This window comes from Tachyglossus aculeatus, chromosome 2 (assembly GCF_015852505.1).
Source record: "Tachyglossus aculeatus isolate mTacAcu1 chromosome 2, mTacAcu1.pri, whole genome shotgun sequence".
Taxonomy (NCBI): domain Eukaryota; kingdom Metazoa; phylum Chordata; class Mammalia; order Monotremata; family Tachyglossidae; genus Tachyglossus; species Tachyglossus aculeatus.
In genome coordinates this window covers 146,954,538-147,026,626 of record NC_052067.1, presented here as the reverse complement: position 1 = coordinate 147,026,626, position 72,089 = coordinate 146,954,538, and the positions used below count along the sequence as shown (strand labels likewise).

General features: G+C 44.0%; 2 protein-coding genes across 4 annotated transcripts; one reads left to right on the top strand and one right to left on the bottom strand.

The window, feature by feature from the left end:
• Positions 1–19,385: 19,385 nt before the first annotated feature.
• Positions 19,386–44,111, bottom strand: ALG10 (ALG10 alpha-1,2-glucosyltransferase). Its single transcript, XM_038765217.1, has 4 exons — positions 44,068–44,111; positions 43,586–43,976; positions 23,023–23,220; positions 19,386–22,261 (listed from the first exon to the last, which is right to left on the bottom strand). Exons 1-4 carry the CDS (start codon positions 44,109–44,111, stop codon positions 21,206–21,208), a joined length of 1,689 nt encoding a protein of 562 aa, XP_038621145.1. The 3' UTR covers positions 19,386–21,205.
• TPRKB (TP53RK binding protein) lies at positions 43,954–62,719 on the top strand. 3 transcript variants are annotated; one of them, XM_038772213.1, is made up of 5 exons: positions 43,954–44,070; positions 52,879–53,051; positions 55,376–55,498; positions 60,588–60,764; positions 62,611–62,719. In XM_038772213.1, the coding sequence occupies exons 2-5, from the start codon at positions 52,911–52,913 to the stop codon at positions 62,695–62,697; spliced, it is 528 nt and encodes a 175-aa protein (XP_038628141.1). In that variant the 5' UTR covers positions 43,954–44,070; positions 52,879–52,910; the 3' UTR covers positions 62,698–62,719. The 3 variants fall into 3 exon arrangements, with proteins under 3 accessions (XP_038628141.1, XP_038628131.1, XP_038628150.1); XM_038772203.1 differs by having other exon boundaries at positions 52,870–53,051; XM_038772222.1 differs by lacking the exon at positions 43,954–44,070 and adding an exon at positions 52,008–52,030.
• The last annotated feature ends 9,370 nt before the right edge of the window (positions 62,720–72,089 follow it).

The window sequence follows — 72,089 nt, the reverse complement described above, 5'->3', positions numbered from 1 at the left end:
GCGGGACAGGCGAGAACGAGGCCTAACGGTGAGATTAGCGGTGGAGGAGCGGAGGGTGCGGACTGGGCTGAAAGTGATTGCACTAAGCTATTTTTTCCTTCCAGACAGCTATCATTTGGGTCCCGTTAGATCTTCCAAAAACCATTTGCTCTAAGTGGACTGGGCCTTTTTTTTCACACTGATGGTGTTTTCCATTCCCGTTTTGTTACAAACCGTCCCGCGGCCCTTGCCTCAGTGCGTTGGTTCTGGTTGCAGAGTGGGCATCAGGCCTTCTGTATCCCGGTTCCTCACTGAGTTGGATCGTCTGAAGGACGGAGGATTCTTTGCTCGTTCCAGTGAGGCCGGGCGGCAACAGGACGGTGGGTCTGGTGCTGGCATCCGAAAAACTCGCGCTGCTCTCATTATCAAACCAGTCCAGAGAAATCTGTCCTCCGTCACTGGTTTTAATAAGCTCATTCCTGGACAGGACCTGAGGCTTGGCGGTGATGAAAGGTCTTAATAAGAAGCGGCTTAGCCTAGTGGCAATGGCACAGGGCTGGAAGTCAGAGGACTTGGGTTTTATTCCTGGCTCTGCCACTCTATTTTTGATAACACCAGGCAAGCCACTTAACTTCTCTGAGCCTTGGTTTCCTCGTCTTTCAAATTCATTCATTCTTTCATTCAATTGTATTTATTGAGCGCTTACTCTGTGCAGAGCGCTGTACTAAGCGCTTGGGTAGTACAAGTTGGCAACATATAGAGACGGTCCCTACCCAACAGTGGGCTCACAGTCTAGAAGGAGGAGACCGACAAGACAAAACATATTAACAAAATAGAGTAAATATGTACAAATAGAGTAATAAATACATACAAACATATATACATAAATACAAGTGGTGTGGGGAGGGGAAGGAGGTAAGGCAGGGGGATGGGGAGGGGGAGAGGGGGTTAAACTACCTCTAATCCCTCCCTGTTAGACACTGAACCACAAATGGGACGGGGACTGTGTCTGATCTGATGTCCGATCAATCGATGGTATTTACTGAGCGCTTGAGTGCCGAGCACTGTACTAAGCGCTTGGGAGAGTACAATGCAACAGGTTTGGTAGACACAATCTCTGCCCACTTGGAGCTTACCGTCTAGATGGGGAGAATAGGCATTAAATTCAGAGAGGGTTGAGAACAGATAGGAGGAATAAGAGATTATAAGGCTGTATACTAAAGTCCTGTGGGAAGAGGAAAGGGTGCTTTAAGGGAAAGAGATTCAAGATGGGAAGCTCTTTGTAGGCAGGGGATGTGTTTACTGTTATATTGTACTCTCCCAAGAGCTTAGTACAGTGCTTTACACACAGTAAGCGCTCAATAAATATGAGCAAATTCATTCATTCATTCATTCGAGAAGCAGCGTGGCTCAGTGGGAAGAGCATGGGCTTTGGAGTCAGAAGTCATGGGTTCGAATCCCCACTCCACCACATGTCTGCTGTGTGATCTTGGGCAAGTCACTTAACTTCTCTGGGCCTCAGTTACCTCATCTGTAAAATGGGGATTAAGACTGTGAGCCCCACATGGGACAACCTGATCACCATGCATCCTCCCCAGCACTTAGAACAGTGCTTTGCACATAGTGCTTAACAAATGCCAATTATTATTATTATTATTAGTCATTCAATCGTATTTATTGAGCGCTTACGGTGTGCAGAGCACTGTACTAAGCGCTTGGAAAGTACAAGTTGGCAACGTATAGAGACGGTCCCTACCCAACAGTGGGCTCACAGTCTAGAAGAATGAAAGAGCATAGGCAATGCAGCAGGGAGGGCGAGTCGGAGAATCGAAGACCTACTCAGGGAAGACTTCTTGGAGGAGATGGGATTTGACCATAACTTTCAAGGTTGGTGAGAGTAATGGTCTGTCAGATAGGAAAGACGAGGGAATTCCAGGCCAGAGGGAGGACCTCAGCGTTAAGTACAATGTTGGGGGTAGAGTTAGCACTTCTTATTATTGAAAGGAGTATATTTCCAGTAATAATAATAATAATAATGGCATTTATTAAGCGCTTACTACGTGCAAAGCACTGTTCTAAGCACTGGGGAAGTTACAAGGTGATCAAGTTGTCCCACGGGGGGCTCACAGTCTTAATCCCCCATTTTACAGATGAGGTAACTGAGGCCCAGAGAAGTTAAGTGACTTGCCCAAAGTCACACAGCTGACACGTGGCGGAGCGGGGATTTGAACCCATGACCTCTGACTCCAAAGCCCGCACTCTTTCCACTGAGCCACGCTGCTTCTAGTTTGAGGGAGTCTTTTTCTTTTTTTAAGTATAGAGAAGCAGCATTGCTCAGTGGAAAGAGCACGGGCTTGGGAGTCAGAGGTCATGGGTTCTAATCCTGGCTCCGCCATGTGTCTGTTGTGTAACCTTGGGCAAGTCACTTCACTTCTCTGAGCCTCAGTTACCTCATCTGGAAAATGGGGATGAAGACTGTGAGCCCCATGTGGGACAACCCGATCACCTTTTATCCCCCCAGTGCTTAGAACAGTGCTTGGCACAAGTAATAATAATGAATTCATTCATTCATTCAATCGTATTTATTGAGTGCTTACTGTGTGCAGAGCACTGTACTAAGCGTTTGGGAAGTACAACTTTGCAACATACAGAGACGGTCCCTACCCAACAGTGGGCTCAATGATGGCATTTATTGAGCACTTACTATGTGCAAAGAACTGTTCTAAGCACTGGGGAGGTTACAAGGTGATCAGGTTGTCCCACTGGGGGCTCAGTCTTAATCCCCATTTGACAGATGAGGTAACTGAGGCACAGAGAAGTGAAGTGACTTGCCCAAAGTCACACAGCTGACAATTGGCGGAGCCGGGATTTGAACACATGACCTCTGACTCCAAAGCCCGGGCTCTTTCCACTGCGCCATGCTGCTTCTCTAAGTGCTTAAATGCCATTATTATTATTATTATTCCCAAATCCTAAATAAAAAACAGGAAAAAAAAATCCCTACCACTTGGCTTTCTTGGAATTATGGAGCTGTTAAATAGAAGTACAGAAGTGGGGTGAATAACAACGTATGGATTTAAAAAATCAATTAAAAAACACCTCTTTTTGGTTGGGAAGGGAGGTTAGTAGGGTTTCCAGGTTAGGAAGGTTTCCCCTCAATTTGCTAACATCCGATTTAGGAAATCACAATCTCTGCCATTTCAGGTGTCATTTCAAGAGCAATTATTCTTTTTTTTTTTTGTCAATCATCTACTCTGAGGCATCACCGTCGCTTATTGGCCACATTCCCACAGACGGGAGCCCAAGAGATAACTGGCAGAACTGAAAGGCAGTCCATTTGCCATCTGTTCTGACCTTATACATAATGCAAATTCCTCATCCAATTAATAAAATTACAACACAGTGGAAGGACTGCACACAAATATCGGCGGGGCAGGAGGAAGGGGAGGGTTGTAATTGGATTTCTCGTGCAACGCATATTTTTGAGACAACGCTTATGACAAACTGACCTGAATGCTTTTCTAAAATCGACCATTTGAAATCCTTGAAATGTTACATGAAAAAACATTCAAAGGTCGGTCCACAGATCAAAATGGTTGAAAGGTTACGGGAATAGATTTAGTCATCGGAAAATCCTTTGGAAACGATGGCCCAAGATTGCCATCTTGTGAAGATTCTAGACTTTACATTTTGGACTGCATAAAGTGTTGCAATTTTCACTTAAAATCAATCAATCAATCAATCGTATTTATTGAGTGCTTACTGCGTGCAGAGCACTGTACTAAGCGCTTGGGAAGTGCAAGTTGGCAACATGTAGCGATGGTCCCTACCCAACAACGGGCTCACAGTCTAGAAGGGGGAGACAGACAACAAAACCAAACATATTGACAAAATAAAATAAATAGAATAGATATGTACAAGTAAAATAAATAGAGTAATAAATATGTACAAACATATATACGTATATACAGGTGCTGTGGGGAAGGGAAGGAGGTAAGGCGGGGGGATGGAGGGAGGAGGAGGGGGAGAGGAAGGAGGGAAATGGTATTCTGCGCTTAGAACAGTGCTTTGCACATAGTAAGCACTTAATAAATGCTATTATTATTATTATTATTACTATTATTATTATTATTACTATTATTATTATTATTTTCTACCACACACACCTTTTTCCAAGTATACTATGGTGGAGAAGTTAGATCAGTTAACCAAAATCGTTGACTAAACGGATAGAGTCTTTGGTGTACAGAGAAGCAGTGTGGCCCAGTGGAAAGAGCCCGGGCTTTGGAGTCAGAGGTCATGGGTTCAAATCCCGCTCCGCCAATCAGCTATGTGACTTTGGGCAAGTTACTTCACTTCTCTGGGCCTCAGTTCCTCATCTCTAAAATGGGGATTTAGGCTGTGAGCCCCACGTGGGACAACCTGATCACCTTGTATGCCCCCAGTGCTTTGCATATAATAATAATAATAATAATGGCATTTATTAAGCGCTTACTACGTGCAAAGCACTGTTCTAAGCGCTGGGGAGGTTACAAGGTGATCAGGTTGTCCCATGGAGGGCTCACAGTCTTAATCCCCATTTTCCAGATGAGGTAATTGAGGCCCAGAGAAGTTAAGTGACTTGCCCAAAGTCACACAGCTGACAGTTGGCAGAGCCGGGATTTGAACTCACGACCTCTGACTCCAAAGCCCGTGCTCTTTCCAGAGAGCCACGCTGCTTCCCCAGTAAGCACATATAGTAAGCACTTAACAAATACCATTATTATTATTATTATTACCGGATAGAACACGGGCCTGGGAATCAGCAGGTCATGGGTACTAATCCCGGCTCTGCCACTTGTCTGCTGTATGACCTTGGACGAGTCACTTCACTTCTCTGGGCCTCAGTTACCCCATCTGAAAAATGGGGATTGAGACTGAGAGTCCCATGTGGACTGCATCCAAACGGATTAGTTTAAACCTATCCTAGTGCTTAGTATGGTGCCTGAGACATATTAACAAATACCACAAAATAATGGTAAATACCTTTATAAAATTCAATTCTCATTTGGGACTATAAGGTCCAAATGTAAGTTTGCGAAGCATTCTGTATTTTTCCCTGACTTGCTCCCTTTGTTCTTCCCTGGCTCCCAGCCCCGCAGAATTTATGTACACATCTGTCACATGTATTTATATTAATGTCTGTCTCCCCCTCTAGACTGTAAGCTCACTGTGGGCAAGGAATATGTCTTTTCCTGCTTGCCAAATCCAACGGCTCCTACTCTATCCTAATCCTCCTCGAACTCTCAGCTGCCTTCGACACTGTGGCCCACCCCCTTCTCCTCAACACGCTATCCGACCTTGGCTTCACAGACTCCGTCCTCTCCTGGTTCTCCTCTTATCTCTCCGGCCGTTCTTTCTCAGTCTCTTTTGCAGGCTCCTCCTCCCCCTCCCATCCCCTTACTGTGGGGGTTCCCCAAGGTTCAGTGCTTGGTCCCCTTCTGTTCTCGATCTACACGCACTCCCTCGGTGACCTCATTCGCTCCCACGGCTTCAACTGTCATCTCTACGCTGATGACACCCAGATCTCCATCTCTGCCCCTGCTCTCTCCCCCTCCCTCCAGGCTGGCATCTCCTCCTGCCTTCAGGACATCTCCATCTGGATGTCTGCCCGCCACCTAAAGCTCAACATGTCCAAGACTGAACTCCTTGTCTTCCCTCCCAAACCTGGCCCTCTCCCTGACTTTCCCATCTCTGTTGACGGCACTACCATCCTTCCCGTCTCACAAGCCCGCAACCTTGGTGTCATCCTCGACTGCACTCTCTCATTCACCCCTCACATCCAAGCCGTCACCAAAACCTGCCGGTCTCAGCTCCGCAACATTGCCAAGATCCGCCCTTTCCTCTCCATCCAAACCGCTACCCTCCTCGTTCAAGCTCTCATCCTATCCCGTCTGGACTACTGCATCAGCCTCCTCTCTGATCTCCCATCCTCGTGTCTCTCTCCACTTCAATCCATACTGCATGCTGCCACCCGGATTGTCTTTGTCCAGAAACGCTCTGGGCATGTTCCTCCCCTCCTCAAAAATCTCCAGTGGCTACCGATCAATCTGCGCATCAGGCAGAAACTCCTCACCCTGGGCTTCCAGGCTGTCCATCCCCTCACCCCCTCGTCCCTCACCTCCCTTCTCCCCTTCTCCAGCCCAGCCCGCACCCTCTGCTCCTCCACCGCTAATCTCCTCACTGTACCTCGTTCTCGCCTGTCCCGCCATTGATCACCGGCCCACGTCAGTCCCCCGGGCCTGGAATGCCCCCAATCCCTCTGCCCATCCGCCAAGCTCGCTCTCTTCCTCCCTTCAAGGCCCTACTGAGAGCTCACCTCCTCCAGGAGGCCTTCCCACACTGAGCCCCCTCCTTCCTCTCCCCCTCGTCCCCCCATCCCCCATCTTACCTCCTTCCCTTCCCCACAGCACCTGTATATATGTATATATGTTTGTACATATTTATTACTCTATTTTACTTGTACATATCTATTCTATTGATTTTATTTTGTTTGGTTTTGTTCTGTCTACCCCTTCTAGACTGTGAGCCCACTGTTGGGTAGGGACTGTCTCTATATGTTGCCAACTTGTACTTCCCAAGAGCTTAGTACAGTGCTCTGCACACAGTAAGCACTCAATAAATACGATTGATTGATTGATTATTGTATTGTACTCTCCCAAGCATTTAGAACAGTGCAATGCACACAGTAAGCGCTCAATAAATACGACTGAATGAATGAACGTGTCCAAAGGTTCTGGAATTCAGTCATTCATTCAGTTTTATTTATTGAGCGCTTACTGTGTGCAGAGCACTGTACTAAATGCTTGGAAAGTACAATTCAGCAATAAAGAGAGATCATCCCTGCCCACACCGGAACTATCATCACCATCAACATCAATGGTATTTATTGAGCGTTCACTGCACTAAGTGTTTAGGAAAGTATAATACAACCGAGTTGGTAGACACATTCTGGAATGTATCCAGTCTCCTAGTTCCCTCTAGACTGTAAACTGGGCAGGGAATGTGTCTGTTGATGATGATGATGATGATGGCATTTATTAAGCACTTACTATGTGCCAAGCACTGTTCTAAGCGCTGAGGAGGTTACAAGGTGATCAGGTTGTCCCACGGGGGGCTCACAGTCTTAATCCCCATTTTACAGATGAGGGAACTGAGGCCCAGAGAAGTTAAGTAGTTTGGTTTTGTTCTCCATCTCCCCCTTCTAGACTGTGAGCCCACTGTTGGGTAGGGACTGTCTCTATATGTTGCCAACTTGTACTACCCAAGCGCTTAGTATAGTGCTCTGCACACAGTAAGCGCTCAATAAATACGACTGATTGATTAAGTGAATTGCCCAAAGTCACACAGCTAATTGGCAGAGCAGGATTTGAACCCATGACCTCTGACTCCAAAGCCCAGGCTCTTTCCACTGAGCCACGCTATTGGCTGTAGCGTACTCTCCCAAGCGCTTAGTACAGTGCTCTGCAAACAGTAAGCGCTCAACAGATCCGAATGAATGGACTGAAAGTCAATAGTGAGCAGGGAATGTGTCTACCAACTTGGTTATACAGCACCTGTATATATGTTTGTACATATTTATTACTCTATTTATTTATTTTACTTGTTCATATCTATTCTATTTATCTTATTTTGTTAGTATGTTTGGTTTTGTTCTCTGTCTCCCCCTTTTAGACTGTGAGCCCACTGTTGGGTAGGGACTCTATATGTTGCCAACTTGTACTTCCCAAGTGCTTAGTACAGTGCTCTGCACACAGTAAGCGCTCAATAAATATGATTGATTGATTGATTATACTGTTCTCTCCCAAGTGCTCTCTCTGCACACAGCAAGCACTCAAGCCAGCGCTTAGAACAGTGCTTTGCACATAGTAAGCGCTTAATAAATGCCATCATTATTATTATTATTATTAAATACGGTTTGATCGATTGATTGCTGATGCGACGCCAGGAAGGACATAAGAGGAGAATGAAAAACCGCAGTACGGACAAGCCACCGCTTTCAGAAACCCGAAACAAGGAGGCTAGAAGCTATTTTAAGGCTACCGTGAAACAAAGCCTCAGTCAAGGCTTCATCACAAGGGATGACAGGATCGGCTGCCGAGACCCGCATGGCGCGGTGAAGCGGTGTGGCCTAGTGGGAAGAGCGCAGGCCTGGGATCAGAGGACCTGGGTTCGAATCCCTGCTCTGCCGCTTGGCTGGGGCAAGGGACAGCTTCTCTGCGCCTCGCTAGAAAACAAAACACAATTTCCCATGGCGTCGGTTCCCTCATCTGTATGTGAGGGATTCGATATTCATTCACCTTCCCAAAACAGGTTCAATCTCATATCTCCCCTAGTGCTTAGTTTGGTGCTTGGCATAGAAAGCACTGAAATCCCTATCAATCAATCAATCAATCGCATTTATTGAGCGCTTACTGTGTGCAGAGCACTGTACTAAGTGCTTGGGAAGTACAAGTTGGCAACATATCACCTCCTCCAGGAGGCCGTCCCAGACTGAGCCCCCTATTTCCTCTCCTCCTCCCCTCCCCATCGCCCCCCCCGCCCTACCTCCTTCCCCTCCTCACAACACTTGTATATATTTGTATAGATTTATTACTCTATTTATTTTACTTGTACATATTTACTATTCCACTTGTTTTGTTAATGATGTACATATAGCTTTAATTCTATTTGTTCCGACGATTTTGACACCTGTCTACATGTTTTGTTTTGCTGTCTGTCTCCCCCTTCTAGACTGTGAGCCCGTTGTTGGGTGGGGACCGTCTCTATATGTTGCCGACTTGTACTTCCCAAGCGCTTAGTACAGTGCTCTGCACATAGTAAGCGCTCAATAAATACGATTGAATGAATGAATGAATATAGAGACGGTCCCTACCCAACAGTGGGCTCACAGTCTAGAAGGGGGAAGACAGAGAACAAAACAAAACATATTAACAAAATAGAATAAACAGAATAGGCACGTACAAGCAAGCAAATAAATAAATAAATAAATAAATAAATAAATAAATAAATAAATAAATCGCACAATTATTACTATCATTATTATATATTACATTATTATTATTATGTGCAAGGCCTGGCCTGCCTTTCGGCATAGTCCTATTACGGTTACTTGTACATATTTATTGTTTATTTTGTTAATATGTTTTGTTTTGTTGTCTGTCTCCCCCTTCTAGACTGTGAGCCCGCTGTTGGGTAGGGACCGTCTCTGTACGTTGCCGACTTGTACTTCCCAAGCGCTTAGTACAGTGCTCTGCACACAATAAGCGCTCAAGAAATACGATTGAATGAAAGAATGAATGAGCTATATGGTATCCAACACCCACTGGTTTATTGTGTGCCTTGAATTTGCAGAACTTACTGCTTTTCCTAGTGCACGATTGTTCATCTTACCCGTCGTTACTAGCTCATACTCTCAATCAATCAATCGTATTTATTGAGCGCTTACTGTGTGCAGAGCACTGTACTAAGCGCTTGGGAAGTACAAGTTGGCAACATAGAGAGACAGTCCCTACCCAACAGTGGGCTCACAGTTATCTGCAGTCATTAATGCAGTTTCTTGAAATTATTTAGGGCACTATCATGCCTCTCCTGCTTATGCAACATTCTTACCTTTCCAGGATGCTTAGAGAATAACTTAATTTGAGCTCTATTAAATGCAATTCGTATATGAAGTTCACAACTCTTCCGCCTTACCTCTTAAGATATTCATCAGTGAAGATAATTAATTCACTAGAAGGTACCCGAAACTGACTTTCTTCATTGGGCGACTTAAGTAGAAAACTCAAGAACTAGAAGGACGATCCAATGACATTTCTGCCCCCCCCAGATAAAAATGTCTGGGTTACCTTTTTCAGTAGACAATTATTTTGCCAGGAGGTCAACGTTATTGTTAAGCAATCGTGTCAAACCAACTGGCTGCTTACAATTCTTTTTCAATCAATAATTCAGCCCTACATCCCAGACCACAATCGCACCAGAGTCTGAGTTATAAAGTGGGGCACGATAGGTGGGATTTATCTATCTGTTTATCTATCCATTCTGATATTTATCCATTATAACTATAGGGTGCATGCTTTAGATCCACGCTAAAAAGGAAGCAATTTTTTAAAATGTACATTTCAATTAACAACAAAAATCATATAATTACTGTGGTGCAGAAGTAGTGTCATGGTTGGGGCAGGGAATGTGTCTGTTTATTGTTGTACTGTACTCTCCCAAGCGCTTAGTACAGTGCTCCGCACACAGTAAGCGCTCAATGAATTGAGAATGAATTTCCATTCAGTGTCTAAATCAGTTACCTAGGTTTAAATATAACAACTGACACATACAATAAAGCTGTTTTTATCCAAGTCAGATAGATTATCTATGTAAACAGTAAGCGCTCAATGAATTGACAATGAATTTCCATTCAGTGTCTAAATCAGTTACGTAGGTTTAAATATAACTGACACATACAATAAAGCTGTTTTTATGCAAGTCAGATAGACTATCTATCTAAACAGTAAGCGCTCAATGAATTGACTGAATGAATTTCCATTCAGTGTCTAAATCAGTTACATAGGTTTAAATATAACAACTGACACATACAATAAAGCTGTTTTTATCCAAGTCAGATAGACTATCTACCTAAACAGTAAACGCTCAATGAATTGACTGAATGAATTTCCATTCAGTGTCTAAATCAGTTACATAGGTTTAAATATAACTGACACACACAATAAAGCTGTTTTTATCCAAGTCAGATAGACTATCTATCTAAACATTAAATGCTCAATGAATTGACAATGAATTTCCATTCAGTGTCTAAATCAGTTACATAGGTTTAAATATAACAACTGACACATACAATAAATCTGTTTTTATCCAAGTCAGATAGACTATCTATCTAAACAGTAGCGCTCAATGAATTGACTGAATGAATTTCCATTCAGTGTCTAAATCAGTTACGTAGGTTTAAATATAACAACTGACACATACAATAAAGCTGTTTTTATCCAAGGCAGATAGACTATCTACCTAAACAGTAAAGGCTGAATGAATTTCCATTCAGTGTCTAAATCAGTTATGTAGGTTTAAATATAACAACTGACACATACAATAAAGCTGTTTTTATCCAAGTCAGATAGACTATCTACCTAAACAGTAAACGCTCAATTGAATGAATTTCCATTCAGTGTCTAAATCAGTTGCGTAGGTTTAAATATAACAACTGACACATAAAATAAAGCTGTTTTTATCCAAGTCAGATACACTACCTATCTAAACAGTAAACGCTCAATGAATTGACAATGAATTTCCATTCAATGTCTAAATCAGTTACATAGGTTTAAATATAACTGGCACACACAATAAAGCTGTTTTTATCCAAGTCAGATAGACTATCTAAACAGTAAACGCTCAATGAATTGACTGAATGAATTTCCATTCAGTGTCTAAATCAGTTACGTAGGTTTAAATATAACAACTGACACATACAATAAAGCTGTTTTTATCCAAGTCAGATAGACTAACCACCTAAACAGTAAACGCTCAATGAATTGACTGAATGAATTTCCATTCAGTGTCCAACTCAGTTACATCGGTTTAAATATAACAACTGACACATACAATAAAGCTGTTTTTATCCAAGTCGGATAGACTATCTACCTAAACAGTAAACGCTCAATGAATTGACTGAATGAATTTCCATTCATTCCATTCCATTCATTCCATTCCATTCCATTCCATTCATTCCATTCCATTATGGTTGTACATATTTATTACTCTATTTATTTATTTATTTATTTATTTTACTTGTACATTTCTATCCTATTTATTTTATTTTGTTGGTATGTTTGGTTCTGTTCTCTGTCTCCCCCTTTTAGACTGTGAGCCCACTGTTGGGTAGGGACTGTCTCTATGTGTTGCCAATTTGTACTTCCCAAGCGCTTAGTACAGTGCTCTGCACATAGTAAGCGCTCAATAAATATGACTGATTGATTGATTGATTGATTGATTCCATTCAGTGTCTAAATCAGTTACATAGGTTTAAATATAACTGACACACACAATAAAGCTGTTTTTATCCAAGTCAGATAGACTATCTATCTAAACATTAAATGCTCAATGAATTGACTGAATGAATTTCCATTCAGTGTCTAAATCAGTTACCTAGGTTTAAATATAACAACTGACACATACAATAAAGCTGTTTTTATCCAAGTCAGATAGACTATCTATCCAAACAGTAAACACTCAATGAGTTGACTGAATGAATTTCCATTCAGTGTCTAAATCAGTTACATAGGTTTAAATATAACTGACACACACAATAAAGCTGTTTTTATCCAAGTCAGATAGACTACCTACCTAAACAGTAAACGCTCAACGAATTGACTGAATGAATTTCCATTCAGTGTCTAAATCAGTTACGTAGATTTAAATATAACAACTGACACATACAATAAAGCTGTTTTTATCCAAGTCAGATAGACTATCTACCTAAACAGTAAGCGCTCAATGAATTGACCGAATGAATTTCCATTCAGTGTCTAAATCAGTTACGTAGGTTTAAATATAACTGACACACACAATAAAGCTGTTTTTATCCATCAGATAGACTATCTATCTAAACATTAAACGCTCAATGAATTGACTGAATGAATTTTCATTCAGTGTCTAAATCAGTTACGTAGGTTTAAATATAACAACTGACACATACAATAAAGCTGTTTTTATCCAAGTCAGATAGACTATCTACCTAAACAGTAAGCTCTCAATGAATTGACCGAATGAATTTCCATTCAGTGTCTAAATCAGTTACGTAGGTTTAAATATAACAACTGACACATACAATAAAGCTGTTTTTATCCAAGTCAGATAGACTAGCTATCTAGACTATCTAAAAAAAAAAAGTATTAAGAAACCTTCCCAATATTTCTCTGGAGTAATAGCTTGCTTGACTTTTCCTCCATGAATTTAAGACTGTCACTGACCTACAATTGGGAGAGCTCACAACTAGGCTTCATTAAGTTTGTTTTAAATTAAAAGGCGCTAATAATGTGCAGCATGTTCCTTTTAAGTGTTCAATGTGAACCAACCCTTGGTCCATCTGACCGCAGACACATCGATAGGATGCTGATGGACTCTCAGACTCACTGACTCTGAGCCCACGGGGCCGTCGAGTCCTTGTTTTTTCCTTTGCTTGGCCTTTTTTACTAGTTAGGGTCAATGTCCTCTGATTTCATTCGTGTAAGACGGGACAGCATCTCTAAGCCACAGATTATATTACACGATTTTTACAGTGCTAGTTTTTCTTGTTAAACTCGGCGTGAAACTAAGCTGCCACGAGTTTCTCTGAAACAGCACGAAACTGGGGAAGGAAGAGGTTAGGATTTTAAAATAATCTTTCCAGAAATGACTAAAAGGACCTCGTTTATTCGGGTGCAAACAATGAAATGCTGATTACATATATTTACAACCATGATTTAAATATGCCTGGTGATTTAACAGCGTCACAGAAGGGACACAGTTTTTCTCCCCTCCAAAATCCCCGGTAAATAAAAAATTGCCACTGGGTTTTTTTTCTAATATACCACTGGAGGAAGGCGTCACGTAAAATTAAAATGCATTCCTTCGGCTTCAAAACGTAAAACATCCGCGAGATAACATAGGAATGTACGAGAATTGCCCAGGACACATCACTTTATTAATCCATCGTATTTATTGAGCGCCTACTGTGCGCAGAGCACTGCATTTACGTGCTTGGGAGAGTATAACACAACAGAGTTGGTAGACAGGATCCTTGCTCAGAATGAGCTGACAGTCTAGAGATACATGAACAACTTAATCTGAACTTCTTGGGTTATTTCCTCACTTGTGCGTAGCCCCTAAGTGTCTTGCAACACTGATTTAAGCCTCAAAACATTTCCTAAACCTATGGGCATCTGCACTGCCATGGTTTAAAAAAAGGTAGGAAGAAACCCGAGAATCTGAAGCACTATCACCTTTTCATTCCTCGATTACTCACATGGGTAGCATAGACAGACACATAAGCACCCTCCAAAGAAAAGAAGTCACTGAAGTGAAGGATTTTTAGCTTCCCTCCCATTATCCTTACTCTAGCCATCTGGTTTTGCGGTTGATTTTGTCTGAAACAAAGTTTCCTCTTGAAAAATCCAGCTGTAGGCAAGAGATGAATTCAAGTGCCTTCTTCGATTCATAGTTTGAGTCCTCAGCTGCCGAGCACTTAGGGATTCATCTTCTCCCTAAGAGAAGCAGCACGGCGTAACAGACTCTATCTGGGCCCGGGAGTCAAAACGACATGGGTTCTAACCCCGCATCCGCTGCGTGACCTTGGACAAGTCACTTCACTTCACTGGGCCTCACTTACCTCATCTGAAAAATGGGAATTGAGACTGTGAGCCCCAAGAGGTACAGGGACTGCGTCCAACCTGATTATCTTGAATCCACTCCAGCATTTGGTAGAGTGCCTGACACATAGTAAGCACTTAACAAATACTATCATTATTATTAATTATTAGCCCTTCCCCTGAAACGGCCCCTATGTCGCCACCTTTTAGACTGTGAGCCCACTGTTGGGTAGGGACCGTCTCTATATGTTGCCAACTTGTACTTCCCAAGCACTTAGTACAGTGCTCTGCACACAGTAAGCGCTCAATAAATACGATTGATTATTGATTGATCTTTACAATCAATTGCTTTTCCCCGACTTGGAATATATTGTGGTGCCTGTCTCCCCTACCAGGTTGTAAACTCCTAGAGGACAGGAACCAGACCTGCAGACTTTACTGTGCTCTTCCAACGTCTTCCTACAGTGCTCCGCAGCTAAAGGGGCTTAGTGGATAGTCCGCAGGCCTGGGAGTCGGAAGGACCTGGGTTCTAATCCCGCCTCCACGTGACTGCTGTGTGACCTCGGGCCAGTCGCTTCACTTCTCTGGTCATTTCCCTCATCCGGAAAATGGGGCTGAAGAGTGTGAAGAGTGACAGGGGCGGGGGTCCAACCTGCTAAACTTGTCTCTACGCCAGTGCTCAGAAAAGTGCTTGGCACATACTAAGCGCTTAACGAGTACCATAATTATTTCTTAAATACTATAATAACAGTGATAATTTTGGTACTTGTTAAGCGCTTACTATGTGCAAAGCACTGTTCTCTGACTGCCTTGGGGGCAGGGAACATGTCTACAAACTCTGTTGTACTCTCCCAAGCTCTGAGTTCCGTGCTCAGCACCAAGGGAGTGCTTCCGCTGACAGATTTCTCTCCAGACGAACAATAATAATAATGATAATAATAATAATAATGGCATTTATTAAGTGCTTACTATGTGCAAAGCACTGTTCTAAGCCCTGGGGAGGTTACAAGGTGATCAGGTTGTCCCACGCGGGGCTCACAGTCTTAATCCCCATTTTCCAGATGAGGTAACTGAGGCCCAGAGAAGTGAAGTGACTTGCCCAAAGTCACCCAGCTGACAATTGGCGGAGCCGGGATTTGAACCCCTGACTCCAAAGCCCGGGCTCTTTCCCCCGAGCCACGCTGGAGGCCATAATCCACACGACCATGCATTTCGAAGGGGTTTTCTCACTTCAACCCCATGAGAGCGGTTGAATCTGCTTCTGAAATCTGAGAGGGCTCAAAAGCTAGTGGCCCTCGATGTTTTCACAGCTGCACGATTTTCTGCATCGAACTAGAGAAATAAAACTACAAAAGCGATAATGAAAAATCGGCACCACCTTTGCAGAAGCTTAGTTTGCGGATCAATGCCCAGTCTAACTACAACACAACGGAGCCTAGCGTTGAAAACTAAGGATGACCCTCGGCCTTGTATTAGACTTGAGGACATTTACCCAATCGTATTTATTGAGTACTTACTGAGCCCAAGGGAAGGAATGGATTATAGGGGTGGCCACTTGTGCAGTGCCTTTCTCTGGTCCCCTCTCATCATCATCAATCGTATTTATTGAGCGCTTACTATGTGCAGAGCACTGTACTGAGCGCTTGGGAAAGTACAAATTGGCAACAAGCTCACTGTGGGCAGGGAATGTGTCATTATTAAGGGCCGTCGAGTCGTTTCCAGTTCACGGCGACTCCGTGGATATATTTTCTCCGGAACGTCCTGGCCTCTGCCATAATCCACAACCTTTCTAACAGCTCTTCCATTATTCGTTGTTATGGTCTCTATCCATCTAGCTGCCGATCTGCCTCTTCCACGTTTTCCCTGGAATTTTCCCAGCATCAATGTCTTCTCCAGAGAGTTAGTCCTCCTGATTATGTGTCCCGAAAATGCTATGTCGAGTCATTTGGTCCTCCAAAGACCACTTGGGTTTAATTTGCTCCAAAATCCACTTGTTTTTCGGGCCGTCCATGGCATTCACAAAAGCCTTCTCCAACATCACATTTCAAAAGAATCTATGTCCTTCCTACAAAAGCCTTCTCCAACACCACATTTCAAAAGAATCTATGTCCTTTCTATCTTGTTTTCTCACTGTCCAGCTTTTGGATCCACACATTGTCACTGGAAACACCACACAGTTGAGTCTGTTACATGAACACATTTCATGCACAAAGCAAGTCTTCCTAACATTAATTTTCAGCGCATTTCTTGGCTACTAGTTCCTTTATTATTACCAATTCATTCATTCAATCGTATTTATTGAGCGCTTACTGTGTGCAGAGCACTGTATCAATCCCAGGAGAGAAAGATTGTCAACTATTTCAAACTCTCCGTCTACTACAAATGTGTTAGAACTTCTAGTTATAATTTTTGTTTTCTTGACAAATATAGGCCCATCTTTTTTGCTCTGTTCCTTAGCTTTTAATAATAAGCCCTTCATATCTTCACCACTTTCTCCTAGTAGGGTTGTTATCATCCATCATCAGCATAAGGAAGGTTGTTTATATTCCTTGCTCCAATCTTTACTCCCCATTCATCTTCATCCAAACCGGCTTCTCTCATCAGGTATTCGGTGTAAAGGATGAACAGATATGGCGATAAGATACATCCTCGTCTTACACCCTTACCGATGGGAAACCGATCTGTTTCTCCATAATCCGTTCTTATTGTAGCCCCGTTTGTCTATATGTTGCCAACTTGTACTTCCCAAGAGCTTAGTACAGTGCTCTGCACAGAGTAAGCGCTCAATAAATGATTGAATGAACGAAAGTACAGTTTCTGTATTAATGCAATTAAATGGTCCGGCATGCCCATTTCCCTTAATGTGCTCCAGTTTCTCGTGAGCCACGCAAAGGCCTTACTATGATCGATAAAGCACACGCTGACTTCCTTTTGATATTCTCTCGTCCTTTCAATCATCCAACGGACACCAGCGATAATATCTCGCGTCCCTGGTCCTTTCCGGCATCCTGCTTACGCATCGGGCACCTCGCGCTCCACGCGGGTCTCCATCCGACGCTGCCTGACTTTCAGCCGTACCTTGCTGGCGTGTGAGATCGAGGAAATTGTACGATAATCGTCGCGTTTAGTTGTATCTCTTCTCTTCAGTATTGGACCGTAAACTGATCTCTTCCAATCAGATGGCCACTGCGCGGTCAGGCAGACTGATGCCACAACTTGGTGAGGACTTTAGCCCATTTCTCCCCGGCTGCCTGAAACACCTCCATAGGAAGGCAATCGAAGCCAAGCGCCTTATTTTTAGCGAGGCAGGGTAAAGCTGTTTGGACTTCACTTTCCATGATAAGTGGCTCTAATTCGAAATCTGCACATCCACCAAGCTCGCTCTCTTCCTCCCTTCAAAGCCCTACTGAGAGCTCACCTCCTCCAGGAAGCCTTCCCACACTGAGCCCTTTTTCCTCTCCTCCTCCCCATCCCCCCGCTCTATCTCCTTCCCCTCCCCACAGCACCTGTATATATGTCAGTACCGATTTATTACTCTATTTTACTTGTACATATTTACTATTCTATTTATTTTGTTAACGATGTGCATCTAGCTTTATTTTTATTTATTCTGGTGACTTGACACCTGTCCACATGCTTTGTTTTGTTGTCCGTCTCCCCCTTCTAGACTGTGAGCCCGCTGTTGGGTAGGGACCGAAGCAGCGTGGCTCGGTGGGAAGAGCCCGGGCTTTGGAGTCAAAGGTCGTGGGTTCAAATCCCGGCTCTGCCACGAGTCTGCTGTGTGACCTCGGGCAAGTCACTTGACTTCTCTGAGCCTCAGTTACCTCATCTGTAAAAATGGGGATTAAGACTGTGAGTCCCACGTGGGACAACTTGATCGCATTGTATCCCCCCCAGGGCTTAGAACAGTGCTTTGCACATAGTAAGCTCTTAACAAATGCCATCATTATTATTATTATTATTATTATATGTTGCTAACTTGTATTCATTCATTCAATCACATTTATTGAGTGCTTACTGTGTATTCATTCATTCATATTAACTGAGCGCTTACTGTGTGCACAGCACTGTGCTAAACGCTTGGGAAGTACAAGTTGGCAACATATAGAGACGGTCCTTACCCAAGAGTGGGCTCACAGTCTAGAAGCGCTTAGTACAGTGCTCTGCACACAGTAAGCGCTCAGTAAATACGACTGAATGAATGAATGGAATGTGAATGTGTTTACGAGGTCCCCCCCGCCCTCCCCCAAGCACTTTGTACAGTGCTCTGCACACACAGAAAGCGCTCAATAAATACGACTGGTTGACCGATCCCTTCTCGCCGCGTCCCGGCCGGGGTGCGAATACAGCGGGCAAAGCCGGGGCGGGGATGGAGTGCTTTGAGCGGGACCCAAGGGCAGCCAAAGAAGCAGCAGCGCGGCTCAGTGGAAAGAGCGCGGGCTTGGGAGTCACAGGCCATGGGTTCGAGTCCCGCCTCCCCCGCCTGTCTGCTGCGTGACCTTGGGCAAGTCACTTCACTTCTCTGTGCCTCGGTTCCCTCCTCTGTAAAATGGGGATTAAGACTGTGAGCCCCACATGGGACAACCTCATCTCCTCGTATCCCCCCCCAGCGCTTAGAACAGTGCTTTGCACACAGTAAGCGCTCAACAAATGCCAACATTATTATTTTATTATTATTCAAGTGTCCGCAGAATACAGTGCCAACATAGGGCCGAGGCAGTGCAAGCCATCAGCCGCCGCTGCCCTCTTTGCCACGCACGAGGCCCGTCGGCAAGTCCTCAAGATGTCTGTCCACCTTGCAAGACGCCTTTGGAGGATCTCTGGTCCAAAACCATCTCGGGGAAGCAGGGTGGCCAAGTGGAAGGAGCCCGGGCCTTTGAGTCGAGGGGACGTGGGTTCTAATCCCGGCTCCGCGACCTCGGGCAGGTCGCTTCACTTCTCTGCGCCTCAGTGACCTCACCTGTAAAATGGGGATTAAGACCGTGAGCCCCATGCGGGACGGATTATGTCTGACCTGATTACTTTCCATCTACTCCAGCACTTAGAACGGTACTTGGCACATGGTACGTGCTGAACGTAACATGTGGATGAATTAATCCCATTGGTTCCCATAATACCTGTCACAGGAGTCATATATCTGAAAAAGCATAAGTGTTCCTTTGCAATAGTTAAAGACATACCACAAATTCAAACAAACCCCTTGCTGTTATTATCGAACGACTGCCGGGCAATACAAAACCATTTAAAAAGAGATGGAACTTTATAAATCGATTCAATGTTAAGCCACGATTTCAGGACTCCCCCTCCCAAACTTCAGGAATGAATAATCCAGCCATTTTTCTGACACAAAACCCTTGTCTTTATATCCTACCAGCTTTCAATTAAAAAAAACAGCAAAAAACAGATCTCGAGTTCATAGGGAGAAGGAAACGGTCCCGAAATTTTTTTTCCTCTGTTCTTTGAATAATTTGAAACGTGCGCTGACTTTGCTTTCTGGTCCTTACTCTTCATTTCTGTGACAAGATACGGCACCAGAAGAGTAATTCCCCCGATCTCTCATATTCCGGTTACACAACTGGGGAAGGGGGTAAGCTGCAGCTTATCTAGGTAGCTTGATTCATTTAGATACATTTTCCAGAAAATTCATCATAATTAAGCAAAGGAATTTTTTTCCCACTGATTACTAGGAAGGAAGAGGAAAGGGCAGAAAAGTAATCCATATATTTCTGTCACTCCGCACAGAAAAGGCTTTTCCAGACATCTGTGCAGTTGCACGTATTCGCAAGAAGGCGAAAGGCTCGATAAATACGTAGTTTAAAAATGAATGATACTTTTAAGAAGATTACCTGGCAGAAATGCTACCGCTAACACGGCTCGGAGAAGTCTTATAGCTCTTAATAGAAACCTTTATGGTACATAATCTAAAAAGATACAAAACCTACTAATAAAATAAGGATCCGTAATCCTATGCTCTGTAGTACGCTTAAAAAATTTAAAATAAAAGGGCTAACGGGAACGTCTTAAGGATGTATCGTCTCTCCCTGCGTACGGGCAAGACCGCGCCATATGGTAGCTCATAGATCCGCTCAAAAAAGGTGCATAACTTCACAGCCACATCGTCTAATGAGTTAGAAGGAGAACACTTTCCCTTTCAATCAGGTCTGCGGTCGCTGCAGTCACTCTTTGGTTGTGCAACAAAACGAGCAGAGACCGTTGAAGGGACGCTCGCTTATCTTACACGGACTGAATCCGAGGCGTCGAGTTGCTTAAATCGACACGGAAGCGGGGGTGTTCCTACCGCTCTAACCCTCTTTACCTAAGATAAAGACTGAACATCTGCTGAAATGCGAACAAGAACTCTGATGTCGGCGTTTTAATGCGTCGCAGAGCAAACGACCGTGCCTCCAGTCAAGGCCCGAACATTAGAATATTTCCAGTATCGCCGGGAGGTTTTTCTCCCCTGCAAATGACCAAGCCGATAGGCTACACGGAAAGCCGACGCCTTTTACAAGCCTCTACCGATATCAGGAAGAGCCCTCGGCTAGCTGACGGACACGGAAGATCGCCAGTCAGCTGTAAACATGTCTCTTTTCACATTATCCCGCAATGTTTTCGGCCGCGATCCCATTTCCCCGATTCACGGCTGGGCGAGCGCACGACTCCGAGCCCTTCGATCCGGTTCCCTATCTTCGTCGTGTCGGGACGGTCCATCTGACTTCCACCCCGATTTCCAAGTCATATTTCCTTTTTGTTCTCTAAAGCAAACGAGTCCCAGCCGGGTCCCGCCGCCACCGGCCGTCGCGGGAGAGAAATCCCCTGAGCGAGCCCCGCGATCACCACATAAACCTCTGAATGTCCTCGCTATCCGGCCACCGGAACGTCTTGTGCAGAAAGAGGTAAAAGGACACAAAATTAACCGCCACGTACAAGCTGAACTCGCCCAGGAGCTTGGGCACCGAAGGCACGGGGACATTGAGCCGGTAAATCACGTAGGGCAGAATGAAATAACGGAACTCTAATAGTTGCTGAGGGACCGTGCCGGCCAAGACGCACGCGGAAAACATTAAGTTCCAGAATATGGATTTGGACTTCAGTGACTCGGCGATGCTCCAGCCCGCGAACACGTACCCCGGCACCAGCAGATACTTCACAATTCTGTAGCGCTGGAAGACCCCCTTCCACACATAGAAGGAGTAGTGTCGGTTATCGGCGAGCAGATACTTGTGAACGTAAGTGAATCTCCAGACTAAGAATAACGAGACGGCCGTCAGCGCGGCATACCGGGCCCGCCGCTTCCAGACGGACTGAAGGAAAGTCCTCACCTTCTTCGGGGATATTAAGTGAGGGGAGGAAAAAAAGAGAGTGAAAGAGAAAAAGTAGAAGAGCTGCGGGAAGTGCAGGCAGGCTTCGTGGCTGCTTCGATCCCCCACGGCCACGCCGCCGTTGAAAACCACGAAGGCCGCAAACAGACACACTAAAAGGATGTAGGGCCAGGTCAGAACCATCATGGCCCGCAGGTTCCTCAGGGACCCGACGTAACCGAGGAGAAACCGCAGCGCCTTCCTCAGTTCCGAGACGGGTCCTTTGAGGTACGGGAGCCTCTCCTCCTTCTTCTTCTGCAGTTCCGTCTTCCACGCTTCGGTCACCTTTTGGGCCAGGACGCTGCCCGCGCAGAAGACGGCCCAGACGACGTTCGTCTGGCGGAACATGATGCCGCAGAAGCCGAGCAGGGCCGAAGTCTTATGGTTACCGTCGAGGCACATCAGGTAGGCAAAGAGGGTAAAAAACACCGACCCCGTCTCTGTGTAGTAAAGGAAAGTGAAAAAATACAGTGTGGGAAATACTGCCAGGGTTAAGGCGGACAGGATTCTCTGGACGCCGGAAACAGCCTAGAAAAAAATACAGCTCGTTAGTCAATGAGCCACCGATTCTCACAGAAAACACGTTTTCGGAGTCTAGCGCGCGGGGCTTTGTAATCCCGGAGGGCTTTTTCCATGCTGACGCTAATGCTCTCAATTCCGAGCTTACTTTCTCACTCTTTGGATGGTTCCGTTCAAGAGCGGTTAAAAAGCAGAGAGCTAAGGCATCTTAATCACACCCGAGGAAAACTTTTGGGGCAGTTCCCAAAGAAACAACGCTGTTTAGGGCTGGACAACTAGAACGAAGGTTTCCCTGCTTTGAAATCTCTCTCGGTACAAGGGAGAAGTGGGGAGAAAAACTAGACTCAACAGAAGGAATAGCCTGTCGCGGGTTGGGAACGTGTCTACCGACTCTGCTTTACTGTACTCTCTCCAAGCGCTTACTACAGTGCTCTGCGCACGGTAAGCGTTCAACGACCGTCGATCGACGAGGATGATTAACAGAACAATCTTTGGGATCCAAATGCCACATCTGTTAATTATACTGTGTACTTTTAGTCTGCGTTTCCTGAAACGAAAACTGAGCTACACGGCCTCAATTGCGGCACAAAAAAACCATTCAATTTTACAGGTTTAAATGAATTTGTTGCCACTGGATAAATATCGAGTGTTACAGGATTGGCAAATAATTGACTAGAACTTCAAGTGCTAAGACAAACAGGAAAAGAAAAAAAACAAACCACGCGGCAAAATGAGTTTGTTCATATTCGGCCTAGTGAATGAAAACCTACCTTGTTCCTGTGCTGTATCTTGCACAAAAGCAAATAGAGTAAGTAGAAGTTTCCGACACTGAAGAGGAGATTGACAAATCTAAGCATTCCTATGGAGCAGACGACGTGCTCGGACCATCCGAAGATCCACACGGCCGGCTTCACGACTCCAACCGACACGAGGTATAAACCGGGCAGCGTCGTGATCATGGGATCCCACTTCAAAGTGAAACAAAAGCAACGATAATCAGAAACGTGCAGACGCCTCCTGGTTATTAAATACCACATGTTAAAATAAGCTATTCTAACTCCAGTTCCCCTTTTTCCTCTACCACGAGTGGAGCTGATTTTCTTGGGAAGGGGTTGAAAGACGGAGATGGGGGAGTTCTCCTATTAAGGATCCAGACGGCTGGCCTTCGGGTTCAACGAGGGCACCGATAATCGTCGAGCTCTCCTTCCGAGCGCGCGTGTCACTGAAAATGTGAGATCCATGGTCCCGGCCACATCAGATGTAGCGAATGGCTAACCCTCGCTGGGTTGCTGTGCTTAATATCTATGATACCCGGTTCTGTTTTCTCTTCTGCCTCCTGGTTTCTCTTTCCAAATGTCGGCTGTGTGAAAAATCACATTAATCGTCGATCCAATGAGTCAGGAGGTAGAGGAGATCCATGGCGTAGTTCATTCAATCGTATTTACTGAGCGCTTAACTGTGTGCAGAGCACTGGACTAAGCCCTTGGGAAGTACAAGCTGGCAACATATAGAGACGGTCCCTACCCAACAGCGGGCTCACAGTCCAGAAGAGCACGGGCTCGGGAGTCAGAGGTCGTGGGTTCTAATCCCGCTCCGCCCCTTGTCTGCTGTGTGACCTTGGGTAAGTCACTTCACTTCTCTGAGCCTCAGTTCCCTCATCTGTAACACGGGGACTGAGACTGTGAGCCCCACGCGGACAACCTGATTACCCTGTTATTCACCCCAGCGCTTAGAACAGCGCTAGGCACGTAGAAAATGCTTAACAAATACCATCATCATCATTATTATTATTATTATTATTATTATTACAGAGAGTTTGGAGACAGCACCCTGACAAACAGCCCTGAGTCGATAATTTCCTATATTACTATTCCATCGACACCTGCAAAACGCCTTTCTCCCCGGCCGGTCATCGTTATTCCACTGTACTAAACGCTACACTGTTGGAAAATAAATAGAAACACAAACTACTGTATGGCCAGGTAAAGCAGACGGACGATGGAGAAGTAGCGGCATTATTTCTTCACAGACACCAGACCTCCTTCTTGGGCCGGGCCATGTCGGAACGGACTTGAGTCGTGAGAAAAATGCTTTTCCTTGGTGTTGGTTTCCCCTACGGGTCCTCTAAGCTCCACGAGGGCAGGGATCACGTCTACTGCCTCTGTTGTACTCTCCTCGGCACTTAACGAGGTACTCTGCACAGAGTAGGAACTCGGTCAATACTACGAGGCACATAAATAACACCCTTTTAGACTTAAATAGCCCCCTTTTAGACTGTGAGCCCACTGTTGGGTAGGGACTGTCTCTATTGGTTGCCAACTTGTACTTCCCAAGCGCTTAGTACAGTGCTCTGCACAGAGTAAGCGCTCAATAAATACGACTGATGATAAATATGCTTTGGGGAACAGAGGTGGGGTGAAACCTTAAATACTTGGAGCTCGAGTGACTCAGTGGAGGCGTCAAGGAACTCAGTGGGGAAATCAGCAAGTGATAAAGGGAAGCCTTCCTGGAGGAGATGTGATTTTAGTAAGGCTTTGGAAGTGGAGGAGTAAGTTGGATCCGCATCCAAGACTGAAGGTAACCTCAGTGAGCTACCCTGCCGATTCCTGGAATCTAGCAGGATAATAATTCATTCAATCGTATTTACTGAGCGCTTACTGTGTGCAGAGCACCGTACTAAGCGCTTGGGAAGTTTGGTTAAGCACTTAGTACGTCAGTGGGAAGGCAGAGGCTCTGACAACCTCCGGATAGGTCCAGGAGAGCGTGGAGAGTAGTTGGACATGCGCGTCCTGCTAGGGGAGAAAGAGGAAAAGAGAGAGATGGTAAATGTCTCGGATGCAGGGACCACGCCTGCCTGCCTGGTGATCTGAACATGGAAGCAAGCTCGCTGAATCCATGAAAGAGAGCGGAGGAGAGAGAAAGCACGAGAGGGTGGATAAAGAACTGTAGTGCATGTTAAGCACTGCCTATGGTCCCAGCACTAGGCTAAGCGCCAGGATGGAGACATTCATTCATTCAATCGTATTTATGGAGCGCTTACTGTGTGCAGAGCACTGTACTAAGCACTCGACATATAGAGACGGTCCCTACCCAACAGCGGGCTCACAGCCTAGAAGGGGAGACAGACAACAAAACATATTAACAAAATGAAAAATAGAATATGTACAAACATATATACATATATACAGGTGCTTTGGGGAGGGGAAGGAGGTAAGGCGGGGACGAGGGGGAGGGGAAGAAAGGGGCTCAGTGTGGGAAGGCCTCCTGGAGGAGGTGAGCTCTCGGTAGGGCTTTGAAGGAAGGAAGAGAGCTAGTTTGGCGGATGTGCGGAGGGAGGGCATTCCAGGCCAGGGGGAGGATGTGGGCCGGGGGTTGATGGTGGGACGGGCGAGAACGAGGCACGGTGAAGAGGTTAGCGGCGGCAGAGGAGCGGAGGGTGCGGGCTGGGCTGGAGAGGGAGAGGAGGGAGGTGAGGTGGGAGGGGGCGAGGGGATGGACAGCCTGGAAGCCCAGGGTGAGGAGTTTTTGCACATCAAGCACTTAGTACAGTGCTCTGCACACACTAAGTGCTCAATACGATTGAATGAATGAATGATAGTCAGATCGGACCAAGTCCCTGTCCTACTTGGGACATAGGGAGGGAGAGTGGGCAGTAAAACTGTATTTTACAGAAGAGACGATGGAGGCTCATATATATGACTTGCCTAACGTCACACAGCAGGCAAGGCCCGGATCCGAAGCCAAGACTCCCAGGCTCTTCCCACTAAAATATAAGCTCCTTGTGGGCGAGGATCACGTCTACCTATACTGAACCATAACTATACTGCACCCCCACAAACACGCAGTAACAGAGCTCTGCACATAGTGAGCGCTCATTAAATGCCACTGATTGATCAATCAATCGAATTTATTGAGCGCTTACTGTGTGCAGAGCACTGTACTAAGCGCTTGGGAAGTACAAGTTGGATTGATTCCACTCGGCCAGGCTGGTGGAGGAACAGGGAACACGAAGAGGATCTGGTTTCTATCTTACCCACTGAAGCCCACTAGATTTTACAAGCCACACTGGATGGTACTCTCCTCTCCCAAGGTTTGAGGCCAGTGGTAGCTGTTGAAACGTTAATAAATACCATGGATAGACCGACCGATTGAGAGAGTTAGGAGAGTTGACAGGACGGCTTTTCTCCCTCCTCCTCTGCTCTGTGGGCTAAGGGAAAGGCGATCCTCATCCCAAATGATGGCATCTGTGAATCAATCAATCAATCGTACTTATTGAGCACTTACTGTGTGCAGAGCACTGTACTAAGCGCTTGGGAAGTACAAGTTGGCAACAGTGCTTACTATGCTTATGAAGTGCTTACTATGTATCAAGCGCTGGGGTGGACGCGAGATCATCAGGTCCCAGATGGGGTTCCCAGTCTAAGCAGGAGGGAGAACGGGAATCGGATCCCCATTTTGCGGATGAGGTAACTGAGGCCCAGAGAAGCATCCTTCCCGGCCCACGTCCTCCCCCTGGCCTGGAATGCCCTCCCTCCCCACATCTGTTGGTACATATTTATTACTCTATTTATTTATTTATTTTACTTGTACATATCTATTCTATTTATTTTATTTTGTTAATATGATTGGTTTTGTTCTCTGTCTCCCCCTTCTAGACTGTGAGCCCACTGTTGGGTAGGGACCGTCTCTATATGTTGCCAACTTGTACTTCCCAATCGCTTAGTACAGTGCTCTGCACACAGTAAGCACTCAATAAATACGATTGATTGATTGATCTGCCAAGCTAGCTCTCTTCCTCCCTTCAAGGCCCTACTGAGAGCTCACCTCCTCCAGGAGGCCTTCCCACACTGAGCCCCCTCCTTCCTCTCCCCCTCCTCCCCCTCTCCACCCCCCGCCTTCCCTCCTTCCCTTCCCCACAGCACCTGTATATACGTATATATGTTTGTACGTATTTATTACTCCATTTATTTTACTTGTACATATTTATTCTATTTATTTTATTTTGTTAATATGTTGTGTTTTGTTCTCTGTCTCCCCCTTCTAGACTGTGAGCCCGCTGCTGGGTAGGGACCGTCTCTATATGTCGCCAACTTCCCAAGCGCATAGTCCACTGCTCTGCACACAGTAAGCGCTCAATAAATACGATTGAGTGAATGAACGAAAGTTGACTCGGCCAAGACCACGCAGCAGACAAGTGGCGGAGCCGGGATTAGGGCCTCCATCTGGCCAATCAATCAATCGTATTTACTGAGCGCTTACTGTGCGCAGAGCACTGTACTAAGCGCTCGGGAAGTACAAGTTGGCAACATATAGAGACGGTCCCTACCCAACAGTGGGCTCACAGCCGACCCCTGGCCCACATCCTACCTCAGGCCTGGAGCACCCTCCCTCCTCAAATCTGACAGTGATTCTCCCTCCCCGCCGGCCCGTCTCCTCCAAGAGGCCTTCCCTGACTAAGCTCCCTTTCCTCTTCCCCCACTCCCTGCGGAGCCCTGACTTGCTCCCTTAATTCATCCTCCCTCCCGTATCGGCCATTTATTTATGGCTATTCATATCCATTCCCGGCCCCCAGACTGTAAGCTCGTTGGGGACGGGGAATGTGTCTGTTTATCGTTGTCCTGCCCTCTCCCAAACACTTAGTGCAGTGCTCTGCGCACAGTCCGTGCTCAATAAATACGACTGAATGGATGAAGGAATGACAGGTTGATTGAGAGAGGTGTTGGGGAAATTGAGAGGATCACATTTCACCCTCCTCCTCCATTCCGGGGGGCCGAGGGGAAGGCAATCATCACCAATAACTGGGGCCCGTGTAATGAGCGCTTACAGTGTGTCAAGCGCTGGGACGGATAAAAGATCATTCATTCAGTCCATCGTGTTTATTGAGCGCTCACTGGGTGCAGAGCACTGGACTAAGCGCTTGGGAAGTACAAGTTGGCAACATCATCATCATCATCATCAATCGTATTTATTGAGCGCTTAATATGCGCAGAGCACTGCACTAAGCGCTTGGGAAGTACAAATTGGCAACATATAGAGACAGTCCCTACCCAACAGTGGGCTCACAGTCTAAAAGGGGGAGACAGAGAACAAAACCAAACATACTAACAAAATAAAATAAACATAGAGACGGTATATAATATATTATATTATATATATTATAATATATATATTATATATTATTTTATTTTGTTTATAAATATAAATATGTATATTACATATATATTTAATATAATATATTAAAAATAAACATATAGAGACGGACTCTATCCCAACAGTGGGCTCACTTTTAGACAGTCTTTCAGACTGTGAGCCCATTGTTGGGTAGGGACTGTCTCTATATGTTGCCAACTTGTACTTCCCAAGCGCTTACTACAGTGCTCTGCACACAGTAAGCGCTCAATAAATATGATTGATTGATTGATTGATTGATAGAAGATCATCAGGTCCCACATGGGGCTCACAGTCTAAGTAGCGGGGAGAACAGGAACTGAATATAGCTATAGCTATAATTCTATTTTTTCTGACGACTTTGACACCTGTCTACTTGTTTTGTTGTCTGTCTCTCCCTCCTAGACTGTGAGCCCGTTGTTGGGTAGGGACCATCTCTATATGTTGCCGACTTGTACTTCCCAAGCGCTCAGTACAGTGCTCTGCACACGGTAAGCGCTCAATAAATATGATTGACTGAATGAATGGATGAATGAAGGCTCATTTGGCCAACGAGAGAACTAGGGCACAGAGAAGCTACGTTCATTTATTCATTCAATCATATTTGTTGAGCGCTTACCGTGTGCAAAACCCTGTACTAAGCGCTTGGGAAAGTACATTGTAAGAAGAAACAGACACATTCCCTGCTTGCAACAAACTCACAGTCTAGAGGGGTGGGAGAAAAAAATTAGGATAAATATGTGACAGACCTGCAGAGTGAACAGAGCACAAATCTGGGAGTCATGAGGTCAGGCCTCGGCCACTTAATAATAATGGCATTTATTAAGTGCTTACTATGTGCCAAGCACTGTTCTAAGCACTGGGGGAGGTTAAAAGGTGCTCAGGTTGTCCCACGTGGGGCTCACAGTCTTCATCCCCATTTTACAGATGAGGGAACTGAGGCCCAGAGAGGTGAAGTGACTTACCCAAAGTCACACAGCTGATGAGTGGCGGAGCCGGGATTTGAACCCATGACCTGTGACTCCAAAGCCACGTGGGGCTCTTTCCACTGAGCCACGCTGCTGTCTGCTGTGTGACCTTGGTCCAGTCACTTCACTTCTCTGGGCCTCAGTTCCCTCATGAGCCCTATGTGGGACAGGGATTGTGTCCAACCTGATTATCTTGTATCTCCCCCAGCACTTAGAACAGTGCTTGGCACATAATAAGCGATTACAAGTACCATTATTATTATTTGCTGGGCCTCAGTTCCTTCACCTGTAAAATGGGGATGAAGACTATGAGCCCCACCTGGGACAACCTGATTACCTTGTATCTACCTCAGCGCTTAGAATGGTGCTTGGCATTTCATTTATTCATTCAATTGTATTTATTGAGCGCTTAGTGTGTGCAGAGTACTGTACTAAGTGCTTGGGAAGTACAAATTGGCAACATATAGAGACGGTCCCTACCCAACAACGGGCTCACAGTCTAGTAAGTGCTTAACAAACACCATTATTACCAATATTCTTCGCTGGGCCTCAATACCCTCACCTGTAAAACGGGGATGAAGACTGTGAGCCCCACGTGGGACAACTTTCACGTTCCTTTCACTTTCAATCGTACTTATTGAGCGCTTACTGTGTGCAGAGCACTGTACTAAGCGCTTGGGAAGTACAAGTTGGCAGCATATAGAGACGGTCCCGTACAAGTCGGCAACATCTAGAGATGGTCCCTCCCCAACAGTGGGCTCACAGTCTAGAAGGGGGAGACGGACAACAAAACAAAACATATTAACAAAATAAAATAAATAGAATAAATATGTATAGATAAAATAAATAGACTAATAAATGTGTACAAACATATATACATATATACAGGTGCTGTGGGGAGGGGAAGGAGGTAAGGCGGGGGGGAACAAGTTGTCTACACGCGCTGCCTCGAATTCCTCAACACCAACTTTCTTCTTGACCCCCTCCAGCCTGGCTTCCATCCCCTACATTCCACGGAAACTGCCCTCTCAGAGGTCACCGATGACCTCCGGCTTGCCAAATCCAACGGCTCCTACTCTATCCTAATTCTCCTCGAACTCTCAGCTGCCTTTGACACTGTGGCCCACCCCCTTCTCCTCCACACGCTATCTGACCTTGGCTTCACAGACTCCGTCCTCTCCTGGTTCTCCTCTTATCTCTCCGGTCGTTCATTCTCAGTCTCTCTTGCAGGCTCCTCCTCCCCCTCCCATCCTCTTACTGTGGGGGTTCCCCAAGTTTCAGTGCTTGGTCCCCTTCTGTTCTCAATCTACACTCACTCCCTCGGTGACCTCATTCGCTCCCACGGCTTCAACTATCATCTCTACGCTGATGACACCCAGATCTCCATCTCTGCCCCTGCTCTCTCCCCCTCCCTCCAGGCTCGCATCTCCTCCTGCCTTCAGGACATCTCCATCTGGATGTCTGCCCGCCATCTAAAACTCAACACGTCCAAGACTGAACTCCTTGTCTTCCCTCCCAAACCCTGCCCTCTCCCTGACTTTCCCATCTCTGTTGACGGCACTACCATCCTTCCCGTCTCACAAGCCCGCAACCTTGGTGTCATCCTCGACTCCGCTCTCTCATTCACCCCTCACATCCAAGCCGTCACCAAAACCTGCCGGTCTCAGCTCCGCAACATTGCCAAGATCCGCCCTTTCCTCTCCATCCAAACCACTACCCTGCTCGTTCAAGCTCTCATCCTATCCCGTCTGGACTACTGCATCAGCCTCCTCTCCGATCTCCCATCCTCGTGTCTCTCCCCACTTCAATCCATACTTCATGCTGCTGCCCGGATTATCTTTGTCCAGAATCGCTCTGGGCATATTACTCCCCTCCTCAAAAACCTCCAATGGCTACCAATCAATCTGCGCATCAGGCAGAAACTCCTCACCCTGGGCTTCCAGGCTGTCCATCCATCCCCTCGCCCCCTCCTACCTCACCTCCCTTCTCTCCTTCTCCAGCCCAGCCCGCACCCTCCGCTCCTCTGCCGCTAACCTCCTCACCGTTAGGCCTCGTTCTCACCTGTCCCACCATCGACCCCCGGCCCACGTCCTTCCCCGGGCCTGGAATGCCCTCCCTGTTCCCATCCGCCAAGCTAGCTCTCTTCCTCCCTCAAGGCCCTACTGAGAGCTCACCTCCTCCAGGAGGCCTTCCCAGACTGAGCCCCCTCCTTCCTCTCCCCCTCGCCCCCTCTCCATCCCCCCATCTTACCTCCTTCCCTTCCCCACAGCACCTGTATATATATGTATATATGTTCGTACATATTTATTACTCTATTTATTTATTTTACCTGTACATATCTATTCTATTTATTTTTATTTTGTTAGTATGTTTGGTTTTGTTCTCTGTCTCCCCCTTTTAGACTGTGAGCCCACTGTTGGGTAGGGACTGTCTCTATGTGTTGCCAATTTGTACTTCCCAAGTGCTTAGTACAGTGCTCTGCACATAGTAAGTGCTCAATAAATACGATTGATTGATTGATTGATTGTAACCTCCCCCAGCGCTTAGAACAGTGCTTGGCCCATGGTAAGCGCTTAACAAGTATCATTATTATTAATAATTGAATGAATGAAAATGGGACAACCTGATCCCCTTGTAACCTCCCTCAGTGCTTAGAACAGTGCTTGGCACATGGTAAGCGCTTAACAAGTATCATTATTATTATTGCTATTATTATTACTAATAATTGAATGAATGAACATGGGACAACCTGATCACCTTGTAACCTCCCCCAGCGCTTAGAACAGTGCTTGGCACATGGTAAGCACTTAACAAGTATCACTGTAACAATAATAATTATTATTATTTTTAATAATAATGATAATTGAATGAATGAACATGGGACAACCTGATCCTCTTGTAACCTCCCCCAGCGCTTTGAACAGTGCTTGGCCCGTGGTAAGCGCTTAACAAGTATCATTATCATTACTTCATCATCATCAATCGCATTTATTGAGCGCTTACTATGTGCACAGCACTGTACTAAGTGCTTGGGAAGTACAAGTTGGCAACATAGAGAGACGGTCCAGACCCAACAGTGGGCTCACAGTGTGAAAGGGGGAGACAGAGAACAAAACCAAACATACTAACAAAATAAAATAAATAGAATAGATAGGTACAAGTAAAATAAATAGAGTAATAAATATGTACAAACATATATACATATATACTTGTATTATTAACATCATAACTATTTATTTTATTTTGTGAGTACATTTGGTTTTGTTCTCTGTCTCCCCCTTTTAGACTGTGAGCCCACTGTTGGGTAGGGACTGTCTCTATATGTTGCCAACTTGTACTTCCCAAGCGCTTAGTCCAGTGCTCTGCACATAGTAAGCACTCAATAAATACGATTGATGATGATGAAGTAATGATAATGATACTTGTTAAGCGCTTACCACGGGCCAAGCACTGTTCAAAGCGCTGGGGGAGGTTACAAGAGGATCAGGTTGTCCCATGTTCATTCATTCAATTATCAATTATCATTATTATTAAAAATAATAATAATAATTATTATTATTGTTACAGTGATACTTGTTAAGTGCTTACCATGTGCCAAGCACTGTTCTAAGCGCTTGGTGATGATAATAATAATAATAATAATAATAATAATAATAATAATAATAATAATAATGACAATAATAATTGAATGACTGAACATGGGACAACCTGATCGCCTTGTAACCTGCCCCAGCGCTTAGAACAGTGCTTGGCCCATGGTAAACGCTTAACAAGTATCATTACAATAATAATTAGTATTATTACTATTAATAATAATAATAATTGAATGAATGAACATGGGTTAACCTGATCGCCTTGCAACCTCCCCCAGCGCTTAGAACAGTGCTTGGCACATAGTAAGCACTTAACAAGTATCATAATAATAATAATTGTCATTATTATTATTATTATTAATTGAATGAATGAACATGGGACACCGTGATCGTCTTGTAACCTCCCCCTGCACTTAGAACAGTGCTTGGCCCATGGTAAGCGCTTAACAAGTATCATAATAATAATAATAATTATTATTATTTTTAATAATAATGATAATTGAATGAATGAACATGGGACAACCTGATCCTCTTGTAACCTCCCCCTGCGCTTAGAACAGTGCTTGGCCCATGGTGGGCGCTTAACAAGTCTAATAATAATAATAATAATAATAATAATAATAATTATTATTATTATTATTATTATTATTAATTGAATGAATGAACATGGGACAATCAGATCGCCTTGTAACCTCCCCCTGCGCTTAGAACAGTGCTTGGCACATGGTAAGCGCTTAACAAGTACCATTATTATTATTATTAATAATAATTGAATGACTGCACATAGGACAACCTGATCACCTCGTAACCTCCCCCAGCGCTTAGAACAGTGCTTGGCCCATGGTAAGCGCTTAACAAGTATCGTTATTATTATTATTAATAATAATTGAATGACTGAACATGGGACCACCTGATCGCCTTGCAACCTCCCCCTGCGCTTAGAACCGTGCTTGGCACATGGTAAGCGCTTAACAAGTATCACTATAATAATGATAATGATAATAATAATAATAATAATAATCATTATTATTATTAATAATAATGATAATTGAGTGAATGAACATGGGACAACCTAATTGCCTTGTCACCTCCCCCTGCGCTTAGAACAGTGCTTGGCCCATGGTAGGTGCTTAACAAGTATCATAATATTAATAATAAAAATTATTATTATTATTATTGTTATTATTATTATTATTATTATTATTATTATTATTATTAATTGAATGAATGAACAGTGCTTGGCCCGTGGTAAGCGCTTAACAAGTATCACTATAATAATAGTAATAATTATTATTATTAATAATAATGATAATTGAATGAATGAATGAATGAATGAATGAATGAACCTGATCGCCTTGTAACCTCCCCCAGCGCTTAGAACAGTGCTTGGCCCATGGTAAGCACTTAACAAGTATCACTATAATAATAATAATAATCATTATTATTATTATTAATAATAATGATAATTGAATGAATGAATGAATGAAGCTGATCGCCTCGTAACCTCCCCCTGCGCTTAGAACAGTGCTTGGCCCATGGTAAGTGCTTAACAAGTATCACTATAATAATAATAATCATCATTATTATTATTAATAATAATGATAATTGAATGAATGAATGAATGAAACTGATCGCCTCGTAACCTCCCCCAGCGCTTAGAACAGTGCTTGGCCCATGGTAGGCGCTTAACAAGTATCACTATAATAATAATCATTATCATTATTAATAATAATGATAATTGAATGAATGAATGAACGTGATCGCCTCGTAACCTCCCCCAGCGCTTAGAACAGTGCTTGGCCCATGGTAAGCGCTTAACAAGTATCACTATGATAATAATAATAATTATTATTATTATTATTAATAATAATGATAATTGAATGAATGAATGAATGAACCTGATCGCCTCGTAACCTCCCCCTGCGCTTAGAACAGTGCTTGGCACGTGGTAAGCGCTTAACAAGTATCACTATAACAATAATAATAACAATTATTATTATTATTAATTGAGTGAATGAACATGGGACAACCTGATCCCCTTGTAACCTCCCCCTGCGCTTAGAACAGTGCTTGGCCCATGGTAAGCGCTTAACAAGCATCACTATAATAATAATAATCATTATTATCATTAATAATAATGATAATTGAAGGAATGAACACGGGACAACCTGATCGCCTTGTAGCCTCCCCCAGCGCTTAGAACAGTGCTTGGCCCATGGTGGGCGCTTAACAAGTATCATCATCATAATAATAATATCATAATTAATAATGATACATTATGTAATTATAGTAATAATTATTATTATTATTAATTGAATGACTGAACAGGGGACAACCTGATCGCCCTGTAACCTCCCCCTGTGCTTAGAACAGCGCTTGGCCCATGGTGGGTGCTTAACAAGTATCATCATCATAACAATAATATAATAATTAATAATAATACATTATGTAATAATAATAATAATAATTATTATTATTATTAAATGAATGACTGAACAGGGGACAACCTGATCGCCTTGTAACCTCCCCCTGTGCTTAGAACAGTGCTTGGCCCATGGTAGGCGCTTAGCGAGTATCACTATCACAATAATAATCATTATTACTTTTAATAATGATGGTAAGCGCTTAGCAAGTATTATTATAAAAATAATAATAACTATTATTATTATCATTATTATTAATAATTGAATGACTGAACAGGGGACAACCTGATCACCTTGTAACCTCCCCCTGCGCTTAGAACAGTGCTTGGCCCATGGTGGGTGCTTAACAAGTATCATCATCATCATCATAATATAATAATTAATAATAATAAATTATGTAATAATAATAATTATTATTATTATTAATTGAATGACTGAACATGGGACAACCTGATCGCCCTGTAACCTCCCCCAGCGCTTAGAACAGCACTTGGCCCATGGTGGGCGCTTAACAAGTATCATCATCATCATAATAATAGAATAATTAATAATAAAAAATTATGTAATAATAATAATAATAATTATTATTAATTGAATGACTGAACATGGGACAACCTGATCGCCCTGTAACCTCCCCCAGCGCTTAGAACAGCACTTGGCCCATGGTGGGCGCTTAACAAGTATCATCATAATCATAATAATATAATAATTAACAATGATAAATTATGTAATTATTATAATAATTATTATTATTAATTGAATGACTGAACATGGGACAACCTGATCGCCCTGTAACCTCCCCCAGCGCTTAGAACAGTGCTTGGCCCATGGTGGGCACTTAACAAGTATCATCATCATAACAATAATATAATAATTAATAATGATAAATTATGTAATTATTATAATAATAATGATTATTATTAATTGAATGACTGAACAGGGGACAACCTGATCGCCCTGTAACCTCCCCCTGCGCTTAGAACAGTGCTTGGCCCATGGTAGGCACTTAGAAAGTATCACTATCACAATAATAATCATCATTATTTTTAATAATAATGGTAAGCGCTTAGCAAGTATTATAATAATAATAATAACTATTATTGTTATCATTATTATTAATAATTGAATGACTGAACAGGGGACAACCTGATCCCCTTGTCACCTCCCCCCTGCGCTTAGAACAGTGCTTGGCCCATGGTAAGCGCTTAACAAGTATCACTATCACAATACTAATCATTCTTATTTTTAATAATAATGGTAAGCGCTTAACAAGTAGTAGTATGATGATAATAATAACTATTATTATTATCATTATTATTAATAATTGAATGACTGAACAGGGGACAACCTGATCGCCTTGTAACCTCCCCCTGCGCTTAGAACAGTGCTTGGCCCATGGTGGGCGCTTAACAAGTATCATCATCATAACAATAATTTAATAATCAATAATAATAAATTATGTAATAATAATAATAATAATAACAATAATAATAATAATAATAATAATAATTAATTGAGTGAATGAACATGGGACAACCTGATCGCCTTGTAACCTCCCCCTGCGCTTAGAACAGTGCTTGGCCCATGGTAGGCGCTTAGCAAGTATCACTATCACAATAACAATCATCATTATTTTTAATAATAATGGTAAGCACTTAGCAAGAATTATAATAATGATAATAATAACTATTATTATCATTATTATTAATAATTGAATGACTGAACAGGGGACAACCTGATCGCCTCGTCACCTCCCCCAGCGCTTAGAACAGTGCTTGGCCCATGGTAAGCGCTTAACAAGTATCATAATAATAATAATAATAATAATAATAATAACAATAATAATAATAATATAATTAACAATAACAAATTATGTAATAATAATAATAATAATTATTATTATTATTATTATTAGTATTAGTATTATTAATTGAATGAATGAACATGGGACAACCTGATCGCCTTGTAATCTCCCCCAGCGCTTAGAACAGTGCTTGGCCCATGATGGGCGCTTAACAAGTATCATCATAATAATAATAATATAATAATTAATAATGATAAATTATGTAATTATAATAATAATAATTATTATTAATTGAATGACTGAACATGGGACAACCTGATCGCCCTGTAACCTCCCCCAGCGCTTAGAACAGTGCTTGGCCCATGGTAAGCGCTTAGCAAGTATCACTATCACAACAATAATAATCATCATTATTTTTAATAATAATGGTAAGTGCTTAACAAGTATAATAATAATAATAATAATAACTATTATTATTATCATTATTATTAATAATTGAATGACTGAACAGGGGACAACCTGATCGCCTTGTCACCTCCCCCAGCGCTTAGAACAGTGCTTGGCCCATGGTAAGCGCTTAGCAAGTATCACTATAACAATAATAATCATTATTATTTTTAATAATAATGGTAAGCGCTTAACAGGTATTATTATAATGATAATAATAACTATTATTATTATCATTATTATTAATAATTGAATGACTGAACAGGGGACAACCTGATCGCCTTGCAACCTCCCCCAGTGCTTAGAACAGTGCTTGGCGCATGGTAAGCGCTTAACAAGTATCACTATAATAATAATAATCATTATTATCATTAATGATAATGATAATTGAAGGAATGAACATGGGACAACCTGATCGCCTTGTCACCTCCCCCTGCGCTTAGAACAGTGCTTGGCCCATGGTGGGCGCTTAACAAGTATCATCATCATCATAATAATATAATAATAATAAATTATGTAATAATAATAACAATAATAATAATTATTATTATGAATTGAATGAATGAACATGGGACAACCTGATCGCCTTGTAACCTCCCCCTGCGCTTAGAACAGTGCTTGGCCCATGGTAGGCGCTTAGCGAGTATCACTATCACAATAATAATCATTATTACTTTTAATAATGATGGTAAGCGCTTAGCAAGTATTATTATAAAAATAATAATAACTATTATTATTATCATTATTATTAATAATTGAATGACTGAACAGGGGACAACCTGATCGCCTCGTCACCTCCCCCAGCGCTTAGAACAGTGCTTGGCCCATGGTAAGCGCTTAGCAAGTATCACTATAACAATAACAATCATTATTATTTTTAATAATAATGGTAAGCGCTTAACAAGTATCATTATAATAATAACTATTATTATTATCATTATTATTAATAATTGAATGACTGAACAGGGGACAACCTGATCGCCTTGCAACCTCCCCCAGCACTTAGACCAGTGCTTGGCCCATGGTAAGCGCTTAGCAAGTATCACTATCACAATAATAATCATCATTATTTTTAATAATAACGGTAAGCACTTAACAAGTAGTATTATTATAATAGCAATAATAACCATTATTATTATTATTATTAATAATAATAATAATAATAATTGAATGACTGAACAGGGGACAACCTGATTGCCCTGTAACCTCCCCCAGCGCTTAGAACTGTGCTCGGCCCATGGTAGGCGCTTAGCAAGCATCACTATCAATCACAATAATAATCATTATTATTTTTAATAATAATGGTAAGCGCTTTACAAGTAGTATTATTATAATAACAATAATAACCATTATTATTATTATTATTATTATTAATAATAATTGAATGACTGAACAGGGGACAACCTGATCGCCCTGTCACCTCCCCCAGCGCTTAGAACAGTGCTTGGCCCATGGTAGGCGCTTAGCAAGCATCACTATCACAATAATAATCATTATAATTTTTAATAATAACGGTAAGCGCTTAACAAGTAGTATTATTATAATAACAATAATAACCATTATTCTTATTATTATTATTAATAATAATAATAATAATAATTGAATGACTGAACAGGGGACAACCTGATCGCCCTGTAACCTCCCCCAGCGCTTAGAACAGTGCTTGGCCCATGGTAGGCGCTTAGCAAGCATCACTATCACAATAATAATCATTATTATTTTTAATAATAATGGTAACAGCTTTACAAGTAGTACTATTATAATAACAATAATAACCATTATTATTATTAATAATAATAATAATAATAATTGAATGACTGAACAGGGGACAACCTGATCGCCCTGTCACCTCCCCCAGCGCTTAGACCAGTGCTCGGCCCATGGTGGGCACTTAACAAGTATCACTATCACAATAATAATCATCATTATTTTTAATAATAATGGTAAGCGCTTAACAAGTATAATAATAATAATAATAATAACAACTATCACTGTTATCATTATTATTAATAATTGAATGAGTGAACAGGGGACAACCTGATCCCCTTGTCACCTCCCCCTGCGCTTAGAACAGTGCTTGGCCCATGGTGGGCGCTTAACAAGTATCATCATCACCATAATAACATAATAACTAAAAATAATAAATTATGTAATAATAATAATAATAATAATTATTATTATTATTATTATTATTAATTGAATGAATGAACATGGGACAACCTGATCGCCTTGTAACCTCCCCCTGCGCTTAGAACAGTGCTTGGCCCATGGTGGGCGCTTAACAAGTATCATCATCATAACATAATAACTAATAATAATAAATTATGTAATAATAACAATAATAATAATAATAATAATTATTATTATTATCATTATTAATTGAATGAATGAACATGGGACAACCTGATCGCCTTGTAACCTCCCCCAGCGCTTAGAACAGTGCTTGGCCCATGGTGGGCGCTTAACAAGTATCATCATCATCATCACAATAATATAATAATTAATAATGTTAAATTACGTAATTATTAGAATAATCATTATTATTAATTGAATGACTGAACACGGGACAACCTGATCGCCCTGTGACCTCCCCCAGCGGTTAGACCAGTGCTCGGCCCATGGTAGGCGCTTAGCAAGCATCACTATCACAATAATAATCATCATTATTTTTAATAATAACGGCAAGCGCTTAGCAAGTAGTATTATTATAATAACAATAATAACCATTATTATTATTATTATTAATAATAATAATAATTGAATGACTGGACAGGGGACAACCTGATCGCCCTGTCACCTCCCCCAGCGCTTAGAACAGCGCTTGGCCCATGGTAAGCGCTGAGCAAGCATCACTATCACAATAATAATCATCACTATTTTTAATAATAACGGTAAGCGCTTAACAAGTAGTATTATTATAATAACAATAATAACCATTATTATTATCATTATTACTAATAATTGAATGACTGAACAGGGGACAACCTGATCGCCCTGTCACCTCCCCCTGTGCTTAGAACAGTGCTTGGCCCATGGTAAGCGCTTAGCAAGTATCACTGCCACAATAATAATCATTATTATTTTTAATAATAATGGTAAGCGCTTAACAAGTATTATTATGACAATAATAACTATTATTATTATCATTATTATTAATCATTGAATGACTGAACAGGGGACAACCTGATCGCCCTGTCACCTCCCCCAGCGCTTAGAACTGTGCTTGGCCCATGGTAGGCGCTTAGCAAGTATCACTATCACAATAATAATCATCATTATTTTTAATAATAACGGTAAGTGCTTAACAAGTAGTATTATTATAATAATAATAACCATTATTATTATTATTATTATTATTAATAATAATAATAATAATGATTGAATGACTGAACAGGGGACAACCTGATCGCCCTGTAACCTCCCCCAGCGCTTAGAACAGTGCTCGGCCCGTGGTAGGCGCTTAGCAAGCATCACTATCACAATAATAATAATTATTATTTTTAATAATAATGGTAAGCACTTAACAAGTATTATTATAATGATAATAACTATTATTATTATCATTATTATTAATAATTGAAGGACTGAACAGGGGACAACCTGAACGCCTTGTAACCTCCCCCTGCGCTTAGAACAGTGCTTGCCCCATGGTGGGCGCTTAACAAGTATCATCATCATCATCATCATCATATAATAATTAATAATAATAAATTATGTAATAATAATAATAATTATTATTATTATTATTAATTGAATGAATGAACATGGGACAACCTGATCGCCTTGTAACCTCCCGCAGCGCTTAGAACAGCGCTTGGCCCATGGTGGGCGCTTAACAAGTATCATAATCATCATAATAACATAATAATTAATAATAATAAATTATGTAATTATAATAATTATTATTATTAATTGAATGACTGAACATGGGACAACCTGATCGCCCTGTAACCTCCCCCAGCGCCTAGAACAGTGCTTAGCGCGTGGTAAGCTCTTAGCACGTATCACTATCACAACAATAATCATTATTATTTTTAATAATAACGGTAAGCGCTTAACAAGTATTATTATAATGACAATAAAAACTATTATTATTATCATTATTATTAATAATTGAATGACTGAACAGGGGACAACCTGATCCCCTTGTCACCTCCCCCCTGCGCTTAGGACAGTGCTTGGCCCATGGTAAGTGCTTAACAAGTATCACTATAACAATAATAATCATTATCATTTTTAATAATGGCAAGCACTTAGCAAGTATAATAATAATAATCATAATAACTATTATTATCGTTATTATTAATAATTGAATGACTGAACAGGGGACAACCCGATCGCCTCGTCACCTCCCCCAGCGCTTAGAACAGTGCTTGGCGCATGGTAAGCGCTGAGCAAGCATCACTATCACAATAATAATAATCATTATTTTTAATAATAACGGTAAGCGCTTAACAAGTAGTATTATTATAATAACAATAATAACCATTATTATTATTAATAATAATAATAATAATAACTGAATGACTGAACAGGGGACAACCTGATCGCCCTGTCACCTCCCCCAGCGCTTAGAACTGTGCTTGGCCCATGGCGGGCGCTTAGCAAGTATCACTATCACAATAATAATCATCATTATTTTTAATAATAACGGTAAGCGCTTAACAAGTAGTATTATTATAATAACAATAATAACCATTATTATTATTATTATTATTATTATTATTATTAATAATAATAATTGAATGACTGAACAGGGGACAACCTGATCGCCCTGTCACCTCCCCCTGTGCTTAGAACAGTGCTTGGCCCATGGTAAGCGCTTAGCAAGCATCACTATCACAATAATAATCATAATTATTTTTAATAATAATGGTAAGCGCTTAACAAGCACTATAATAATAATAATAATAATAATAATAATAATAACTATTATTGTTATCATTATTATTAATAATTGAATGACTGAACAGGGGACAACCTGAACGCCTTGTAACCTCCCCCAGCGCTTAGAACAGTGCTTGGCCCATGGTGGGCGCTTAACAAGTATCATCATCATCATCATAACATAATAATTAATAATGATAAATTATGTAATCATAATAATAATAATTATTATTATTAATTGAATGAATGAACATGGGACAACCTGATCGCCCTGTCACCTCCCCCTGCGCTTACAACAGTGCTTGGCCCATGGTGAGCGCTTAACAAGTATCATCATCATCATAATAACATAATAATTAATAATGAAAAATTATGTAGTAATGATAATTATTATTATTAATTGAATGACTGAACAGGGGACAACCTGATCGCCCTGTCACCTCCCCCAGCGCTTAGAACAGTGCTCGGCCCGTGGTAGGCGCTTAGCAAGCATCACTATCACAATAATAATCATCATTATTTTTAATAATAATGGTAAGCGCTTAACAAGTAGTATTATTATAATAACAATAATAACCATTATTATTATTATTAATAATAATAATAATAATTGAAAGACTGAACAGGGGACAACCTGATCGCCTCGTCACCTCCCCCCAGCGCTTAGAACAGTGCTTGGCCCATGGTAGGCGCTTAGCAAGCATCACTATCACAATAATAATCATCATCACTTTTAATAATAACGGTAAGCGCTTAACAAGTAGCATTATAATAATAATAATAATAATTGAATGACTGAACAGGGGACAACCTGATCGCCTCGTCACCTCCCCCAGCGCTTAGAACAGTGCTCGGCCCGTGGTAAGCGCTCAGCAAGCATCACTATCACAATAATAATCATTATTATTTTTAATAATAACGGTAAGCGCTTAACAAGTGGTATTATAATGACAATGATAACTATTATTATTATTATTATCATTATGACTCGATTGAGGTTACTCGCGTTCCCGGCGCCGACTAGCCGTGAGTTGGGCCTTGACCTGTCGGAAGCGTCCCCGGCAGTAGCGCTGGGCCTGCGGGAGGTGGAAGGCCTCGTCCATGTAGGGGCGCGGCAGGGCCCGGCCCACCGCCCAGTACAGCACCGCCGACGAGCCCAGCGCGCAGCACAGCGTCCAGCACAGCGACAGCCGCACCCACGCGGGCGCCCCCCCGCCGCCCGCCCGCCTCATCGCCCCCCTCGTCGCCACGACGACCGCCGGCCGGAAGGTCCGTCCCCCCCGCCCCGTCCCCCACCGGAAGTGCCCCCTCCCGGAAGCCCCGCCGGCAGGGGACCGGAACTCCGGGAGCGCGGGGGGCGGTTTCCGGCCGGACCGGCGGACCGACGGGCCTATACTTCCGGCCAGGCCCGCCGCCGCCGGGAAGCCCTCCGCCCTCTCACGCCGCCGTCCCGAGGATCTCAAAGCGTCGGAAGCGCCCCCCCCCCCCGACACACACACACACACACACACACACACACACCGACCGGGTAAGGACCCTAACCGCGGACCCCCCCCCAACGACAACCATCATCATCATTCATTCATTCAGTCCTACTTAGTGAGCGCTTACCGTCAGCATTCATTCATTCAGTCCTACTTAGTGAGCGCTTACCGTCAGCATTCATTCATTCAGCCCTACTTATTGAGCGCTTACCGTTAGCATTCATTCATTCAATCGTATTTATTGAGCGCTTACCGTTAGCATTCATTCATTCAGTCGTATTTATTGAGCGCCTCCTGGGTGCGGAGCGCTGGGCTAAGCGCTTGGGAAGTGCAATTCATTCATTCATTCTGTTGAGCGCTGACTGTGTGCAGAGCACTGCGCTAAGCGCTTGGGAAGTGCAATTCATTCATTCATCCTGTTGAGCTCCTCTTGGGTGCAGAGCACTGGACTAAGCGCTTGGGAAGTGCAATTCATTCATTCATTCATTCTGTTGAGCGCTGACTGTGTGCAGAGCACTGCGCTAAGCGCTTGGGAAGTGCAATTCATTCATTCATCCTGTTGAGCTCCTCTTGGGTGCAGAGCACTGGACTAAGCGCTTGGGAAGTGCAATTCATTCATTCAGTCGTACTTATTGAGCGCTTGGGAAGTGCAATTCATTCATTCATTCTGTTGAGCGCTGACTGTGTGCGGAGCACTGTGCTAAGCGCTTGGGAAGTGCAATTCATTCATTCATTCTGTTGAGGTCCTCGTGTGTGCGGTGCACTGTACTAAGCGCTTGGGAAGTGCAATTCATTCATTCATTCTGTTGAGCGCTGACTGTGTGCGGAGCACTGTGCTAAGCGCTTGGGAAGTACATTCATTCATTCAGTCGTACTTATTGAGCGCTTCCTGTGTGCGGAGCACTGGACTGAGCGCTTCGGAAGTACAATTCATTCATTCATTCTGTTGAGCGCTGACTGTGTGCAGAGCACTGTGCTAAGCGCTTGGGAAGTGCAATTCATTCATTCTGTTGAGAGCTTCCTGTGTGCGGAGCACTGGACTAAGCGCTTGGGAAGTGCAATTCATTCATTCATTCTGTTGAGCTCCTCTTGTGTGCGGAGCACTGGACTAAGCGCTTCGGAAGTGCAATTCATTCATTCATTCTGTTGAGCGCTGACTGTGTGCAGGGCACTGTACTGAGCGCTTCGGAAGTGCAATTCATTCATTCTGTTGAGCGCTGACTGTGTGCAGGGCACTGTACTGAGCGCTTCGGAAGTGCAATTCATTCATTCATTCTGTTGAGCGCTGACTGTGTGCAGGGCACTGTACTGAGCGCTTCGGAAGTGCAATTCATTCATTCATTCTGTTGAGCGCTGACTGTGTGCGGAGCACTGGACTAGGCGCTTGGGAAGTGCAATTCATTCATTCCTTCTGTTGAGCACTGACTGTGTGCAGAGCACTGGACTAGGCGCTTGGGAAGTGCAATTCATTCATTCATTCGTTCTGTTGAGCTCCTCTTGTGTGCGGAGCACTGGACTAAGCGCTTCGGAAGTGCAATTCATTCATTCTGTTGAGCGCTGACTGTGTGCAGAGCACTGTGCTAAGCGCTTGGGAAGTGCAATTCATTCATTCATTCTGTTGAGCTCCTCTTGTGTGCAGAGCACTGGACTAAGCGCTTGGGAAGTGCAATTCATTCATTCATTCCTTCCTTTGAGCGCTGTGTGCAGAGCACTGGACTAAGCGCTTCGGAAGTGCAATTCATTCATTCATTCTGTTGAGCTCTTGTGCGCGGAGCACTGGACTAAGCGCTTGGGAAGTGCAATTCATTCATTCATTCCGTTGAGCTCCTCTTGTGTGCGGAGCACTGGACTAAGCGCTTGGGAAGTGCAATTCATTCATTCTGTTGAGCGCTTACTATGTGCAGAGCACTGGACTAAGCGCTTGGGAAGTGCAATGCCAACTTGTACTTCCCAAGCGCTTAGTCCAGTGCTCTGCACATAGTAAGCGCTCAATAAATACGATTGATGATGATGATGTAGAGCACTGTACTAAGCGCTTAGGAAGTGCAATTAATTCATTCAATCGTATTGAGCGCTTTCTGTGTGCGGAGCACTGTACTAAGCGCTTCGGAAGTGCAATCCATTCATTCAATCGTATTGAGCGCTTCCTGTGTGCGGAGCACTGGACTAAGCGCTTGGGAAGTGCAGTTCATTCATTCATTCTGCTGAGCGCCTCCTGTGTGCGGAACACTGTACTAAGCGCTTCGGAAGTGCAATTCATTCATTTATTCATTCTGTTGAGCGCTGACTGTGCAGAGCACTGTACTAAGCGCTTCGGAAGTGCAATTCATTCATTCATTCTGTTGAGCGCTGACTGTGCGGAGCACTGTACTGAGCGCTTCGGAAGTAGAATTCATTCATTCATTCTGTTGAGCGATGACTGTGTGCGGAGCACTGTACAAAGCGCTTCGGAAGTGCGATTCATTCATTCATTCATTCATTCATTCTGCTGAGCGCTTCCTGTGTGCAGAGCACTATACTAAGCGCTTCGGAAAAGCAATTCATTCATTCATTCTGTTGAGCGCTTACTATGTGCAGAGCACTGGACTAAGCGCTTGGGAAGTGCAATGCCAACTTGTACTTCCCAAGCGCTTAGTACAGTGCTCTGCACATAGTAAGCGCTCAATAAATACGATTGATGATGATGATGATGATGATGTAGAGCACTGTACTAAGCGCTTCGGTAGTGCAATGCATTCATTCAATTGTATTGAGCGCTTCCTGTGTGCGGAGCACTGGACTAAGCGCTTCGGAAGTGCAATTCATTCATTCATTCTGTTGAGCGCTGACTGTGCGCGGAGCACTGGCCTAAGCGCTTGGGAAGTGCAATTCATTCATTCATTCTGTTGAGCTCCTCTTTTGTGCGGAGCACTGGACTAAGCGCTTCGGAAGTGCAATTCATTCATTCATTCTGTTGAGCACTGACTGTGTGCAGGGCACTGTACTGAGCGCTTCGGAAGTGCAATTCATTCATTCATTCTGTTGAGCGCTGACTGTGTGCGGAGCACTGGACTGAGCGCTTCGGAAGTAGAATTCATTCATTCATTCTGTTGAGCGCTGACTGTGTGCGGAGCACTGGACTGAGCGCTTGGGAAGTGCAATTCATTCATTCATTCTGTTGAGTGCCGATTGTGTGCGGAGCACTGGACTAAGCGCTTGGGAAGTACAATTCATTCATTCAGTCGTACTTATTGAGCGCTTCCTGTGTGCAGAGCACTGGACTAAGCGCTTGGGAAGTGCAATTCATTCATTCATTCTACTGAGCGCTTCCTGTGTGCGGAGCACTGGACTAAGCACTTGGGAAGTACAATTCATTCATTCAGTCGTACTTATTGAGCACTTACTGTGTGCAGAGCACTGGACTAAGCGCTTGGGAAGTAGAATTCATTCATTCATTCTGTTGAGCGCTTCCTGTGTGCAATCAATCAATCAATCGTATTTATTGAGCGCTTACTGCGTGCAGAGCGCTGTACTAAGCGCTTCGGAAGTGCAGTTCATTCATTCATTCTGTTGAGCGCTTCCTGTGTGCGGAGCACTGGACTAAGCGCTTGGGAAGTACAATCCATTCATTCATTCACTCAATGGTACTTATTGAGCGCTTCCAGTGTGCAGAGCATTGGACTAATCGCTCGGGAAGTTCATTCATTCACTCAGTCGTGCTTATTGAGTGCTGACTGTGTGCAGAGCACTGGACTAAGCGCTGGGGAACTACAATTTGGCAACTTATAGAGAGTGTCCCTACCCAACCGCGGGCTCAATAATGTTATTTGTTAATCACTTACTACGTTCAAAGCACTGTTCTAAACGCCGGTGAAGATGCTAGGTGATTGCCATTATTATTCATTCATTCATTCAATCGTATTGAGCGCTTACTGGGTGCAGAGCACTGTAGTAAGCGCTTGGGAAGTACACGTTGGCAACATATAGAGACGATACCAGGTGATTACCGTTATTATTCATTCATTCATTCAGTCGTATTCATTGAGCGCTTACTGTGTGCAAAGCACTGTACTAAGCGTTTTCCTCTTCCCCTCCCCACAGCACCTTGATATAGTCATTCATTCATTCAGTTGTACTTATTGAGCGCTTACTGTGTGCAGAGCACTGTAGTAAGCGCTTGGGAAGTACACGTTGGCAACATATAGAGACGATACCAGGTGATTACCGTTATTATTCATTCATTCAGTCGTATTCATTGAGCGCTTACTGTGTGCAAAGCACTGTACTAAGCGTTTTCCTCTTCCCCTCCCCACAGCACCTTAATATAGTCATTCATTCATTCATTCAGTTGTACTTATTGAGCGCTTACTGTGTGCGGAGCACTGTAGTAGGCGCTTGGGAAGTACACGTTGGCAACATATAGAGATGATACTAGGTGATTACCGTTATTATTCATTCATTCAGTCGTATTCATTGAGCGCTTACTGTGTGCAAAGCGCTGTACTAAGCGTTTTCCTCTTCCCCTCCCCACAGCACCTTAATATAGTCATTCATTCATTCAGTTGTACTTATTGAGCGCTTACTGTGTGCAGAGCACTGTAGTAAGCGCTTGGGAAGTACACATTGGCAACATGTAGAGACGATACTAGGTGATTACCGTTATTATTCATTCATTCAGTCGTATTCATTGAGCGCTTACTGTGTGCAAAGCACTGTACTAAGCGTTTTCCTCTTCCCCTCCCCACAGCACCTTGATATAGTCATTCATTCATTCAGTTGTACTTATTGAGCGCTTACTGTGTGCAGAGCACTGGACTAAGCGCTTGGGAAGTACACATTGGCAACATGTAGAGACGATACTAGGTGATTACCGTTATTATTCATTCATTCATTCAATCGTATTCATTGAGCGCTTACTGTGTGCAAAGCACTGTACTAAGCGTTTTCCTCTTCCCCTCCCCACAGCACCTTAATATAGTCATTCATTCGTTCAGTTGTACTTATTGAGCGCTTACTGTGTGCAGAGCACTGGACTAAGCGCTTGGGAAGTACACGTTGGCAACATGTAGAGACGATACTAGGTGATTACCGTTATTATTCATTCATTCAGTCGTATTCATTGAGCGCTTACTGTGTGCAAAGCACTGTACTAAGCGTTTTCCTCTTCCCCTCCCCACAGCACCTTAATATAGTCATTCATTCGTTCAGTTGTACTTATTGAGCGCTTACTGTGTGCAGAGCACTGGACTAAGCGCTTGGGAAGTACACGTTGGCAACATGTAGAGACGATACTAGGTGATTACCGTTATTATTCATTCATTCAGTCGTATTCATTGAGCGCTTACTGTGTGCAAAGCACTGTACTAAGCGTTTTCCTCTTCCCCTCCCCACAGCACCTTAATATAGTCATTCATTCATTCAGTTGTACTTATTGAGCGCTTACTGTGTGCAGAGCACTGTACTAAGCGCTTGGGAAGTACAAGTTGGCAACATATAGAGACGGTCCCCACCCAACAACGGGCTCAATAATGTTATTTGTTAATCACTTAGTACGTTCAAAGCACTGTTCTAAACGCTGGGGTGGATGCCATTATTATTCATTCATTTATTCAATCGTATTTATTGAGCGCTTACTGTGTGCAGAGCACTGTACTAAGCGCTTGGGAAGTACAAGTTGGCAACAGATAGAGACGGTCCCTACCCAACAACGGGCTCAATAATGTTATCTGTTAATCACTTAGTACGTTCAAAGCACTGTTCTAAACGCTGGGGTGGATGCCATTATTATTCATTCATTTATTCAATCGTATTTATTGAGCGCTTACTGTGTGCAGAGCACTGGACTAAGCGCTTGGGAAGTACAAGTTGGCAACATATAGAGACGGTCCCTACCCAACAACGGGCTCAATAATGTTATCTGTTAATCACTTAGTACGTTCAAAGCACTGTTCTAAACGCTGGGGTGGATGCCATTATTATTCATTCATTTATTCAATAGTATTTATTGAGCGCTTACTGTGTGCAGAGCACTGTACTAAGCGCTTGGGAAGTACAAGTTGGCAACAGATAGAGACGGTCCCTACCCAACAACGGGCTCAATAATGTTATCTGTTAATCACTTAGTACGTTCAAAGCACTGTTCTAAACGCTGGGGTGGATGCCATTATTATTCATTCATTTATTCAATCGTATTTATTGAGCGCTTACTGTGTGCAGAGCACTGGACTAAGCATTTTCCTGTCCCCCACCCCCACCCTACCTCCTTCCCCTCCCCACAGCACCTGTATATTTGTTTGTACAGATTTATTACTCTGTTGTACTTGCACATATTTACTCTTCTATTTATTTCATTTTGTTAATACGTTTTGTTTTGTTCCCTGCCCTCCCCCCTCCTAGACTGTGAGCCCGCAGTTGGGTAGGGACCGTCTCTATATGTTGCCGATTTGTACTTCCCAAGCGCTTAGTCCAGTGCTCTGCACACAGTAAGCGCTCAATCAATACGATCGAATGAATGAATGGAAGTTAGTACGTTCAAAGCACTGTTCTAAACGCTGGGGAAGATACTAGGCGATACCGTTAGTATTCATTCATTCAGTCGTATTTATTGAGCGCTTCCTGTGTGCAGAGCACTGGACTAAGCGCTTGGGAAGTACAAGTCGGCAACAGTTAGACCAACCCCTACCCAACAACGGCCTCACAATATAATAATGATGGCATTTATTAGAGAAGCAGCGTGGCTCAGTGGAAAGAGCCCGGGCTTTGGAGTCAGAGGTCGTGGGTTCAAATCCCGGCTCCGCCACTTGTCAGCTGGGTGACTTTGGGCAAGTCCCTTCACTTCTCTGGGCCTCAGTTCCCTCATCTGGAAAATGGGGATGAAGACTGTGAGCCCCCCGGGGGACAACCTGATCATCTTGTAACCTCCCCACCGCTTAGAACAGTGCTTTGCACATAGTAGGCGCTTAATAAATGCTATTATTATTATTATTATTTATTAAGTGCTTACTATGTGCGAAGCACTGTTCTAAGCGCCGGGGTATATTACAAATTTATTTATATCAATGTCTTTCTCCCCCTGTGGACCGTAAGCTCCTTGTGGGCAGGGAACGTGACTACCAACTCTTGCACTGTACGCTTTCTTCTCCCCCTCAGCGTGGCTCAGTGGAAAGAGCCCGGGCTTTGGAGTCAGAGGTCATGGGTTCAAATCCCGGCTCCACCCCTTGTCAGCTGTGTGACTTTGGGCAAGTCACTTCACTTCTCTGGGCCTCAGTTACCTCATCTGGAAAATGGGGATTAACACTGTGAGCCCCACGTGGGACAACCCGATCACCTTGTATCCCCCCAGCGCTTAGAACAGTGCTTTGCACATAGTAAGCGCTTAACAAATGCCATAAAAAAAAGTCACTTCAATCAGTCAATCAATTAATCAATCGTATTTATTGAGCGTTTACTGTGTGCAGAGCACTGGACTAAGCGCTTGGGAAGTACAAGTTGGCAACTTTATTTATATCAATGTCTTTCTCCCCCTGTAGACCGTAAGCTCCTTGTGGGCCGGGAACTTGACTACCAACTCTTGCACTGTAGGTTTTGGAGTCAGAGGTCATGGGTTCAAATCCCGGCTCCGCCCCTTGTCAGCTGTGTGACTTTGGGCAAGTCACTTCAATCAATCAGTCAATCAATCAATCGTATTTATTGAGCGCTTACTGTGTGCAGAGCACTGGACTAAGCGCTTGGGAAGTCCAAGTTGGCAACTTTATATCAATGTCTTTGTCCCCCTGTAGACCGTAAGCTCCTTGTGGGCAGGGAACGTGACTACCAACTCTTGCACTGTAGGTTTTGGAGTCAGAGGTCATGGGTTCAAATCCCGGCTCCGCCCCTTGTCAGCTGTGTGACTTCGGGCAAGTCACTTTGCTACTCCGGGCCTCAGTTCCCTCATCTGTAAAATGGAGATGAAGACTGTAAGCCCCCCGTGGGACAACCTGATCACCTTGGAACCTCCCTAGCGCTTAGAGCAGTGCTTTGCACATAGTAAGTGCTTAATAAATGCTATTATTATTATTATTATTATTATAACTAAACCTTAATATCAACAGGGTAAATTAAAGGACAAAGACCCAATTATACGCGTGACACCTGTCTACAAGTTTTGTTTTGTTGTCTGTCTCCCCCCTTCTAGACTCTAGTTATTTATTTACTTTATTTGTACATATCTATTCTATTTATTTTACTTTGTTAATATCTTTTGTTTTGTTGTCTGTCTCCCCCCTTCTAGACTGTAAGCCCGCCATTGGGTAGGGACCGTCTCTATATGTTGCCAACTTGGACTTCCCAAGCGCTTAGTACAGTGCTCTGCACACAGTAAGCGCTCAATAATTTTTTTTTTAATGGCATTTATTAAGCCCTTACTATGTGCAAAGCACTGGTCTAAGCGCCGACTGAATAAATATCGATCAATCAATCGTATTTATCGTAAATACCATCGAATGAATCAATCAATCAATCAATCGTATTTATTGAGCGCTTACTATGTGCAGAGCACTGTACTAAGCGCTTGGGAAGTACAAATTGGCAACACAGAGAGACGGTCCCTACCCAACAGTGGGCTCACAGTCTAAAAGGGGGAGACAGAGAACAGAACCAAACATACCAACAAAATAAAATAAATAGGACAGAAATGTACAAGTAAAATAAATAAATAAATGAATAGAGTAATAAATATGTACAACCATATGTACAGGAATGAATGAGTGAATAGCAATCAATCGTATTTATCGTAAATACCATCGAATGAATGAATGAGCGAATTTGGGCCCACGATGGTTGATAATTCTTGATGTGTGTTAGAATGATCTTTGTTTTCGATCCAATTTCTCCAGGTCTTTCCGCGGGAACACTTGCCCTTCCCAATATGCAATTAACGCATCAACTAGAGCTGTTTCCTGACTGTAGGGTGACCCTCCTCTTGTATAAACACCTACGAAATGCCGGCGATTTAAGAAGGATGGCAGTGGAAGGTTTAATTGATGCAGCCTTACTGAATCCTACAATGGTAAGGATATACGGTATAAGTTGCTAATTTGTACCTCCCAAGCGCTTAGTACAGTGCTCTGCGCACAGTGAGCGCTCAATAAATCCGATTGATGATGATGGTGAGCAGAGTCCTCCGAGGAAATGAACACAAGCAATTGCACTTCGGGATTTACGGATTTATTTATTTTTTTCCTTCTATTCGACTTGAAAAGTTAGCAGCTCTGTGGGTTTGGCGATGCGGGACTCGGCTCTGGCCCACGAAAGAGAAGCAGGGGGGCTCAGGGGGAAAGAGCCCGGGCTTTGGAGTCCGAGGTCACGGGTTCAAATCCCGGCGCCCCCCACTTGTCAGCTGGGTGACTTTGGGCAAGTCACTTCTCTGGGCCTCAGTGACCTCATCTGGACAATGGGGGTGAAGACTGTGAGCCCCCCGTGGGACAACCTGATCACCTTGTATCCTCCCCAGCGCTTAGAACAGTGCTCCGCACATAGTAAGCGCTTAATAAATGCCATAAAAATAAAATAAATTCTGTCATATTTATTGAGCGCTTACTGTGTGCGGAGCACTGTACTAAGCGCTTGGGAAGCGCAAATCGGCAACATCTAGAGACAGTCCCTACCCAACAGCAGGCTCACAGTCTAGAAGGGGGAGACAGACAACAAAACATGTGGACGGGTGTCAAGTCGTCAGAACAAATAGAGTTAAAGCTAACTGCACATCATTAACGAAATAAATAGAATAGTAAATATGTACAAGTAAAATAGAGCAATAAATCTGTACAAACATATATAGAAAGAAGCAGCGTGGCTCAGTGGGAAAAGCATGGGCTTTGGAGTCAGAGGTCATGGGTTCGAATTCCGGCTCTGCCACATGTCTGCTGGGTGACCTTGGGCAAGGCACTTAACTTCTCTGAGCCTCAGTTACCTCACCTTTCATTCAATGGTATTTATTGAGCGCTTACTGTGTGCAGAGCCCTGTACTAAGCGCTTGGGAAGTACAAGTTGGCAACATATAGAGACGGTCATCTGTATAATGGGGATTAAGAGTGAGCCCCCCGTTGGACAACTTGATCACCTTGTACATATGTACATCACTTTGTACATATTTATTACTCTATTTATTGTACTTGTACATATCTATTCTATTTATTTTATTTTGTTAGTATGTTTGGTTTTGTTCTCTGTCTCCCCCTTTTAGACTGTGAGCCCACTGTTGGGTAGGGACCGTCTCTATATGTTGCCAATTTGTACTTCCCAAGCGCTTAGTACAGTGCTCTGCACACAGTAAGCGCTCAATAAATACGATTGATGATGATGATGATGACTGGAGTGGGAAGAGACGGGAGGCCGGAAGGGCAGGGAGGCCGCAGATGCGGTAGGTTGGGGTAGGATGAGTGTCTGAATCAGCAGGGTAGTAGTTTGGATGGAGAGGAAAAGGCAGATTTTTAGCAGTGCCGTGGAGGCAGAACCCACAGGATTCGCTGACAGATGGAATTTGTGGATGGAGTGACAGGGAGGAGTCGAGGGTAACGCCAGGGTCACGGGCTTGTGAGGTAGAGAAGCAGCGTGGCTCAGTGGAAAGAGCCCGGGCTTTGGAGTCGGGGGTCATGGGTTCGAATCCTGGCTCCCCACTTGTCAGCTGTGTGACTTTGGGCAGGCCGCTTCACTTCTCTGGGCCTCTGTTCCCTCATCTGGAAAATGGGGATGAAGACTGGGAGCCCCCCGTGGGACAAGCTGATCACCTTGTAACCTCCCCAGTGCTTAGAACAGTGCTTGGCACGTAGTAAGCGCTTCATTCATTCAATCATATTTATTGAGCGCTTACTGTGTGCAGAGCACTGTACTAAGCGCTTGGGAAGTACAAGTTGGCAACATATGGAGACGGTCCCTACCCAACAGTGGGCTCACAGTCTAGAAGACAGAGGAAGCACACATGTCTGCTGTGTGACCTTGGGCAAGTCACTTAACTTCTCTGAGCCTCAGTTACCTCATCTGTAAAATGGGGATGTTGACTTTGAGCCCCACGTGGGACAACCTGATCACCTTGTATCCCCCCCCAGCACTTAGAACAGTGCTTTGCACATAGTAAGCGCTTAACAAATGCCATTATTATTATTATTATTATTGTTATTATTATTATTAAGTGACTTGCCCAAAGTCACACAGCTGGCAATTGGCGGAGCCGGGATTTGAACACTTGACCCCTGACTCCAAAGCCCACGCTCTTTCCACTGAGCCACGCTGCTTCTGAAGTAAGCTGATGTAAGGCTCCCTCCAAGATCATGGTACGTTTCTGATTTTTCACCCGATTTTCATCTTGTTCTTGTATCCCCTTTTTTCTTTCAGATTCTCGATCCATTTCAGGTCCTGGTGGCAGCAAACAAAGCAGTTCACCTCTCCAGGCTTGGTAAAATGAAAACGAGAACGCTGTATACGGAAATTATTTTTAATCTGTCTCCGAACAAAAACGTAAGCTGAATCTACCATGGTGGTAATAATAATAATAATAATGATAATAATAATAATGATAACAATAATAATAATAATAGGCATTTGTTAAGCGCTTACTATATGCAAAGCACTGTTCTAAGCGCTGGGGAGGATACAGGGTGATCAGGCTGTCCCACGAGGGGCTCACAGTCTTCATCCCCATTTTACAGATGAGGTAACTGAGGCCCAGAGAAGTGAAGTGACTTGCCCAAGATCACGCAGCAGACATGTGGCGGAGTCGGGATTCGAACCCATGACCTCTGACTCCAAAGCCCGGGCTCTTTCCACTGAGCCACGCTGCATCTCTAGAAGCAGATCGCTGGCAGTCCGTGTCACGAGTCTCGCCGTGAATAATTGAATCACACGTAGAAGATCATGGCGTCCCGGTGTTTTAAAATGTGACAGCAGTGTCCATTTTCAAATTCTTTAAGCGTGGCTCAGGGGGAAGAGCATGAGCTTGGGAGTCAGAGGTCATGGGTTCTAATCCCGGCGCCACCACTTGTCAGCCGTGTGACTTTGAGCAAGTCACTTCACTTCTCTGGGCCTCAGTTATCTGTAAAAGGGGGATTAAGAATGTGAGCCCCACGTGGGACAACGTGATAACCTTGTATCTATTCCAGCGCTTAGAACGGTGCTCGGCACATAGTAAGCGCTCAACAAATACCATTATTATTATTATTCTTGTCATATCTGTCGTGCTGTAGCTACTTCTGATGAGTATGATATTTGTGAAGCACCTACTGTGTGCCGTGAGGTGTCGGTGGGATCTCTAGTAAGTCCTGGGGTCGGCGTAAGATCATCGGGTCAGACAAAATCCCTGTCCCATGTGGAGCTCACAGCCTAAGGGGAAAGGAGGGCAGCTGTTTCATCCCCTGTTCCATTGCCCCGGAGAATAACGATGGCATTTATTAAGCGCTTACTATGTGCAAAGCACTGTTCTAAGCGCTGGGGAGGTGACAAGGTGATCAGGTTGTCCCACGGGGGGCTCACAGTCTTCATCCCCGTTTTACAGATGAGGTGACTGAGGCCCAGAGAAGTGAAGTGCCTCGCCCAAAGTCACACAGCTGACAAGTGGCGGAGCCGGGCTTTGAACCCGTGACCTCTGACTCCAAAGCCCGGACTCTTTCCACTGAGCCACGCTGCTTCTCTATTAAATCAAGGTACTTCTTCAGTCCCTGCAAATAAAGATGAAATAAAATATCCTCCAGCCAATGCTTTCTGCCTTTTTTCCTTCTGATGACTTCCCCAAGGGAGTCAAGTGACTTACCCAAGGTCACACAGGAGGCAAGTGGCAGAGCTGGGATTCGAACCCTTGACCTTTTGGCTCCCAGGCCCGTGAGTTTTCTGCTGGGTCAAATTGCTTCCCAGGTAGTTTGTCATAAATGGCCATTCCCACGTGGTGCTGTATTAGGGATGATACGAAGAAAGCGAAGCGTCACCTCTGCTCTTTGTGGAGCCTGGTCTAGTGGCAGTTGTTGCTTAGTTTATCATCATCATCATGGTATTTGTTAAGCGCTTACTTTGTGCCAAGCACTGTCCTGAGCACTGGAGTAGATGCAAGGTCATCAGGTTGTCCCAGGTAGGGCTCACAGTCTTAATCCCTTGTAACTTTATCCCTAATTGAATTTAATAACCTAACTTAACCCCTCTGTCTGTGAGGGGGTATTTGTTAAGCTCTTACTTTGTGCCAAGCACTGTCCTGAGCGCTGGAGTAGATACAAGGTCATCAGGTTGTCCCATGTAGGGCTCACAGGCTTAATCCCCATTTAATCCCTCATAATTTTATCCCTAATTTGAATTTAATAACCTAACCCCTCCGTCTGTGAGGGGGTATTTGTTAAGCGCTTACTTTGTGCCAGGCACTGTCCTGAGCGCTGGAGTAGATACAAGGTCATCAGGTTGTCCCATGTAGGGCTCACAGGCTTAATCCCTCATAACTTTATCCCTAATTGAATTTGATAACCTAACTTAATCCATCCGTCTGTGAGGGGGTATTTGTTAAGCGTTTACTTTGTGCCAAGCACTGTACTGAGCGCTGGAGTAGATACAAGGTCATCAGGTTGTCCCAGGTAGGGCTCACAGTCTTAATCCCCATTTAATCCTTCATAACTTTATCCCTAATTGAATTTAGTAACCTAATTTAACCCCTCCGTCTGTGAGGGGGTATTAATTAAGCACTTACTTTGTGCCAAGCGCTGTCCTGAACGCTGGAGTAGATACAAGGTCATCAGGTTGTCCCATGTAGGGCTCACAGGCTTAATCCCCATTTAATCCCTCATAATTTTATCCCTAATTTGAATTTAATAACCTAACCCCTCCGTCTGTGAGGGGGTATTTGTTAAGCGCTTACTTTGTGCCAGGCACTGTCCTGAGCGCTGGAGTAGATACAAGGTCATCAGGTTGTCCCATGTAGGGCTCACAGGCTTAATCCCTCATAACTTTATCCCTAATTGAATTTGATAACCTAACTTAATCCCTCCGTCTGTGAGGGGGTATTTGTTAAGCGCTTACTTTGTGCCAAGCACTGTACTGAACGCTGGAGTAGATACAAGGTCATCAGGTTGTCCCAGGTAGGGCTCACAGTCTTAATCCCCATTTAATCCCTCATAACTTTATCCCTAATTTGAATTTAATAACCTAACTTAACCCCTCGGTCTGTGAGGGGGGTATTTGTTAAGCGCTTACTTTGTGCCAAGCACTGTACTGAACGCTGGAGTAGATACAAGGTCATCAGGTTGTCCCAGGTAGGGCTCACAGTCTTAATCCCCATTTAATCCCTCATAACTTTATCCCTAATTGAATTTAATAACCTAACTTAACCCCTCTGTCTGTGAGGGGGTATTTGTTAAGCGCTTACTTTGTGCCAAGCACTGTCCTGAGCGCTGGAGTAGATACAAGGTCATCAGGTTTCCCCCCATCTTACCTCTTTCCCTTCCCCACAACACCTGTATATATGTTTGTACATATTTATTACTCTATTTGTTTATTTATTGATTTTACTTGTACATATCTATTCTATTTATTTTATTTTGTTAGTATGTTTGGTTTTGTTCTCTGTCTCCCCCTTTTAGACTGTGAGCCCACTGTTGGGTAGGGACTGTCTCTATATGTTGCCAACTTGTACTTCCCTAGCGCATAGTACAGTGCTCTGCACACAGTAAGCACTCAATAAATACTCAATAATCAATAATAATCAATGATTGATCAGGTTGTCCCAGGTAGGGCTCACAGTCTTAATCCCCATTTAATCCCTCATAATTTAATCCCTCATTGAATTTAATAACCTAACAACCCCTCCGTCTGTGAGGGGGTATTTGTTAAGCACTTACTTTGTGCCAAGCACTGTCTTGAGCGCTGGAGTAGATACAAGGTCATCAGGTTGTCCCATGTAGGGCTCACAGTCTTAATCCCCATTTAATCCCTCATAACTTAATCCCTAATTGAATTTAATAACCTAAACCCTCTGTCTGCGAGGGAGCTTTCATTGCTGTTTCTCTACCTGCCCATCCTCCATCATCCCTCCGCGCCTATTTTTATGTCCAGTCCATTTTCCCAAAACGCAGGGGTTACACCGTGCAACCAAATTTCAATCTTCCCGAGTTTGGAATGGTTTCATTCTCGACGAAGGGGTCATTGATGCCTAATAAACTACAGGTAAATTGGTAGTGGGGCCTCACAGCTTGATCAGCGCGAAGCAGTGTGGCCCAGTGGATAGACCCCAGGTTTAGGAGTCAAAAGGACCAGGTTTTTAATCCCAGCTCTGCTACTCATCGGCTGTGTGACCTTGAACAAGTCACTTCTCTGGGCCTCAGTTCCCTCATATGTACATTGGGATTTAAGAGTGTGAGCCCAACGTGGGTCAACCTGATGACCTTGCATCTACTCCAGCGCTCAGTACAGTGCTTGGCACAAAGTAAGCGCTTAAATACCCCCTCACAGACGGAGGCATTAGGTTAGGTTATTAAATTCAATGAGGGATTAAGTTATGAGGGATTAAATGGGGATTAAGACTGTGAGCCCTACATGGGACAACCTGGACTGTGTCCAACACGATTATCTTATAATAATAATAATGATGGCATTTATTAAGCGCTTACTATGTGCAAAGCACTGTTCTAAGCACTGGGGGGATACAAGGTGATCAGGTTGTCCCACGGGGGGCTCACGGTCAACCCCCATTTTACAGATGAGGTAACTGAGGCCCAGAGAAGTTAAGTGACTTGCCCAAGGTCACACAGCTGACAGTTGGTGGAGCCGGGATTTGAACCCATGGCCTCTGACTCCAAAGCCCGGGATCTTTCCACTGAGCCACGCTGCTTATATCTGCCCCAGCACTTAGAACAGTGCCTGGCACATTGTAAGCACTTAAAATACCTTTATTATTATCATCAACCCCTTCATCAGAAGGAAAAAAGGCAGAAAGCATTGGCTGGATATTTCACTTTCATTTGCAGAGACTGAAGAAGTACCTCGATTTAATGGTTAAGCTTATTGGGCAATATGTTGAAACTGTGAGGTGACATCTTTTATCATTCTACAATATTCCAGATTTGCTCATTTTTTCAAATTAGTCCAGATTATAGCAATTTGGTTGATTTCTCCCCCGCCCCCTTTTTTGCGTTCAGTTTTAGTTCCTCTCCAAGTACCTGTGATTTAAAAATCTGATGAAACAGGGAAAGCTTGCTCAAAAAAATAACCAAACGGGGAGCTTTGAAATTAATTGCTTGGCCTTCCTTAGAAAGAAATAAAAAATCTGTAATATCATCATCATCAATCGTATTTATTGAGCGCTTACTATGTGCAGAGCACTGTACTAAGCACTTGGGAAGTACAAATTGGCAACATATAGAGACAGTCCCTACCCAACAGTGGGCTCACAGTCTAAAAGACTAATATGATTAAGCAAACGGGCAAGTGTGTAAAGTACAGTGAGTTCTACAGAGGCCGAATGGGCCAGGTCAGCGTTGCCAATTATGCGATCACACAACTAGCCATTGGAAAACTCTGGACGCGATGCAGAAATAATTACAGAAGAATGACTGAGAAAGTGAATGTGTGCTCATCTCAGATTTCAGAAGCTTTCAAAAAGTTTGGCATCTCAGATGGCGATACGTCCGTTTTGGTGGTCTTCGTTGAAGAGGGAGGGAAAAAAACAGATCGCGAAGGCCTCACGTCCCAAGTAGAAGGTCAGCAAGTTTCTCTAGAGGAACTCCCTGAAATAACGGACATCTCAAAAGTCAAAAAGGTACGTGAACGTGCAGACTCCGGACGGTGAGCGGGCAGCCGTCCCTCTAGCCCTCCTACTAAATACCACTTCAGCTGAGGTGGGGGGCACATCGCAGCCAAACCAGTCAGTCCATCTGATTTATTGAGCGCTTACCGTGGGCAGAGCACTGCTCTAAGCACTTGGGACAGCACAACATTTCCTGCCCCCAACGAGCTTACGGTCTAAAGGGGAAGACAGATATCCGTGGAAAGAAAGAAATGACAGATACATATATAAGTGCTGCGGGGGCGAATGAAGGGAGCAGGTCACTGTGACGCAGAAGGGAGTGGGAGAAGAGGAAAGGGGGCCAAACAGTAATTCAAAGGGTACGGTTACTCTTAAAGGGCACCCCGTATCAGGATGGGGGTGAATCAGAAAATTTCTGGGCCTTCTGAAGAGTTTTCATTCAGTCAATCATTTCATTGAGCCCTTACTGCGCATGCGGAGCGCTGTACTGAGCGCTTGCGAGAGTACAGTTCAACACTAAACAGACACATTCCCCACCCGCAGCAAGCTGACAGTCTGCTTCTGACGTGGATTTGGCTCCTGGCTGCTTGGCGCATGCTCAGCAGTGGAGTGTGAGCCCACTGTTGGGTAGGGACTGTCTCTATATGTTGCCAATTTGTACTTCCCAAGCGCTTAGTACAGTGCTCTGCACATAGTAAGCGCTCAACAAATACGATTGATGATGATGAGTGGGCAGGGTGAGGGCTAGCAGAGATTTCGGACCCCCAAAGGACTCTTTTTCTGGCATCTGTTGGCCTTTTGGCCATTTCACTAAACAGGGAGAAAGGAGTGAAAGCTTCTTGTAGGCAGGGGACATGTTTGGTTCATTAGTAATAGTATTATGTTCCTGTTATGTGGAAAGTACCGTACTAAGTGCTTTGGAAAAAGTACGGAGATGAAGACTCATTCCCAAGCTCCGGACACCTCACTGGCCTGACGAGTCAGACACGTTTCTGGCTACTTTAGACAAACTGAGAGAGTCGCTGAGGGTGGCCACTTTCGTTTTAGTTTAGTCGGCGTCCTGTTGGTAGTAAAGTTTTCGGGTAAATACCATGGGACGATTTCTACACCTAGCGTCTGCAGCGTAAATGAAAAAGAGTAAATTCGAAAGTGAAGTTGCAGTCTTTTCATTAGCTCAGATCTGAAGTCAATTCAATCGTATTTATTGAGCGCTTACTACTTACAGTGCAGAGCACTGTACTAAGCGCTTGGGAAGTACAAGTTGGCAACGTATAGAGACGGTCCCTACCCAACAGTGGGCTCACAGTCTAGAAGGGGGAGACAGACAACAAAACAAAACATATTAACAGAATAAAATAATAACCAAAGTCACTCCCTCCATTATCCTCCGTGAGAGGTGCTGTGAGATGAGCTATTGAAATGTAACGGTTTCATTATATCAATCAATCATTCAATCGTATTTATTGAGCGCTTACTGTGTGCAGAGCACTGTACTAAGCGTTTGGGAAGTACAAGTTGGCAACATATAGAGACAGTCCCTACCCAACAGTGGGCTCACAGTCTAGAACAGGGAGACAGAGAACAAAACCAAACATTAACAAAATAAAATAAATAGAATAGATATGTACAAGTAAAATAAATAAATAAGTAGAGTAATAAATATGTACAAACATATATACATATATACAGGTGCTGTGGGGAAGGGAAGGAGGTAAGACGGGGGGATGGAGAGGGGGACGAGGGGGAGAGGAAGGAGGGGGCTTAGCCTGGGAAGGCCTCCGACTATATAAAATGAACTATATAAAATGTAGATAAAACAACACATTCATACTCTTTGTGCTTCACTTTGTTTCTGCAGGTATACAAACTTACCCCCCAAGAGGAAAAGATTGGAACGTTATTGGATAGCGTCATTTGCAGAATGGCGACCAAAGATGTTTTGTAAGAATAAAATCATTTCCAAAAAATTTAGCCCTCCATTCACTGGGGGTATCTTTGTCGATTTTAGTTCCTACTAGTTATCGTTGGATATGTAATTTGAGCGGTTTTTCCAGAGCAGAGCAATATTAGCAGAATTTCTGTGATGAAGGGAACTTGGGTATTTAGCTTTTCCATTGGAAAACTGGAGCAAGAGGAATGGGCAGCTTCTTGGCCCTGTGGAAAATAACATCTTGCAGGTGGCTGTCGAGGTCGGATGGAGTAAACCCCCAAATCCAGGAATAGAGGATGCTTCCTTTCATTATCCCCGGAAACCAGAGACGAGACTGGGCTTCAGGATAGTGAAAGGGTGGCCTAGTGGACAGAGCACAGACCCGGGAATCAGGAGGTCATGGGTTCTAATACTGCCCCTGCCACTTGACTGCTGAATGGCCTTGGGTAAGTCACTTCACTTCTCTGTCCCTCAGATACCTCATCGGTAAAATGGGGATGGAGACGTGGGACGGGGCTGTGTCCAACCCACTGTGCTTGGATTCAATTGTGTTTATTGAGCGCTTACTGTGTGCAGAGCACTGTACTAAGCGCTTGGGAAGTACTAGTTGGCAACATATACAGTCCCTATCCAACAGTGGGCTCACAGTCTAGAAGGGGGAGACAGACAACAAAACAAAACCTATCAACAAAATAAAATAAATAGAATAAATACGCACAAATAAAATAGAGTAGTAAATACATACTAACATATATACAGGTTATATATGCATCCACTCCAGTGCTTAGTACAGTGCCTGCCACATAGTAAGCGCGTAACAAAACCCGTAATTATTCATTATGATTATTAAAGGACCTGGATTCTAATCCTGGCCCTGCCACCTGTCCTCTGGGTGACCTTGGGCATGTCACTTCAAGTCTCTGGGCCTCAGTTACCTCATCTGCGTTGAACTTTTAGTCCCCTTTTGGACTGTGAGCCCACTGTTGGGTAGGGACTGTCTCTATGTTTCCAACTTGTACTTCCCAAGCGCTTAGTACGGTGCTCTGCACACAGTAAGCGCTCAATAAATATGATCGACGATGATGATGATGAACTCGATTTGCTCGTATCCACTCCAGCGCTTAGTAGGAAAGAGCCCGGGCTTGGGAGTCGGAGGTCGTAGGTTCCAATCCCAGCTCCACCACTTGTCAGCTTGTGTGGCTTTGGGCAAGTCACTTCACTTCTCTGGGCCTCAGTCACCTCATCTGTAAAATGGGGATTAAAGACTGTGAGCCCCATGGGGGACAACCTGATAAACTTGTATCTACCCCAGTGCTTAGAACAGTGCTTGACGCGTAGTACGTGCTTAACAAATACCATTACTATTATTGTTAACGAATGCCATCATCATCAGATGGTATCGTCTGTCTCCCCCTTCTAGACTGTGAGCCCGCTTTTGGGTAGGGACCGTCTCTATCTGTTGCCAACTTGGACTTCCCAAGCGCTTAGTACAGTGCTCTGCACACAGTAAGTGCTCAATAAATACGATTGAATGAATGAACAAATACCATTGTCATCAGATGGTATTGTCTGTCTCCCCCTTTCTAGACTGTGAGCCCGCTGTCGGGTAGGGACCGTCTCTATCTGTTGTCAACTTGTACTTCCCAAGCGCTTAGTACAGTGCTCTGCACACAGTAAGCGCTCAAATACGATTGAATGAATCATCATCTGAATAATAGAAATTAAGACTGTAAGCCCCCTGTGGACTGTGTTCAACCCGATTAAGCTTGTATCGAGAAGCAGCTTGGCTCAGTGGAAAGAGCCCGGGCTTTGGAGTCACAGGTCATGGGTTCAAATCCCAGCTCTGCCAACTGTCAGCTGTGTGACTTTGGGCAAGTCACTTCTCTATGCCTCAGGTACCTCATCTGTAAAATGGGGATTAAAACTGTGAGCCCCACGTGGGACAACCTGATCACCTTGTTTCCCCCCAGCGCTTACAACAGTGCTTTGCACATGGTAAGCGCTTAACAAATACTATTATTATTCTTATTATCTACCCCAGCACTTAGAGGACCTGGGATATTAAGCGCTTAATATCATCATCATCATCATCATCATCATCAATCATATTTATTGAGCGCTTACTATGTGCAGAGCACTGTACTAAGCGCTTGGGAAGTACATGAGGGCACAAAGGTGACCTTTCCTGCACAGGTCACAGGAAAAGGCTGCTTTACATTAAGGAGTCTTAGCTACAGAGCAGCTGTGTTCATTGCCTGGGATTTTCAAGAAATCTCCGCAGCAGTACCTCTACAAAACTGTTTAGGAAAGAGCTGGGAGAAGTTCTCACTACGGACTCTATTCCTTCATTCAATCGTATTTATTGAGCTCTTACTATGTGCAGAGCACTGTACTAAATTTGGCAACAGATAGAGACAATCCCTACCCAACAACGGGCTCACAGTCTATAAGGGGGAAGACAGACGACAAAATCAAACTACAACTTCCAGTTGCCGCAAACCCACCATTTGTCTGCTGCGTGACCTGGGGCAATCACGTCTCTGGGCCTCAGCTACCTCATCTTTAAAATGGGGGTTGCAACCGTGAGCCCCACAGGGGACACGGACCGTGTTCAGCCTTACTTTGTTTCTAGCCCCGTGCCCAGAAGAGTGCCTGGCATACAGTAAGCACTTAATAGCAGAAAACACCACCCAGCCGGAGGTCCCGGGGAAGGAGAGTGACGTCTGGCAGGGCCTTAGAGAGTCTCATGGGGCAAAGAGGCGTAGACTCTTGGGGTACACGTGAGGTATACGCTCACCAATCCGCACCTGGGCCCTGACCCTCTAAATTCCCCTAGTTTTCTGCCCTGGTCATAATATTCACCCCATCCGACCCCACAACACTCACGTACATCATCATCACAGTAATTGCCAACAGCCTGCTCTGCTCCAAACACCATATAGGCCCTTTGGAGGACACTCAGAAGTGGAAATTTCAATCCCTGCCATTTGCAGTCCAAAGGAGAAGGCTGTTGAGGTATAATGTGGGTAGGCGTCTAGGAGAAACAGCAGTTACGGAAGGATCTTCAGGTTATCAACCTTTAGCTACCTTCCCGATTGGGTCGCACATTTATCTGTCTTTACTTTCGGAACGGATTTAGCCTATGTCGAAAATGACGTAGACGTGGAAAATGAGCGTCCATGCAACCTATGAGGGTACAATAAATAATACGTGATTATTTTTTGAAAATATCGTGTTGGTAATATTTCAGTGTTTTCAATACAATTATACATCAGGCGCCCCTAGTCATATTTGGGTTCACATCCCTTTGAGAAGAAGATCAGTTGAGGCTGCTGTGGATGGCATTTGTTCCCGAATTAACAGTTGCTGGAATCTCCGGTCTCTATCGGGGCGTGTGTATCTTTCAGGATTTCTAAAAATTCAATCAACAGTACGGAGTATTTATTTGGTGCAGAATGCTGTACTGAGCGCTTGGGACTGAACAATATAACAGGTGGTGGACACATTGCCTGGCCATATTAAAGCACCCTTTTCTAGCAGGGCCACTAAATTCAAAGTATTTTATCCTCTCCTTGCTAGTATCATCTACACAAAACGTCCATTCTAGCACGTCGAATAATTGAAAGTACAAAAACTATAGGCTTGAGCAATTCTGAACTAGACTCTTATACCCTGGTATTCTAGGTGATCACCTCGTGGCTTAGTGGAAAAAGCCAAGCTTGGGAGTCAGAGGACCTGGGTTCTAATTCCGGCTCCACCACTTGTCTGCCGTATGACTGTGGGCAAGTCACTTCACTTCTCTGGGCCTCAGTTACCTCATCTGTAAAATGGGGATTAAGAATGTGGGCCCCACGTGGGACAACCTGATCACCTTGTATCATTCATTCATTCGGTCGTATTTATTGAGCGCTTACCGTGGGCAGAGCACTGTACTAAGCGCTTGGGAAGTCCAAGTTGGCAGCATCTAGAGACGGTCCCTACCCAACAGCGGGCTCACAGTCTAGAAGGGGGAGACAGACAACAAAAGAAAACATATTAACAAAATAAAATAAATAGAATATGTACAAATAAAATAGAGTAATAAATACGTACAAACATATATACAGGTGCTTTGGAGGGGGGGAAGGAGGTGAGGCGGAGGGATGGGGAGGGATCTACACCAGCGCTTAGAACAGTGCTTGGCACATAGTAAGCGCTTAACAAATACCATCATTATTATTCGCAGTCTACCGTACAGTTAGAACTGTGGCTTTTAGTGATCCCCGAGAGGCTCCTTTGGAACTTAATAAGAAGAAGAACTGTGGTATTCATTAAGCACGTACTATGTGCCAAGCACTACTACCTTCATTCATTCGATTGTATGTATTGAGCGCTTACTGTGTGCAGAGCACTGTACTAAGCGCTCGGGAAGTCCAAGTTGGCAACATATAGAGACGGTCCCTACCCAACAGCGGGCTCACAGTCTAGAAGGGGGAGACAGACAACAAGACAAAACATAGTAACAAAATAAAATAAATGGGATCTGTACAAATAAAATAACCAAATAAATCAAGTAATAAATCCGTACAAACATATATACATATATACAGGTGCTGTGGGGAGGGGAAGGAGGTAAGGCGGGGGGGGGGATGGCTACAAGGCAATTGGGTTGGACTCAGTCCCCATCCCACATGGCATCATCCTAGAAAGTTTGAGGAGTTTTAAAGCAAGAACAAAGGCACTGTCCCTGAATGATTTTATAAGAGAAGCAGCGTGGCTCAGTGGAAAGAGCCCGGGCTTGGGAGTCAGAGGTCATGAGTTCTAATCCTGATTCTGGCACTTCTCAGCTTGTGACTTTGGGGCAAGTCACTCAACTTTTCTATACCTCAGTTCCCTCATCTGTACAATGGGGATTAAGACTGTGAGCCCCACGTGGGACAACCTGATTGCCTTGTATCTCCCCCAGCACTTGGCACATCAATCAATCAATCAATCAATCAATTGTATTTATTGAGCACTTACTGTGTGCAGAGCACTGTACTAAGCGCTTGGGAAGTATAAGTTGGCAACTTATAGAGATAGTCCCTACCCAACAGTGGGCACACAGTCTAAAACAGGGAGACAGAGAACAAAACCAAACATACTAACAAAATAAAATAAATAGAATAGATATGTACAAGTAAAATAAATACAGTAATAAGTATGTACAAGCATATGTACATATATACAGGTGCTGTGGGGAAGGGAAAGAGGTAAGATGAGGGGGATGGAGAGGGGGAGAGGAAGGAGGGGGCTCAGTCTGGGAAGGCCTCCGGAGGAGGAGGCACATAGTAAGCGCTTAACCAATACGATTATTATTATTATAATCTAAAAGATGAGTCAACATCAGCAAGGACATTTCATGAAATGCCAATTCTAGAACCAAATCATTTTATCAAATCATAAGGGCACAGATAACGTATTCACCCAGTGCTCAACAGTACACCATTTTACTTTCATTCATTCATTCAATTGTATTTATTGAGCACTTACTGTGTGCAGAGCACTGTACTAAGCGCTTGGGAAGTACAAGTTGGCAACATATAGAGACGGTCCCTACCCAACAGCGGGCTCACTTGACAAAGATGGGGAGAAATGAAGGTTTAACAGGTAAGAGCCTGGGCTTGGGAGTCAGAGGCCGTGGGTTCTAATCCCACTCTGCCACTCGTCTGCTGTGTGACCTTGGGCAAGCCACTTCACTTCTCTGTGCCTCAGTTACCTCATCTGTAAAATGGGGATTGGGACAACCCAATCACTGTATATCTCCCCCAGTGCTTAAAACAGTGCTTGGCACATAGTAAGCACTTAAATACAGCTTACAGTGCTCTGCACATAGTAAGCGCTCAATAAATACGATTGATTGATTGATTAAATACTGTAATAATAATTATTATTGATATTATCACCTCTCCCTCTCCCTCCCTCCATTGACCTGCAAGTTTTTGACCTGCTGGTAATGGGATATTCCTCTCTTTTTCTTGTAATCCTAAAATCCTGTGGATTGTAGGAAGCTTCACTCTAGTCTCTTGCCTTTGGGAGAAATAGTAGTGCCATTTATTATTATTAATAATTATAATAACTATAATGGTATTAAGTGCTTACTATGTGCCAGTCAGAGGACCTGGGTTCTAATTCCGGCTCCCCCACTTGTCTGCTGTATGACTCTGGGCAAGGCACTTAACTTCTCTGGGCCTCAGTTACCTCATCTGTAAAATGGAGATTAAGACTGTGAGCCCCACATGGGACAACCTGATTACCTTGTATCTCCCCCAGCGCTTAGAACAGTGCTTTGCTGTTAAGCGCTGGGGTGGATACAAGCAAATTGGATGGACACAGTCCCCGTCTACGTGGGGCTCCTGGTCTTAATCCCATATATAAAAAGGAAGAAACCTGAAGCCCAGATGAGTGAAGTGACTTGCCCAAGCTCACACGGCAGACAGTCTAGTGGCAGAAGCGGGATTAGAACCCAGGTCCTCTGACTCCCGGGCCTGTGTTCTTTCCTCTTTTTAAAATGACAACTTCTGTTTTAGGAAGACTGGATACACAAAACAGTCTCTGCCCTTGAACCATTTATAATCTATTTGGGGAACTTCCAAATCCTCTCCTTTTGGGGAAGCAGCGTGGCTCGGTGGAAAGAGCCTGGACTTGGGAGTAAGAGGTCATGGGTTCTAATCCCGGCTCTGCCGCTTGTCAGCTGTGTGCCTTTGGGCAAGTCACTTCACTTCTCTGGGCCTCAGTTCCCTCATCTGTAAAATGGGGATTAAGACTGTGAGCCCCACATGGGACAACCTGATCACCTTGTATCCTCCCCAGCGCTTAGAACAGTGCCTTGCACATAGTAAGGGCTAAACAAATGCCATCATTATTATTATTATTATTTTGACTTTCTTGTGACGATTGACAAAGCTACCATTATCCCCATTTCTCAAGTCCATAACCTTGATGTTATCCTTGGCTCCTTCTTCTTTCATCCCTCATATACAATCACCAAATCTTATCGGTTCTTTCATGGCAACGTTTCCAAATCTGTCCTTTCCTCTCCATCCAAACTGCCACCACTCTAGTCTGAGAACTAGAATCACCCTGTCTCAACTATCGCATCAACCTTCTCTCTAATTAATCTCACTGCCTCGGATCAATTATTCAATCAATGTACTTAGGAGTCTTTACTGTTTACTAAGTGCAGTTTTTAAGGGTATATGTGAAGTGCTTACTATGTGCCAGGCGCTGTGCTAAGCGCTGGGGGAAAAACAAGCTAATCAGATTGCACACAGTCCCTGTCCCACATGGGGCTCACAGTCTTATTCCCCATTCTACAGATGAGGTAACTGAGGCCCAGAGATGTGAAATGACTTACCCAACGTCACTCAGCAGACTAGTGGTGGAGCCTCGATTAGGACCCATGGCCTGAGTCCCAGGCCAGTGCATTACGAACTAGGCCACGGTGCTTCGCTGATGGTGGATTTTAATAATCTGCCATGTACCTTCTTGTGTTATAAGTTCCTCAAGAGTCAGTTCTTGGTCCCCTTCTGTTCTCGATCTACACGCACTCCCTTGGTGACCTCATTCACTCCCACGGCTTCAACTATCATCTCTAAACCGATGACACCCAGATCTCCATCTCTGCCCCTGCTCTCTCCCCCTCTCTCCAGGCTCGCATCTCCTCCTGCCTTCAGGACATCTCCATCAGGATGTCTGCCCGCCACCTAAAACTCAACATGTCCAAGACTGAACTCCTTGTCTTCCCTCCCAAACCCTGCCCTCTCCCTGACTTTCCCATCTCTGTTGACGGCACTACCATCCTTCCCATCTCACAAGCTCACAACCTTGGTGTCATCCTCGACTCTGCTCTCTCGTTCACCCCACACATCCAAGCTGTCACCAAAACCTGCTGGTCTCACCTCCTCAACATCGCCAAGATCTGCCCTTTCCTCTCCATCCAAACCACTACCTTGCAGTTCAATCTCTCATCCTATCCCGACTGGATTACTGCCTCAGCCTCCTCTCTGATCTCCCATCCTCCTGTCTCTCCCCACTTCAGTCTATACTTCACGCTGCTGACCGGATCATCTTTGTGCAGAAACACTCTGGGCATAATAATAATAATAATAATAATAATAATGATAATAATAATAATAATAGCATTTATTAAGCGCTTACTATGTGCAAAGCACTGTTCTAAGCGCTGGTGAGGTTACAAGGTGATCAGGTTGTCCCAAGTGGGGCTCACAGTCTTAATCCCCATTTTACAGATGAGGGAACTGAGGCCCAGAGAAGTTAAGTGACTTGCCCAAAGTCACACAGCTGAAAGTTGGCAGAGTTGAACCCATGACTCTGACTCCAAAGTCCAGGCTCTTTCCACTGAGCCACGCTGCATGTTACTCCCCTCCTCAAAAATCTCCAGTGCCTGCCTGTCAACCTATGCACCAGGCAGAAACTCCTCACCCTGGGCTTCCAGGCTGTCCATCCCCTCGCCCCCTCCTACCTCCCCTCCCTTCTCTCCTTCTCCAGCCCAGCCTGCACCCTCCCCTGCTAATCTCCTCACGGTACCTCGTTCTCTCCTGTCCCACCATCGACCCCCAGCCCACGTCCTCCCCCTGGCCTGGAATGCCCTCCCTCTGCCCATCCGCCAAGCTAGCTCTCTTCCTCCCTTCAAGGCCCTACTGAGAGCTCACCTCCTCCAGGAGGCCTTCCCACACTGAGCCCCCTTTTTCCCCTTCTCCTCCCCATCCCCCCAACCCTACCTCCTTCTCCTCCCGACAGCACCTGTATATATACTTGTACAGATTTATTATTCTATTTTACTTGTACATATTTACATATTTAGAGAAGCAGCGCGGCTCAGAGGAAAGAGCCCGGGCTTTGGAGTCAGAGGTCATGGGTTCAAATCCCGGCTCCACCAATTGTCAGCTGTGTGACTTTGGGCAAGTCACTTCACTTCTCTGGGCCTCAGTGACCTCATCTGTAAAATGGGGATTAAGACTGTGAGCCCCCCGTGGGACAACTTGATCACCTTGTAACCTCCCCAGTGCATAGAACAGTGCTTTGCACATAGTAAGTACTTAATAAATGCCCCTATTATTATTATTACTATTCTATTTATTTTGTTAAGATACCTGTCTACATGTTTTGTTTTGTTATCTGTCTCCCCCTTGTAGACTGTGAGCCAGTTGTTGGATAGGGACCATCTCTATATGTTGCCAACTTGTACTTCCCAAGTGCTTTGTACAGTGCTCTGCACACAGGAAGCGCTCAGTAAATATGATTGAATGAATGAATGAATAAAAGCATTTAAGTAGGCTATAGCCCAGAGAAAACTGGAGAAGAAAGACAAACTTTCAAAATTATAAAACGAGTGATTTAAAAATATCATGTTAATTCAGACCTAT

Excerpts from the sequence above, each read along its gene's own strand:
- TPRKB (XM_038772213.1), top strand. The coding sequence starts at position 52,911 with ATGCAATTAACGCATCAACTAGAGCTGTTTCCTGACTGTAGGGTGACC. Across the intron at positions 53,052-55,375 it reads CCTTACTGAATCCTACAATG|ATTCTCGATCCATTTCAGGT; the intron begins GTAAGGATATAC and ends TTTTTCTTTCAG. Across the intron at positions 55,499-60,587 it reads ATCTGTCTCCGAACAAAAAC|ATTTCAGAAGCTTTCAAAAA; the intron begins GTAAGCTGAATC and ends TGCTCATCTCAG.
- ALG10 (XM_038765217.1), bottom strand. The coding sequence starts at position 44,111 with ATGGTTGTCGTTGGGGGGGGGTCCGCGGTTAGGGTCCTTACCCG. Across the intron at positions 43,977-44,067 it reads GCGGTTAGGGTCCTTACCCG|GGCGGAGGGCTTCCCGGCGG; the intron begins GTCGGTGTGTGT and ends GCGGCGTGAGAG. Across the intron at positions 23,221-43,585 it reads GCCGGGGACGCTTCCGACAG|TGGGATCCCATGATCACGAC; the intron begins GTCAAGGCCCAA and ends TTCACTTTGAAG.